The sequence below is a fragment of the Heterodontus francisci genome, chromosome 23, assembly GCF_036365525.1.
Source record: "Heterodontus francisci isolate sHetFra1 chromosome 23, sHetFra1.hap1, whole genome shotgun sequence".
Lineage (NCBI taxonomy): Eukaryota > Metazoa > Chordata > Chondrichthyes > Heterodontiformes > Heterodontidae > Heterodontus > Heterodontus francisci.
Window position 1 is genome coordinate 7,382,201 of NC_090393.1, and position 72,089 is coordinate 7,454,289.

Below are 72,089 nucleotides of genomic sequence, written 5' to 3' on the forward strand. Positions count from 1 at the left end.
TATTAGGACCATTAAGAGGTAGGTTTTCAGGAGCATCATAAAGGAGAAGAAAGGAAGAGGTTTAGGGAGGGCTTAGGGCCTAGGCGGCTGGAGGCACGGCCGCCAATGTTGGAGTGATTAAAATTGGAGAGGCGCAAAAGACCAGAATTGGAAGAGCGCAGATATCTCAGAGAATTGTAAAGCTGGAGGAGGTTACAGAGATAGGGAAGGATGAGGCCATGGAGGGATTTGAAAACAAAGATGAGAATTTTAAAATGGAGGTGTTACCAGACCAGGAGTCAATGTAGGTCAGTGAGCATAGGGGTTTGATAGGTTCAAATTAGGATACAGGCAGCAGAGTTTTGACTGAGCTCAAGTTTACAGAGGGTGCAAGGAGGGAGCCTGGCCTGGGTAGCATTAGAATCGTCAAGTCTAGAGATTTAATGTCATGGATGAGGGTTAGGGCCGCACGCTGGCCTGTTGACATAGTAACAGCTGCAATCGATGTCCCGAACAGTGAGGAGTTGATGCCCTTTTACTTGATGCTGAGAGCTCATTAAAGCAACTTCATTCACAGACGCACACTGTAAGTAAATTAATTTGCAGTGACCATTTCTGTGCTTAAACTACAGGCATTGATTGCCATTTTCTTTTTAAATAAAGAAAGAACTTGCATTATTATAGCACCTTCCATGTCCTGGGGATGTCTCAAAGTGCTTCACAGCCAATGAAATACTCTTGAAGTGTATTCACTGTTTCAATGCAGGAAAGGCAGAAGCCAAGTATCACAAGTTCCTGTAAAGGTGAAGGGTAGGACCAATAAGTCCAGGGAACCCTGGATGTCAAGAGATATAGAGTATTGGATAAGGAAAAAAAAGGAGGCTTATGGCAGATTCAGAGGGCTGAAAACAGCGGAGACCCTAGAGGAGTATGGAAAGTGTGGGAGGGTACTTAAAAAAGTAATTAGGAGAGCGAAGAGGGGACATGAAGAAAGACTGGCGGGCAAGATAAAGGAAAATCCCCAGGTGTATTATAAGTATATTAAGGGCAAGAGGATAATGAGGGAAAGAGTCGGGCCCATTAGGGACCAAAGTTGCAATCTGTGTGTGGAGCCGGTAAGGTTTTAAATGATTACTTTTCATCTGGGTTCATTATGGAGAAGGACGATGTAGGTGTAGAGATCAGGGAGGGGGATTGTGATATACTTGAATAAATTAGCATTGAAAGGGAGGAGGTATTAGCAGTTTTAGCGGGCTTTAAAGTGGATAAATCCCCAGGCCCACATGAGATGTATCCCAGGCTGTTATGTGAGGCAAGGGAGGAGATAGCAGGGGCTCTGACATAAATTTTCAAATCCTCTCTGGCCACAGGAGAGGTACCAGAGGACTGGAGAATGGTGAATGTGGTACCATTATTCAAGAAGGGTAGTAGGGATAAACCAGATAATTATGAGTCGAATGTCAGTGGTAGGGAAACTAGTGGAAAAAATTCTAAGGGGCAGGATTAATCTCCACTTGGAGAGACAGGGATTAATCGAGGATAGTCAGCATGGCTTTGTCAGGGGGCGATCGTGTATAACAAACTTGACTGAATTTTTCGAAGAGGTGACTAGGTGTGTAGATGAGGGTAAAGCAGTTGATGCAGTCTTTATGGACTTCAGTAAGGCTTTTGATAAGGTCCCGCACGGGAGATTGGTTAAGAAAGAGCCCATGGGATCCAAGGCAATTTGGCATATTGGATCCAAAATTGGCTTAATGGCAGGAGGCAAAGGGTAATGGTCGAGAGTTGTTTTTGCGAGTGGAAGCCTGTGACCAGTGGTGTACCACAGGGATCAGTGCTGGGACCCTTGCTGTTTGTTGTGTACATTAATGATTTAGATGTGAATATAGTAGGTAAGATCAGTAAGTTCACAGATGACACAAAGATTGGTGAGGAGGAAATAGTCAAGCGGAAAGCCTTAGATTACAGGACAAAATAGATGGGCTGGTCAGATGGGCAGAGCAGTGGCAAATGAAATTTAATCCTGAGAAGTGTGAGGACTAACAAGGCAAGGGAATATACAATGGATGGTAGGACCCTAGGAAGTACAGAGAGTCAGAGGGACCTTGGTGTACTTGTCCATAGATCACTGAAGGTAGATAAGGTGGTTAGGAAGGCATATGGGATACTTGCAGAGGCATAGAATATAAGAGCAGGGAGGTTATGATGGAGCTGTATAAAACACTAGTTAGGCCACAGCTGGAGTACTGTGTACAGTTCTGGTCACCACACTATAGGAAGGATGTGATTGCACTGGAGAGGGTGCGAGGAGATTCACCAGGATGTTGCATGGGCTGCAGCATTTCAGCTATGAAGAGAAACTGGATAGGCTAGGATTGTTTTCCTTAGAGCAGAGAAGGCTGAGGGGGGACCTGATTGAGGCATACAAAATTATGAGGGGCATAGATAGGTTAGATAGGAAGAAACATTTTCCCTTAGCAGAGGTGTCAATAACTAGGGGGGCATAGATTTAAGGTAAGGGGCAGGGGGTTTAGAGGGGATTTGAGGATAGACATTTCACTCAGAGGGTGGTTGGAATCTGGAATACACTGCCTGAGGGGGTAGTAGATGCAGGAACCCTCACAACATTTAAGAAGTATTTAGATGAGCACTTGAAACGCCACAGCATACAAGGCTACGGGCCAAGTGCTGGAAAATGGGATTAGAATAGCTAGGTGCTTGATGGCCAGCACAGACACGGTGGGCCGAAGGGCCTGTTCCTGTGCTGTATAACTCTGACTCTATGACCAAGGACAACTGCCCTGCTCTTCTATGAAATAGTGGCTGTGGAATTTTGACATCCACCTGGGAGGGCAGATGGGGCCTCAGTTTAATATTTCATTTGAAAGATGGCACCTCCGCCAGTGCAGCACTCCCTCAGTACGACATAACATTATGTGCTCAAGTTTCTGTAGTATGTGACAGAAACCACACATGCCAAATGGAAACATATGAATTTCACCATATGGAACACTATTTGAACGCTGACTGGACATTGAAAATAACTTGTTTAAAAAGACCACAGAGAGTGGCTGAAAACATGGCTGCACATTTGCATTCTGAGAGACAGTTGCACAGAGAGACAATGGAAATGCCCCCTGATCCGATTAGCCAGATGGGTTTTGTCAATAGTGATGATCAAAAGACGTTGAGAGTCATTGAATGTGTAAAAGCCAGCATTCCACTTCCACCCACACCCCCCACTGAGTGTGTCTGGTAAGCTTTGAAGATTCAACAAACCGTTTCAAACAAAGAGCTAGTCACATGACTCACCTGCTAGCCAACCTGACAATTGATTGAATTGTGCTCACAGTAAAGTTTTGAGACAGACTGCTACTGAAGATCAAAAGAGAAGCAAAGTCTCTCTCTCTCTGTCTCCCTCTCATGCAAAGTTCCAGGGACCCACGGAAGTAACTTAAGCCTCAAGACAGAAGACCTCTGCAGCCTTCTGGTATAGTGAAAAAAGTTTGAAAGTGTGCACTGGGCCCCAACGAGAACTGCAATATTTAACTTCAATCAAAGACTTTACATCCAACCCAAAACCAGTAACTGAATTCCATCTACTACTTTAAACTTTCCCCTTTCATTCTTCCTCCTTCTCTGTATCTATTTGTGTGTGTGCTTATTGCGTATGCATGCTAGCATAGTCGTGTCACCTATTCTTAGTAGTTTTAAATGAGTTAGAGTTTTAAGGTTAATAAACTTACACCTTTCTTGTTTAAATCTGAGAAAACCTGTCTGGTTGATTCCTTTACAATTACGATTAGAGAGCAGTGAGCAAGGACTCACTGAGGGGAAGCTACAAACATTGCATTTTAAAAGTTGAACCCTGTTACGGTCAAACCAGGAAAAGGCTGAGAGGGGAGCCCTAGACCCATTCCTCACCTGGTTATAACAAGTGGGACAACTAACATCAATACAAAAGGATTATCTGGTCATTATCACATTGATGTTTGTGGGAGCTTGCTGGGCACAAATTGGTTGTCCTGTTTCCTACATTACAACAGTGACTACACTTCAAAAGTACTTCATTGGCTGTAAACCGCTTTGGGACCTTCTGAGATCATGAAAAGTGTTACAGAAATGCAAGTATTTCTATCTATTATTGGAAATTATTTGACAATCTGTGTTGATTATATTCGGGTCTAAATATAAACAGGCTCATTCTTTGGTCAATAGAGAAGCTAACCCACTTAAATTAAACAGTTCCATTAAACCTTCATTAGAACAGTAAACAAAGGAATGTCAGACGATACATTAAGTGTTTGCTAATATAATCAACAGTGATTTTGAGTTTAATCTATATTAGAGGTAGCTTACCGACATTCTCATTTCATTAGAGATTTTTTATTAGACTTAGATTTACTGGACATGCCTTTTTCATAGGGTATTAAACCTTACTTAAACTTCAAAAACAATTATATTGAATTAATTTTCTGCAATGTAAAAACATGATGTGGTTTTAATTTGAATAAACCTAGTCAGTATATGGAGGGATGGTAAATATTCCATGTTTTGGGAAGAACCACAACATTCATTTCAACTGCAGCATTGTTACTATATCTAGAAATGAGAAATGTTAGTCTGACTCAGTAGGTCTCATGCTCAGCTCTGAGCTGGAAGGGTGTTGGATCAAGCCCCACATGCTTATGGTTGGCATGCCCAGTGCCAGTACTGAGGGAATGCTGCGTTGTCAGGGGTGCTGTCTTTCAAATGAGATGTTAAACCAGGCCCTGCCTGCTCTCTTGGGTGGATGTAAAAGCTCCTATGACACTATTTTGACGAAGAGCAGGGGAGTTGTCGCTGGTGTCCTGGGACCACTATTTATCCCTCAACCAACATCATTAAAATAGTTGATCTGGTCATTTATTACATCGCTGTTTGTGGGAGCTTGCTATGCACAAATTGGCTGCTGTTTTCCTTACATTACAACAGTGACAGGGCTAAAATGTGGCGAGTCGAAGAGACTTAGTAGTTGGCAGGAAAAAAGACAGAAGCACAAGGGGAGAGCCAACTGTGCAACAGCCCCGACAAACAAATTTCTCTGCAGCACCTGTGGAAGAGCCTGTCATTCTAGAATTGGCCTTTATAGCCACTCCAGGCGCTGCTTCACAAACCACTGACCACCTCCAGGCGCGTATCCATTGTCTCTCGAGATAAGGAGGCCCAAAAGAAAGAAAAGAAAGAAAGAAGACAACAGTGACCAATCTTCAAAAAGTACTTCAATGTCTGTAAAGCACTTTGAGACATCAAAGTGAGGTCGTGAAAAGCACTGTATAAAATGCAAGTCCATACCTTCTTTCTTTCTAGAACCACGAAGACACAATATGCATAAGCTTTCCATTTGAACTGCATTGTCAACCCTTAAAGTACCAGGTGTTTTACAGGGTCAGGTCAGATTGGAGTGTAGAATCATTGTTCTGTTTTGGGACAGTGACCTCATTGAAAAGTGAATGAATCCAACTGCTGCCTCATTGTCACCATTGGGATTTTGTTCACCTGCAGAAGCTCCTGTTATTCCTGAAGCAGTCACATTGCTTCCGGAGAAGAATTTGTTCCATCTGATGTTTTCTAATCACAGAGCCGACCTGCTCATCACTTGGTGCAAAGCAGTGAACTAAATCTAAAGAGACTGCAATTGCTATGGGATTCTGCAGGTATTTCTGGTAGAATCAGGGTCTTGAGGAAGCTAAAGATTGGTTCGAACATACATTTCTTCAATTCATTCTCGGGATGTGGGCATCGCTGGCAAGGTGAGCATTTAATTTTTTTTTTCCAAAATATACTTTATTCATAAAATTTTATGAAAATTACATTGCCAAACAGTTTCAAACAGCACCAAAAAATACAAACATTGCAAGGGATATCATTTTCCTTCAATACTGTCATGAGTTTCTTCACAACCCTTCCATTTCACAATTGTCATGCCAATTACAGTTTTACCTTTACAGCAAATGAAAATAATAACGATACAGTTCGAGGGGTTTTCCATGGATCCAGCCCCTCAGTTCAGCTTGGTGGGGGGACCTTACACTGTGGTCTTTCCCCATTGAGCGTTTGCTGCGGCTGCCCCAAGCTTTAGTGCGTCCCTCAGCACGTAGTCCTGGACCTTGGAATGTGCCAGTCTGCAACATTCGGTCGTGGACAACTCTTTGCGCTGGAAGACCAGCAAGTTTCGGGCAGCCAAAGGGCGTCTTTCACCGAATTGATAGTCCTCCAGCAGCAGTTGATGTTTGTCTCGGTGTGCGTCCCTGGGAACAGCCCGTAGAGCACAGACTCCTGTGTTACAGAGCTGCTTGGGATGAACCTCGACAAAAACCACTGCATCTCTTTCCACACCTGCTTTGCACATTCCAGGAGGAGGTGGGCAACCGTCTCTTCCCCACCAAAGCCAAATGCTCAAGGTGAGCATTTAATGCCCCTCCCAAGTTGCCCTGAGGAGTCAGTGATACAACTGAGGGCTTGCTGGGCCGCTTCAGGGGGCAGTTACGAGACAATCACGTTAGAGTCATAGAGTTATACAGCACAGAAAAAGGCCCTTCAGCCCATCGTGTCCATGCCGGCCATCAAGCACCTATCTATTCTAATCCCATTTTCCAGTACTTGGCCCATAGCCTTGTATGCTATGGAGTTTCCAGTGCTCATCTAAATACTTCTTAAATGTTGAGAGTACCTGCCTCTACCACCCCTTCAGGCAGTGTGTTCCAGATTCCAACCATGCTCTTGGTGAAATTTTTTTTCCTCAAATCCCCTCTAAACATCCTGCCCCTTACCTTAAATCTATGCCCCCCGTTATTGACACCTCTGCTAAGGGAAAAAGTTTCTTCCTACCTATGCCCCTCATAATTTTGTATACCTCAATCAGGTCCTCCCGCAGTCTTCTCTGCTCTAAGGAAAACAACCCTAGCCGATACAGTCTCTCGTCATAGCTGAAATGCTCCAGCCCAGGCAACATCCTGGTGAATCTCCTCTGCACCCTCTCCTGTGCAATCACATCCTTCCTATGGAAGGTTGTAGAAATTAGACTTGCTCTATTTTAGGTATGGACCTGAAGAGAGATTCAGAGACCAAAACCCAAAGAATCTGCTGCAGCTTTAAAGCCTTGATATGCTGGAGCCACAACAATCTTAATTTTCACACCAAGAGCTGTTTTTTCTGAAGGCAGTCGCATAGAATATGCGGGCTGCTGAACCCTGCCATCAGGCTAAACTGTGGGGTCAGATTTTATTCAAGTGACGGAGTTCTGGCAGAGGGCCGGAAGGTGGGAGAGAACTCGCCTCGGCCTTCTGTTGGACCCCCTTGCTATGTAATGGCGGGCAGCCAATTAACTGCCTGCCATCAGGGACACCATCCCTTTAAGGGACGAGCTCCTGCCCCCAGAGTTGCTGGCCAATTGGAGGGCGAAGCGGTAGCCACTGCCGAGACATTGGAGACCCCGGGACAGGTAAGTGAGGTTGGGGTCGCCAGGGCCGGTCAGGCAGGCCCCAGTGATGGGGTGGAATGGGAGGGGGTTAGTGAGGGTTGGAAGGTTCTTCTTGGCGGGGGGAACCCCACCCTGACCCTGCTAGAAGGCCGCCAGGCATTACCTGGTGGTGTCCCCCTGTGACAGCGGGTTCCCTCCACCCTCAAGTGGGGGCAGGAAGAGCCCCGTAAGTGGCCATTAGATGGTCTGGGGCGGGAAAGCCATCCTTAGCCTTCCCCGCCCCAGACAAAATGGCAGGGATCACGGGCAACATTGAGAACAACACCCCTTGCCATTTTGTTTGCTCCCCCAACTCCGTGCCCGTCTCCTGCCCATGGTCAGAAGCTCAGACTGTGTGAGAAACAGTCAGTCATTGTGATTTTCCCCCGGGTGGCCAATTAAACCCAGAGGGCAGGCTCGCCATCCAATTAAAAGCCATTCAGTTAGATCATGGCTTATCTGTATCTTAACTCCATCTACCCTCCTTAGTACCTTAACCCTCAATACCCTCGCCAAACAAAAGCATTTTCTGTAAGAAATTTATCAAGTTTGCATTTGAATAAATCAATTCTACCTGCTTCCACCATCTCCCTAGGGAGGCTGCTCAGTAGGTATATTTTTAAAGTTTGATAGTGAGTAGATATTCCCCACAAAACAGAGGAGAGTTGGTCTCCAGGAAATTTGTGCAGTACACTGAGGAATGACATCAGGTACATCAAAAATGAAAGCTGCCAGCAAAAGTGAGAAAAGATTTACAACGTGAAATACTTTGAGCGCAACAGAACCAGCAGTTGTGACAGAAAATTTCGACGATATTTCTTTGAAGGATTGTCATGATTCATTGCTGAATGGACTAAGGCAGCAGAACTGGAACTGATGTGTTAAATGGAGCTGTCAATGGTTTGTGGGTTGTGTTGTGGTGGGGGTGGTGAGGATGATGGGGTGGTGGGGTTGTGGGGGGGAGGCTTTTACACAATCTGAGGAGAAGGTGGTGTCATTCATTCAAGTGAGGTAAGGGGGTAAAATTCAATTTCTACAGCTGTGTGACACAGGCAGTGGTGGATTGGCAATCTGTTACATACTCCACCCAATTACATAGAATTACATCGAATTTACAGCACTAAATACAGGCCATTCAGCCCAACTGGTCTGTGTTAGTGTTTATGTTCCACAAGAGCTTCCTCCCGTCCCTCTCCATTCCATCAGCATCACCTTCTATTCCTTTCTCCCTCGTGTGTTTATCCAGCTTCCCCTTAAATGCGTCTCTGCAATTCACCTCAACCACTCCCTATGGTAGCAATGGAAAATGTCACACAGTGTTTTGCCCCTCTGCTCAAGTTGGATTTCAGGCCCAAAGAGTGTCTACTCAATCAGAAGGTGAGATCTTGCATTTATGTGGGAACTAGTTCTGCAGTGTAATTTTGCAGTCACAATTTGCACAAGTCAAGGACCCACAAACCACATGGTATTGACCAGATAATCTGCTGTTGGCTCTGGGCAGATGGTTTTTCCAGGACATTGAGTGAACTCTGTTGAGCTTCTTCATATAGTCGCTTCTTGGTAAAGTGGATGGGAGTCTGCGTTTAACATCTCTTCCGAAAGACGGCACCTCCAACAGCACAGCACTCCATCAATGCTGCACTGGAAGCATACTTTGATGGTGTGACGTCTCTGGCATGGGGCTTGTACCCACAACCCTCTGACTCAGAGTTTGAGAGTGCAAACCACTGAGCCACAGCTGACATTTGTGAGGAAAGGCTCAGGGGACCTGGATTGGAGAGTGAAGTCAAATAGACAGTGACTGTACTGAACACTCCAAACATTTACAGTGGCCCCATACTTTTTCTGGCCTCTTGCACATCCCCAATTTTAATTGCTTCACCATTGGCGGCCATGTTTTCAGCTGCCTGGGCCCTAAGCTCTGGAATTCCCTCTCTAAACCGGTCCACCTCTCTACCTCCCTCGCCTTCTTGAACGCTGTTTAAAACCTACCTCTTTAATCAAGCTCATGTCCTAATATCTCCTGATGTGGTGCAGTGTCAAATTTTGTCTGTTGGTTGCTCCTGTGAAGCACCTTGGGATATTTTACTGAGTTAAATGCAAGTTGTTGTTGCATCTGGCGATGAATTTCCTTGTGTTAAAGTGCTTATTGGTACATTGATAACCTGAAATCACAGCTATTTCATTCTAACCAGGAGGTTACAGTTAGCTGAAGATTGCAGTGATTAAAGGTTCATTGCCTGAAATGTCATTATGCTGAAGACAAGATCCATCGCATGTCCCAGAACCTCAATGATTTCATAACTTTCCTTCCTCTTTATCAATAAACCATTTTTAAGAACCAGATAATTATATAGAGTGTATAAAAATATCAAAAATAATTATATTAAATGAAAAGAATGAAAGCAATCCTTGTTCATTTAGTGTTGCCTGAGTGAGCCCCTCAGGAACAATTCATTTAGGACTTGTGATGACTGGTATATTATTAATGGCCTAATACTTAACACAGTCTTTCTGTCCACTATTTAATGGAGCTACTAAGCTCTTTATCTCAAATGAAAGAATATAAGAATATGTAATTTTTAAAGTCGACTTGTTGTCTTGTCTAACATACAGTCGTGGATGAACAGGATAAATAAAAGCAAAATACTGCAGATGCTGGAAATCTGAAATAAAAACAGAAAGTGCTGGAAATACTCAGCAGGTCAGACAGCATCTGTGGAGAGAGAAGCAGAGTTAACGTTTCAGGTCAGTGACCTTTCATCAGAACTGGATGAGCAGGAGTTGGCTCCACATAAATATTGGGAAGACTGAAGTCATTGTCTTCTATCCCCACAACAAACTCTGTCCCTTCATCACCAACTCCATCTGTCTCCCTGACAACTGTCTGAGGCTGACACCAGACTGTTTGCAACCTCACTGTCCTATGTGACCTTGAACTGAGTGTCCGATCACATATCTTGTCCATCATCAAAACCACCTACTTGCACCTCTGTAATATCACCCATCTCTGCCACTACTTCAGTAATCAGGGGCTGGGGTTATCCAGATCCCTGGGTCATCCACATTGCCACTACGAGGGATCCGCTATCATCCCTCCAACGATAGACTATTTGAAGGGTGTCAATGGATTTTATTTATCCCCCTGAAAAGGCAAGTTGCCCCTTGGTTTAGCATCTCATCCAAAAGATAGTACCTCCCAACAGTGCAGCACTGACGGAGTGCTGAAGTGCCAGCCTAGAGGATGGCCTCAAGTTTTTGGCGTGGAGCTCAAACTCGTGAGCTCAGAGGTGAGAGTGCAACCATTGAGCCAAGACTGACACTTAGCTCTTATTGGACAAAGCCTCAATAGAATGAAATATTAAGTTGGGGGAGGTTATTTTCTACATTGTCACGACATATTTAATACAAATTCTCATCACAACTGGCAACAAGTTACTATCTTATCACCGGACTTCCAACTATGTTCCATTTGGCCCTGAGAGATGTGATTTAATATTAACTTTGTTGCTTTCAGTTTCATACTATTCAGCTTCGATCAGTTTGAAAACAAACAGGAGAATGCAGGGAAGTACTGACATAGGTTCAGTCAATAAGGTGTAAAAAGTATATGGGATCTATGGTTTTATAAATGGAGGGACAAACATTCTCAAACCCAGCCCCAACTGATCCACTTCTGGGTTTAAGGGAGACAGTTGAGGGGCTGGCAGCCCCAATCCACTCCCAATAGGTGGAGCAGCCATGAAAATCTTTTAAGGCGGCTGTGTGCCTCATTTTAACACAATTTCTACTTTTAACTCAGCGAGTTTGGGTTTTCCAGGGCCTCAGGAATCCGGGAGGTAAAAAAGGCAAGGAGAATCAAATTAATGAGGTAAGTGCCTTTACAGCACTGCTTGTGGGCCAGGTGGAACAGGAGAGTTTTCCTTCCAGTCACCTCCCAAAGCTAAGCCCCATGCAGTCGGACTCCCACCCACAATGATGTCCACCCCCTCTCCACCCACTCCTCGCCATGCTGTCGACTTACCTGACCTCCACTCCCCGACTGCTTTCCATCTGGACAGACAGCCAAGTCCTCTCAATTTCACCAAGCAGAGAAGTTATGTTAAACTTCTACCGAACCTTGATTAGACCACACCTCGAGTACTGTGAACAGTTTTGGTCTCCATATTATAAAAAGGATATTGAAGCACTGGAGAAGGCAAAACAAATCGTTACTACGACAACACCAGAACTGAGAGATAATATCTGTCAGGAAAGATTAAACAGGCTGGGGCTCTTTTCTCTGGAAAAGGGTGACCTGATAGAGATCTTAAGATTATAGAATCAGGGGCCAGAATTTTGTGTTGGGCTGGAGGCCCTGCCCACGAGCTGAAAAGTCAGTGGCGAGCCCGCCATTGCCGGGCCTGGGGAGCCATGCTGGGAATTTTCGCTCCCCGGGCCCTTCATTGGTCTTGGGCGGGACTTCCACCTCCTTGAGGCAGGAAGTCCCACCTTATGGAGCTGTTGGCCAATCAGTGAGTCGGCAGCTGTTAGTCCCAGCAGCGCCAGCAGGAGCGGTGGCCATTGCTGGGACTACACCCAGCCATGGGAGGCAACCGGAAGGACGACCCCAGAACTCAGGTTGGCTTCTAGGGCCTTGCCGGGGACAATCAGCCAGGCCCGGCAAGGCAAGGGAGGGTCAGTTGGGGGGTGGGGAGTGTTGTGTGTTGGGGGTGTTTGTGGCTTTGGGGGCAGCCCTCCACAGGGTGCCCAATCAGGAGGGCTCCACACAGCCCGCAGGAAGGCCACCTGGTTTCAGCAGGCAGGGTTTTTGTGGCCTTTGCCATCCGACTACCGAGGGCAACATACCAGCGACGGCGTAGCAGTTTCTCGCCACCACCGTCCCATGTAAAATTGCAGGGGGGTGGCAGGAGGGGGTCGGGAATGGCCCCCGCCATCCACTCAATATTACGACCCCAACCCCCGCCACCAGCCCGCTCGTTGGGGGACTGTATAATTCCAGCCATAGAGTCATAACGGAACAGAAGGAGGCCATTCGGCCCATTGGGTCCATGCTGTCTCTCCATAGAGCAATCTAGTCAGTCCCGTTCCCCCGATCCATCTCCGAGCCCTGCTAGATTATTTTTCTCAAGTACCCATCCAATTTCCTTTTGAAATCATTCATCGTCTCCACTTCCATCATCCTCGTGGGCAGTGTTCCAGGTCATTATCACCCGCTGTGTAAAAAAGTTCTTCCTCACATTCCCCCCGCATCTTTTGCTCAAAACCTTAAATCTATATCCCTAGTCCTTGTACCATCAGCTAATGGGAACAGATTTTCTTTGTCTCCCTTATCTAAACCTGGCATAATCTTGTACATCTCTATCAAATCTCCCCTCAATCTCCTTTGCTCCAAGGAGAACAACCCCAGCTTCTCCAACCTAACCTTGTAGCTAAAATCCCTCATCCCTGGAACCATTCTGGTAAATCTCCTCTACACCCTCTCAAGGACACTTATGAAAGGGTGTGATGGTGTAGACATAGAGATGTTTCCACTTGCGGAGACACCACAACTTTTAGCCATAAACATATGAGAGTCACTAATGAATTCAATAGGGAATTCAGAAGAAACTTCTTTATCTAAAGAGTGCTGAGGATGTGGAACTCGCTACCTCAGGAAGTAGTTGCAGGAGTTTCTCAGGGCAGTGTCCTAGGCCCAATCATCTTTACCCAGTACCTTCCCTCCATCATAATGTCAGAAGTGCAGATGTTCACTGATGATTGCACAGTGTTCAGCTATATTGACAATTCCTCAGATACAGAAGCAGTCCATGCCCGCTTGCAGCAAGACCTGGGCAACATTCAGACTTGGGCAGATGAGTGGCAAGTAACATTCATGTCACACAAGTTCCAGCCACGATCTTCTCCAACGAAAGAGAGTCTAACCACCTCCGCTCAATATTCAATGGCATTACCAGCCTCCACCATCAAAATGCTAGGGGTCACCATTGACCAGAAACTGAACTGGAACTGCCATATAAATACTGTGGTTACAAGAGCAGGTCAGAGGCTGGGAATTCTGTGGTGATTAACCCACCTCCTGACTCCCCAAAACCTCACCACCATTTACAAGGCACAAGTCAGGAGTGTGATGGAATACTCTCCACTTGCCTGGATGGGTGCAGCTTCAGCAATACTGAGGAAGCTCGACACCATCCAGGACAAAGCAAACCGCTTGACTGGCACCCCATCTGCCACCTTAAACATTCACACCCTCCACCACTGGCACACCATGGCTGCAGTGTGTACCATCTACAAGATGCCCCACTGCAGCAACACGCCAGGTTTCCTCAACAGCACCTTCCAAACCCATGACCTCCACCACCTAGAAGAACAAGGGCAGCAGGGAACAACATCACTTGCAAGTTCTCCTACAAGTCACACACCATCCTGACTTAGAAATATATTGCCATTCCTTCACTGTCACTGGGTCAAAACCCTGGAACTCCCTCCCTGACAGCACTGTGTGCATGCTCTCACCACACGGACTGCAGCGGTTCAACAAGGCAGCTCACCACCACCCTCTCAAGGATAATTAGGGATGGGCAATAAATGCTGGCCTTGCCAGCGACACCCACAACCCATGAATGAATAAAAAAGTTGTGATGAATTGCATAGATGCATTAAGCTAGATTGAGAAGGGAATAGAGGGTTATGTTGATGGGGTGAGATGAAGTAGGGCAGGAGAATGCTCGTATGGAGCAGAAACACCGGCACCGATCATTCGTGTCAAATGGCTGTTTCCATGCTGTGAATTCAATGTAATTCAATGTAATCAGGCTGACTATTTAACAGGAAACATCTGCCATTAAAGTCGGCAGGACAGATGGAAAACCCTTGCTTTTGTCTGAAAATCCACCTCCCCACCACATTCTTCTCAGCTATAAGTCAATATGGGGACCATGGAATACAAAAGTAAGGAAGTTATGCTAAATCTTTATAGTCACTGGTTAGGCCCCAGCTGGAGTATTGAATCCAATTCTGGGCTCCACGCTTTAGGAAGGATGTCAAGGCCTTGGAGAGCATGCAGAGGAGATTTACTAGAATGATACCAGGGATCAGTTACAGGGAGAGAATGGAGAAGATGGGGTTGTTCTCCTTAAAATAGAAAGAAAGACTTGGATTTATTTAGCGCCTTTCACAGCCTCAAGACGTCCCCAACACTTTACAGCCAATGAAGTACTATTTTTTGAAGTGTAGTCACTGACATAATGTAGGAATGATAGTAATGTAACTTAAAGCAGATAAGATTAAGGGGAGGTTTAATAGAGGTGTTCAAAATGATAGATAACTAAGGATAAACTGTTTCCAGTGGCAGGAGGGTTGGTAACCAGAGGACACAGATTTAAGATGATTGGCGAAAGAGTTAGAGACAAGATATGGAGAATGTTTTATGCAGCGAGTTGTTGTGATCTGGAATGCGCTGCCTGAAAGGTGGTGGAAGCAGATTCAATAGTAACTTTCAAGAGGGAATTGGATAAATACTGGAACAGGAAGAAAATTGCAGAACAATGGGGAAAGAGCAAGGGAGTAGGTCTAATTGGATAGCTCTTTCAAAGAGCCAGCACAGGCACGATGGGCTGAATGGTCTCCTTGTGCACTGTGTGATTCTAAGTAAAAGATTACCAAAAGGTAACGTAGTTACCAGCAGCACATGGTGTATGTGGCAGCATTAATCTCAAACAGAACAATCTGTGTGAAGCAGACAAAACATTTAATGTTTTGCATATGTTATCAATGTGTCAATCAGCAGAGTGCGACACACAGAAAGCAGTAAAATAGACTGCATTAACAGTCTGACATTGCATTGTAATTGCTTGCTGTCAGACCAGGGACTCGATCAATGGCACTCCGTGGAGATTTAGAGCGTTCCAGCAAATATTACCCGTGACAGGCCCTTTATGTGAAAGACAAAGCTATATTCGTGCATCCTTCATGTGTCAACTTTAGTTGGGTCTATCAATGAGATTCATTTCACCACCTCATTCAACACTCCAGAAATACTTCTCTTTCTGTACCTCTATAAAATGACAGTGGAATTTTAATTTGCCACACTTACTACGTGAAAAGTCTATCTTAAAACATCTGTAATTTAGTGGTTCCAACAGACAAGAAGCCCTGTCTATCACCACACTGCCACTTACAAACATCCCCCCTCCCCCCCCCCCCCACCACCATCCCCCATGCCCTCCACTCCCCCATTACAGCCTCTCATTACTTATAAAAGGATGATGGGGTCAAATATTCAAGAGTTCTTCAACACAACTCAGTGCCAGAAATCTCCATGCAGTGATAATTACTTCATTATATACCCAAACATCATACAGATGTCACTGCATGTTGAAGAGGATTGAGGAAGTACAGTTATGATGAGAGACCTGAGATACTAGGACAGTTTTATTCATTATTTGTTCTTGGGATGTAAGCAATACTGGCACAACCACTTTTATTGTCCATCCATTGGTGGCTGCAGGGTATTTAGACTCACCCGCGGGACTGGAGTCATCTATAGGCCAGAACAGGTCAGGACAGCAGTTTCCCTCTGCTGACAGACATTGGATTTTCTTTTTAATCCAGCAGGTTTCATGGTCAATTTGTTAAAAGTATCTTATTTATTGAATTCAATTTCATAACTTGCCATGGTGAAATTTGAACTCATCATCTCTCAATTTCTAACCTAGTACCATAACTTGAGCACATAATCTAGGCTGACATTGTCCTCTGCCTTATTGGAGAGGCTGTTTCCCGGGTGGGATGTTACACCAAGGCCCGGGTCTGCCCTTTCTGGTGGATGTTGTTGTGTATTGTAGCGTAGATCAAGTGTTGTTTAAAGAAGTCTCAGGTTCTTTGTAGGGTTAAAGAATAACTCATTTATTTTTCTACTGATATAATTATTTACACTCTCCACAAGCCCATCTAGCCAGCAGACCTCATGCTACTTCTAGCTTCTTCCCAGCCTAGTACCCATTTGACTATTATATCATTATCACTGCAGTGGGTGAGGTTCACTCTCACTGTCTCAAATATTAACCCTTTCCCTTTCCCGGCCCTTATACTACAGATGTAAAAGATCCCATGACTCTATGTTGAAGAAGAGCAGGGCAGTTTTCCCTGGTGTCCTAGCCAATATCTACCCCTCAACCAACATCCCAAAAAAGCAGATTATCTGGTCATTATCCCATTGCTGTTTGTGGGAGCTTGCTGTCCGCGAATGGGCTGCCACGTTTCCTACATAGCAACTGTGACCACACTTCATAAAGTACGTCATTGGCTGAAAAGGGCTTTGCATCATCCTGAGGTCTTAAAAGGCACTATATAAATGAAAGTTGTTTTTCTCTATAACCACTAGGCTACAGCATTTCACTTAAGCTTGGGCAATCTAATAGAGGTTTCTAAAATTATGAAGACTTTTGATGGAATGAATGGGGAAAGATTGTTTCCCCTGGTCAGGAGGTCAGTGACAAGAGGGGTCAGCAGTTTCAAATTGTTACTATGAGAGTGAAAGGAGTGATTTCTTTTTTATACTTTCTTGGGATGTGGGTGTCGCTGGCCAGGCCAACATTTATTGCCCATCCCTAATTGCCCTTGAGAAGGTGGTGATGAGCTGCCTTCTTAAACTGCTGCAGTCTATGTGATGTAGGTACACCCACAGTGCTGTTAGGAAGGGAGTTCCAGGTTTTTGACCCAGTGACAGTGAAGGAACAACGATATATTTCCAAGTCAGGATGATGAGTGACCTAGAGGGAAACTTGCAGCTGGTGGTGTTCCCATGCATCTGCTGCCCTTGTCCTTCTCAGAGAAATTTCTTGACACAGAGACATCTTGGAGCAGGGACTGTTTGGCCCCAGGGAGTAGTTTGAGAGAGAGACAATTGCATCCTTCTGAGAGCAATATTTGAAACAGAGGATGACAAAGGGCAATAGGCAAGGGAAAGCAGGGCAGTGCAAGCCCTGCTGGCACACAGCAGGAGTGCCCATCTTGGACTTACTAAAATAATCTGGGCTGCTACCATGCTGAGACCCCCACCCACTCCACCCTCCATTCACTGCCAGCTGCTCCGGCCCAATCTGATTGGGTCCCCACAAATCACCTGCTAAAATTTAATTGAGGATAGGGCCTCAAAATGGCAGGGCCATGTCAAAGGCCAAATTCAAGCACCCTCCCCCCATCCCCAATCCCCACCCCCAGTTGATTTGCAGATGCTGCAGGCCATTACACTTGGGTTTTGAAGCGATGAGTCTCTGGATTTTGTCCAACAACAACTAAGCACTGAAATATGTAAACATGTCACTTTGGAAAGGCTCCATCTTCTATTAAAAGGAATCTGCAGATTGAAGCCTTAGAAGCTGCTTCATTCTGGCTGCTCACAGCATTGGGAAGTCATAACTTATCAAATAAATGCGTTAGGCTTAGAATCTGATGGAGTGTTAGCCTAGTTAAACATTTCCCATCACCCTTCAGCTCGAAGATTTTTTTGCGCTGTAACCTGCTGGAACTGTGAGCTGACAATGGTACGGTGAGGACAACTGGACCTCTGAGATCTCAGTGAATGAGGAGACCAACCAGTCTACCTCCTTAACCAATGAGATTTAAGGATTGAGAAAGAAACAGAGGAATGCCAGAAAAGGAAATCGGGTGAATTCGAGTTAAATCAAGTTTGGAAAGAGAAATAAAGAGAGGGAAAGATTGCATTAAAAGATAATGGGAAAAAATACAGAAAAGAAAAGTAAGAAAAAATGAAATATAGAATTTTAAGAATCTCTAACAATAATTTACTAACTGAAGGAATGAGACTCCACAATTTCAGTTGTTCCCTTTCTGGGCCAGAGAGGTTGAGTGGCATTACAGGAACATAAATCTTGTTTTTACAAGGGTCCTTACACTGCTAAGTACCAGTCTTAACTCTCAGCAGTGAGTTTAATGGATAATTAATGTGCAAAGGCAGCAATTTTTGACAATCACAGGGTGGTTGAGGGTGAGGTGGTTAGCACCGCAGCCTCACAGCTCCAGGGACCCAGGTTCGATTCTGGGTACTGCCTGTGCGGAGTTTGCAAGTTCTCCCTGTGTCTGCGTGGGTTTTCGACGGGTGCTCCGGTTTCCTCCCACATCCAAAAGACTTGCAGGTGATAGGTAAATTGGCCGTTGTAAATTGTCCCTAGTGTAGGGAGGTGATAGGGAATATGGGATTACTGTAGGGTTATATAAATGGGTGGCTGTTGGTCGGCACAGACTCGGTGGGCCGAAGGGCCTGTTTCAGTGCTGTATCTCTAAATAAATAAATAAAAAATAAATAAATTACAGTAGAATCGTTACCAACAGCTGTGTCCAAAAAATAGGGGCAGTGGTTACAACCTGAAATGATTGAACTCAATGTTGCATCTGGAGTGCCTCAGCTTCATTCCCTTACACCCCTACCAGAGGCGTTGAGGAAGGGAAGAGTCAGAGATGGACCTTGTGAAGTGAACCTTACATTTCTATAGCACCTTTCACAACTCAGGGTGTCCCAAAGCACTTTACAGCCAATAAACTACTTTTTGAAGTCTAGTCACTGTTGCAATGTAGGAAACATAGTAGCAAATTTGTACACAGCAAGCTCCCACAAACAGCAGTGAGATAATGACCAGATCATCTGTTCTGGAGATCAGGACAAACTTGATGGGCCAAATGCCCTCCTTCTCTGCTGTACTGTTCTATAATCCTATCTGAGGATAAATATTGGCCCAGGACATGGGGAAAATCCTCCTGCTCTTTTCCAATTGTACTGTGGGATCTTTTACATCCCCTGAGGGGGCAGGCGGGGCCTTGGTTTAACATCCCATCTGAAAGAAGGCACATCTGACAGTGCAGCACTCCCTCAGTGCCGCACTGGGAGTGTCAGGCTAGGATATAGGGCTAAAATCTCATGGAGTAGCATTTGAACTCACAAGCTATCTGAGCCACAGCTGATACATTTAGCCTCAGAACAGCCTGTTCCAAATAAGGGAGATTACCAGCCCAGTTTTCGGCTTTAGATTACACAAGTCTGAACACACCAATGTTATTTACCATTGGACAAGTGGTTTGGAAGTCTAACACAGTCCTGCCCATTCACACACAGGAACTGAATAGAGCAGAATCCTGATTTATTGATTTCAATCCCCAATATTTTAGGCAAGTGATGATTAATTATAAAATGAAAAAAGTCTATATTTTTTAATTCAATAGATTAATCACAATGCAAATCATGCACAATTTAAGATGATTTATAAGATGTTTATTCACTGAGCACATTGTCTTTCTCGTCTGTTTCTCGTTGCATTTGCTGCCACCTTGCTTTCTCAAAGTGCATTAATCAGCAAAGACAGTATTCATTTGAGTGGAACAATATGTGGCAATAACCAAATATTTCCCATTAGATACATTTTTTTCTCTCCCTGTATATTACAGAGGCCCATAAATCCCTTAACAGTAAAAGGTAATTGACAAGCATCTCACTGCCGCCTTCGGATGAAACATTTAACCAAGGCCCTGTCAACCCTCTCAGGTGGACGACAAAGATCCCAATATTTTGAAGAGGAGCAGGGCAGTTCTCCCTGGTGTCCTGGTCGATATCTACCCCTCAACCAACATCACTAAAAAACAGATTATCTGGTCATTATTGCATTGCTGTTTGTGAGAGCTTGCTGGCGCATTTCCTACGTGACAACAGTGACTACACTTCAAATGTTCTTCATTGGCCTTGAAGCACTTTGGGATGCCCTGAGGTCATGAAAGGTGCTATAGAAATGCAGGCTTTCTCTTCCTGACCAAGTTGGGTAACCCTCAGTGCCAGTTAAGATTGTTAATGTGGGATGAAGATTAAAATCTAAGCTGGCAATCTCTTCCTATCATTCCAGTTACCAATCATTCAACCCAAATTATCCTGTCATCTCAAGTGGCATTTATATTCAAACTTCAAAAACAGACAATATCAATTCCCCACCAGATACTCCTTAGTGTGTGATGTGAGGCCAGAGACAATGACTTCATATATGGAGTCAACAAGATACACGTTAAGGGCCACACACTTGTCAATAATTAATGATCTAAGTTAATTTTCAAATCTCATCCAAAAGTGGTACACTCCACAGTTCAGGTCATCAACATGAGCTGTGTATGAGGCAGAACATGTTCCCGTCCAATTAACACGACCAAAAGTCACTACCAACAACAATAACTTGCATTTATATAGCACCACTTCACAGGCGTGTTATCAGACAAACCTTGACACTGAGCCACTTAAGGAAATATTAGGACAGGTGAGCAAAAGCTTTTCTTTTGAATTATTCAGTTGTGGGATGTGGGCTTCGCTGGCACGGACAGAATCCATCCATAATTGCCCTTGAGAAGGTGGTAGTGAGCCGCCTTCTTGAATAGAACCAAGTGGCTTTCTAGGCCATTTTAGAGGGCGGTTAAGTGTCAACCACATTGCTCTGCCTCTAGAATCACCTGTAGGCCAGACCAGGTAAGGATGGCAGATTTCCTTCCATAAAGGTCATTAATGAACCAGATGGGGTTTTATGACAAATCAGTAGTTTCATGGTCACCATTACTGATATGAGCTTCTTATTCCGGATTTATTTAATTAACAATTTAACTTCCCCAGCTGCTGTGGTGAAATTTGAACTCATATCACCAGATCATTAATCGAGGGTCACTGACTTGAAATGTTAACTCTGCTTCTCTCTCCGCTGATGCTGCCAGACCTGCTGAGTGTTTCCAGCACTTTCTTGTTTTTGTTTCATTAATCCGGGCCTCTGTATTACTAGTCTAGTAACATAACATATGCTATCATATCCCAAATATTTAGCTAAAGAGATGAATTTTAAGGAGCCTCTCAAAGGAGCGGTGAGAAAGGCAGAGAGATTTAGGGAGGGAATTCCAGAACTTAGGGCCCAGGCAGCTGAAGGTACGGCCGCCAATGGTGGAGAACAAGAAATTGGGGATGTGCAAGAGGCCAGAATTGGAGGAGTTCCTTACTGGCGACACTGTCCCAATCTTCCTGCCATTGGATGCTTGTGTGTCAACAGTCTCTAGATGTTGATGCCAATATGAGTGTACCTGCTCTAGACTCCAATTCTTGGATTTGCAGAGTCTGCACTCAGTGCCCCATCAGATCACGTTGGGAGGAAGAGAGAGTTTTGATAGAGTAAATAAGGAGAAACTGTATCCAGTGACAGGAGGGTTGACAACCAGAGGACACCTATTTAAGGTAATTGGCTAAAGGATCAGAGGGGAGATGAGGAGAATCTGTCTTTAGCAATGAGATCTGGAATGCGCTACCTGAAAGGGCGGTGGAAGCAGCTTCAATAGGAACTTTCAAAAGGGAATTGGATACAAATTTGAAGGGGAGAAAATTGCAGGTCTATGGGGAAAGAGCAGGAGGAGTGGGATTAATTGGATAGCTCCTTCAAAGAGCCGCACAGGCACGATGGGCCAAACGGCCTCCTTCTGTGCTATAAGGTTCTAGGGAGAACATTTACCTTTGCACCATAACGGTACATTTTTTTTAACAGGAGTGGGACCCAGGCTCTAGGCTGGAGCAGTAGGTGACACAATCACTGCTGCGGCTGGGGGCTGTGGCCCCGGCACTGGTTCTCTATTCGTGGGAGATCCAGGAGCTCAGGACCTCAGTGCTCCTCACATACATACATCCATCAGAGTGAACCTGGCCCATACCCACCACCAATATCACACAGATGGATAAACATCTAGATTCAGCTGCATGGCCTGGACACATTGTGACGGGGTCAGGCAGGTTCAGAGGGGAAGGGGCAATGAATGAACCACAAGCCAAATGCAGCATAAAGAAAGAGCTCGCATTTATATAGTGCCTCAGGATGTCCCAAAGTGCTTTCCAGCCAGTGAAATACTTTTGAAATGTAGTCGCTGTTGCAATGTAGGGAATCACATCAGCCAATTTGAGCACAGCAAGCTCCCACAAACAGAAATGTGTTGATGACCAGACAATTTGTTTTAATGATGTTGGTTGAGGGATAAATGTGGGCCAGGACACCAGGGAGAACTCCTCTGTTCTTCTGGTTATCTGGTCAGTATCACATTGCTCCTTGTGGGATCTTGCTGTGCACAAGTTGGTTGCACATTCCCTACAACAGTTGCTACACTTCAAAAGTACTTATTTGGTCCTTTGGGTTATCCTAAGGTTGTGAAAGGTGCTATATTAATGCATATTCTTTTTCAGGTTTTCCAGTTCTTCAGGTGTGATGTCAGATGTCAGACTAATTTGTTACGGAAATATCTGTACTTCCTCTAACGTGCCAGAACATTCCAAGGCTGTTCAGGGAAACCAGGCTGAAATATAGTCCAATTCTGATCTTGAACTGCCATTTGGCATTTGATTAAATGTGCTAAAGCCTCCTCATCTTCCAACGCTGCGATCCATCACCTTAATAAACAGAGAACATTCCATCTTACTTCACACAAATAGTTTATTAAGGGCCACGTTATATCTTTATTGCTGTATGTGTGCAGAGAAAACTGTCCAAAGAGTTCATAAATCTCATAAATTTCTCAAGACTAGTGGGCAGAAATGTTTATGTTTGAGCTCTGAAATGTTTATGAAAATTAATCTTGTTGTAATGTCATTGCATGGCATTCTTTAAATACTAGCTACACATCAATTTACATAAACTCACTCAAAGTTAAAGGACAGTTATTTTAGTCTTGTAAGTAGAATTAATGGACAATGGAAAATTAATTGAAAGGTTCATATCATGTGTAATCGTCAACCTGATATCAAAGGCACCTTCACTTTCAAATACTAGAGACTAACTGATGTCATTAAGTGGAAAAATCCTTCTGTATTTAATATAGGCCTGTTCTTAGTGGTGAACTTTCAGTTACGTTACTGCAGTCTCATTTCATCGAGAGTAAAGTTGGCTTTGAATTGAGAATCAACAGAGAAAGCAGGTCCTGCTTGGGCTGGAAATTAAGAGAGAAATTTTAAACCAAGGCAGAACTGTGTGGAGGCTGGAAATCTGAAATAAAAAGCAGAAAATGCTGGGAATATTCAGCAAGTCAGGCAGGAGAAGCACAGGGTTAACGGGAGGAATTTGAACCCTCCCCCCCAAAACAGATGGGTTTGAGTCGGGTGGCAAGTAAAAATATTAGAAATGTAAAACACGAACCCAACCCACCTTGAACCCGGCCACTTCTGGTTTTAACAAGGCAGGAGGCAGGTCATTCATTGAATCGTTCTAAGGAGGCTGCATGCCTCTGTTTTAACTCCTGGAGGTTGGGGTTCCCAGGGCTCGGGAATCCTGCCAGGTAAAAGGACGCAAGATGAGCTGGATCCATCAGGAAAGCTCCTTTCCAGCACTGCTTGTGGGCCAGGAGAAGCAGAGTGTTTCCCTCAGGCCAACATGCTAACCCGTTAAAGCCCCCCACTCCAAGATCACGGACTCCCACCTCAGCAATCTCTTCCCCCAACCTTCCCCTCTCACCATCACTCTGACCCCTCTATCTCCCCAACCACCTCTGTGAAGACTGAACCCCAGATCTCCCACCAATTCCCCTGACCACTCCCTCCATATCTTCTCCGACCCCTTCAAGACTGGACCGGCGACCCCACTTCACCTACCTCTTCTCCAGGGTTCCAGCTTGGATCTGAGGCCTCTGCAGTACTGGCAGTAGCCACCACTCCCGGTGGTGCTGCCGATACTGCTGAGCTGCCAACCCTCTGATGGGAGGCAGGATCCCCATCCCTATAGAGTCTTTAAAGAGACGGGGATCCTGCCTCCTAAAACTTTGACCCCAAAAGACTAGAGGATTGCTCGCGGGGGCCGAAAAAAATGCAGGGGCAGTGTTCCCCCCGCCTTTTCAGCCTGGCGCCGGGAGTCCCACCTCCTGCACAAAATCCAGCCCTCTGTCTCTATTTTGCTTCCTTTTTTCTCTGTTTCTCTCTCTCAATCTCTGTCTCTCTCCCTCTTTCTCTCTCTCCTTTCTCTCTTTATTTGTCCCTCTTTATGTCTGTCTGCCTCTCTGTCTCCATCTCTCCCTCTTTCTCTCTGACTCTCTCTTTCTGTCTGTCTGTCTCTCCCTGTCTCTGACTCTCTCCATCTCTCTCTTTCTCTGTCAGTTTGTCTCCCTCTGTCTTTCTCTCCCTCCCTTTTTCCCTCTGTCTCTCTCCCGTTTCCCTCTTCCTCTCTTTGTCTCTGTATTTCGGTTTCCGTTTGAAAGTTATACAGATCTTTATTTCAATATTTACATCATAAATTTTTACATCCATGTTTATAATGGAATCTTAAATTGGAACTGCACTGCCTTCCCAGCAGTGGTACTGCAGCACCTCCACTGGGAGGAGGATATAATTACAGCATGACAAGTTTACATAGGAAGTTTCTATTGTAAATGCAACCATAGGAATTTATAATTGAAAGAGTCTTCTGTATTCTTGCATATGGCAAATCAGAAGATGTATTATTTTGTAAGGGGGGAACAATTACACACAATGTATTTTTTGACTGCTAGTTTTCAACTGTCTATAACCTGTGAAGGAGGCCCAAAAGAAAGAAAGAAAGAAGAATAACCTGGCCAGTCCCTTTATGGCTTACAAGGTCTAATTACTTGTCGTAATGTCAATTAGAGGTCATATGATCTTTGTGACATCCTTTAGAAGTGGACTTTTTTTCTCTCTTTTAATGCATTATTTGAAATGGAACACAAAATTTGCATGTGGGACAAAGTGTGATATCGGCATATCTTGAAGTTGTTGGAAATAATAGAATGTTGGCCTTTGTCTCAAAATGGCTGTAATATAAACGGGTGTAAGTTATGCTCCTATTGTATGAAGTTCTGGTCAGACTCCAACCGGAGTAACTGCGTTCAATTCCGGTCAGACTCCATCCGAAGTAACTGCGTTCAGTTCCGGTCAGACCCCATCCGGAGTAACTGTGTTCAGTTCCGGTCAGACCCCATCCGGAGTAACTGTGTTCAGTTCCGGTCAGACCCCATCCGGAGTAACTGTGTTCAGTTCCGGTCAGACCCCATCCGGAGTAACTGTGTTCAGTTCCGGTCAGACCCCATCCGGAGTAACTGTGTTCAGTTCCGGTCAGTCCCCATCCGGAGTTTCTGCGTTCAGTTCCAGTCAGACCCCATCCGGAGTAACTGTGTTCAGTTCCGGTCAGACCCCATCCGGAGTAACTGTGTTCAGTTCCGGTCAGACCCCATCCGGAGTTTCTGCGTTCAGTTCCAGTCAGACCCCATCCGGAGTAACTGTGTTCAGTTCCGGTCAGACTCCATCCGGAGTAACTGCGTTCAGTTCCGGTCAGACTCCATCCGGAGTAACTGCGTTCAGTTCCGGTCAGGCCCCATCCGGAGTAACTGCATTCAGTTCCGGTCAGACCCCATTCGGAGTAACTGTGTTCAGTTCTGGGCCCCGCACCTCAGGAAGGAGGTATTGGCCTAGGAGGGGGTGCAGTGCAGATTCACCAGAATGATCCCGGGGCTAAAAAGGCCAAAATTATAAGGGCAGGTTGCATAGACTAGGCTTGTATAGGCGAGTATAGAAGATTAAGGGGTGATCTAATGAAAATGTTTAAGATGATTAAAGAATTTGATAGGGTAGATAGAGGTATTGGAGTGGGGAGTTGTGGGAGTGACTTCTACTTGATGTTTCACTTTACATTGGCTGCCTAATCAATCTAATCTGTGATTGGTTGAAGAAACAGCCAATGCAGGGGTTTGATATTAAGGTTACGAGTGCCAGACATCAGTCAAGTGGCACTTCAGACTGTTACACCACTTCATCTCTGTGGTTACTCTTCCGTAAACTGGCCTGAGATTACCATCTCAGTAGTGATAGAAACAGGAGCTTTACATCCTGACAAAAGAAGCTCTCTTTAGAGAAATAGCTTTTGAGGTTGTTTGAACATAAAATATCAGATTTTTTTTTATTCTTTCCAGATTGTTCAGACACCTTTTCTGCTTTGCGAGCTAATTTCTATCTCTCCACCATTAGCGGCCGTGTCTGCAACTGTCTGGGTCCCAAACTCTGGAATTCCCTCCCTAACCCTCTCCGCCCCATTAGTTCTCACTGCTTCTCCAAGACGCCTCTTAAAACCTACCTCTGACCAAGCTTTGGGTCACCGGTCCGAAAATCTCCTGCTTTGGATCAGTGTCAAGGGTTGTTGAATTTACGCTCCTGTGAAGTGCCTTGGGATGTTTTACTAGATTCTTTTTTTCTTTCTTTTGGGCCTCCTTATCTCGAGAGACAATGGATACGCGCCTGGAGGTGGTCAGTGGTTTGTGAAGCAGCGCCTGGAGTGGCTATATAGGCCAATTCTGGAGTGACAGGCTCTTCCACAGGTGCTGCAGAGAAATTTGTTTGTTGGGGCTGTTGCACAGTTGGCTCTCCCCTTGCGCCTCTGTCTTTTTTCCTGCCAACTACTAAGTCTCTTCGACTCGCCACAATTTAGCCCTGTCTTTATGGCTGCCCGCCAGCTCTGGCGAATGCTGGCAACTGACTCCCACGACTTGTGATCAATGTCACACGATTTCATGTCGCGTTTTGCAGACGTCTTTATAACGGAGACATGGACGGCCGGTGGGTCTGATACCAGTGGCGAGCTTAAGGAGATATATAAATGCAAGTTGTTGTTGTTTGAGCTGGTAAGCAAAAGATGCGCTTCTGTACATGGGGTTATTGGAAGGTCACTCTGAGCAAAACAATTTCAAAAAGCACAGGATTTAATAGAATGAAAAGTGTAAATCCAAAGTGTGAGTTCCTTCAGCTGAACAACTCTGCCTTAGGAGTTTGGGACAAGTTAAAGGGTTTCCCTTTTTTAGTTCCCTGCACCCCCTCTCTCTCCATCCTGTCCTTCATGTGTTGACTTTACCAACATGCATTTCCAACAGGCCCCAGAGACCCTTCGCCATAGTGCCCACTCTTCATGTGTGAGCCTGATCAGTGCTATTGAACTAAAAAAGGCATCACTGTGCCATAACTCCACATCGACAAATGCACAACTTTCACAACGGTTGTGGGGGGAAGGGGAACCATCACCCCCTCCCTCCAACCAATTACTTTGAGCTAATTTTATATGTCAGGATTCAGTCAATACTGAACGGCTGCACAGGATTGGACATCATCAAGGTCATGCTGTGGCAAGTTAGCCAAATATGGACTTTGACCTCCCCACCACCTCTGCTGCCCCCACTCCCCTCTCCCCACTGTCCCCACTCCCCACTCTCCCCCACTTTCCCCCACTCCCCTCTCCCCACTCCCCCTCCCCACTCCCCCCTCTCCCCTCCTCCCCTCTCCCCCTCCCCTCTCCCCCACTCTCCCCCACTCCCCTCTCCCACCTCTCTCCCACTCTTCCCCACTCCCCTCTCCCCTCTCCCTCTCCCCCACTGTCCCCCACTCCCCTCTCCCCTCTCCCTCTCCCCCACTCTCCCCCACTCTCCCCCACTCCCCTCTCCCCCACTCTCCCCACTCCCACCTCTCTCCCACTCTTCCCCACTCCCCTCTCCCCTCTCCCTCTCCCCCACTCTCCCCCACTCCCCTCTCCCTCTCCCCCACTCTCCCCCACTCCCCTCCCCTCTCCCCACTCCCCCCTCTCCCCCACTCCCCTCTTCCCCCTCCCCCCTCTCCCCTCTCCCCCACTCCCCCACTCCCCCACTCCCCCACTCACCTCTCCCCAACTCCCCCCTCCCCTCTCCCCCCTCTCCCCCACTCCCCCTCTCCCCCTCCCCTCCCCTCTTCCCCCTCCCCCTCTCCCCTCTTACCCCTCCCCCTCCCCTCTCCCCCACTCTCCCCCACTCTCCCACTCTCCCCACTCCCACTCTCCCCACTCCCACCTCTCCCCCACTCTTCCCCACTCCCCTCTCCCCTCTCCCCCCCACTCTCCCCTCACCCCCACTCCCCTCTCCTCACTCTCCCCACTCCCCCATTCTCTGCACTCTCCTGCTCTTCATTAAGTAATAAATGCTGACCTTCACCAGCAATGCCCACATCCCGAGAATGAATAAAACAATCGTTTGGTTGACTGATTTGTACCCTCTTATCTTGCTGAGAGTGTTTTTTTTTCGCCCCAAATTAATCAAACGCTTGATTGCTGTTTAAATTAACCTTTCTTTCCTGCAGGCATTTATACAAAGGGAAATTGTTGAGTAAATGATGAATGTTTACTCGATCTTATGCAGATAGTTCACACTGCATAACATGTTCAAATATGCATGATTAGCCCACTAAATAATATTGTTTAGATGCATATTCAGTCAGCAGTTAATAAGTTCCATTGCCTTCTTGAACATAGTTTGCAGCACATTGTTTATTTAAGGGTTTTAGTTTCCTGGAAGAGAATTTCACCAAGTTCCTGCCTCCTTTCCAAGAATGAGCGATTACCCTGGGCTGAGTCCATTCACAGTGATGACTGCACACTTCTTCCAGGAAACGACTCCAATTTTAAAATAAACACGCTGATTAATGGTTCTGTGCAAAGACGCAGAGAAGCCCAATCAAGAATTTTTGATTTCTCAGAGCCTTCCACAGAATCTCAATTGCACAGTCCCTCCTTTAACAAAAGAAGCAGAAGAATTCATCGCGTCGGAGGGTAATGTTTAACCTCTCCCCACAAGCAGGGTGGGACAGGGTCAGGGGTTAAATCGGCAAATATCTGAAACCTTACCCCAACCCGTCATGAACACTCCCTGCTTCCTGATTAACTGGGAAGGTTTTGGGAGAGATTGAGTAACCTGCTCTGGAGAGGCAGCTCCTTCATTATAATATCTTAACGAGGCACCGCTCCTCAGATTTGGGCAGCAATAAATTTAACAGCTGTGTCCAGATTTTCCCAGGGCACGGCGAACCCCAAGCTAAAGAGAGGCAGGAGCAGTTCCCGGCCTTCGGCCTTCTGCCACTGCCTTTCCCGCCCAGAACTGGTCAACCTGGCCAACAAAAACAGAGTCAAAAGATTCCATGGAGGTCCTGCCGTTAATTTTCCCAACCCGCAAGCATACTGACCCATTCTCCGCCCCACCCTGCCACTCCCTCCCTCCTCACTCCCTCCCTAATCACTCCCTCCCCACTATCACCCCTCCCTCACCATTCCCTCCCTCCTTCTCCCTCCTCACTCCCTCCCCGCCACTCCCTTCCTCCTTGCTCTCTCCCTCTCCCTTCCAACCCCATCATCCCTCCCTCCCTGCCCCCTGTCCCCAGTCGCAGCCACCTTCAAATATTCTAGATTGATAGAATTAGCCACTGATAATTAAATCTAAATAGAGCTCGACTCTAAAATGTAAGTTTTGCAAGAAGGTTGTTTAGACAATGGCTGGAACTTACAGAGAACAGACATTCTCCCACTATTCGGACTGACAGTGAACAGGCCTGGAGTTCCTTTCACTCGAACGGAGACAGCTGAGGGGTGACCTCATTGAGGTCTTTAAAATTTTGAAGGGGGTCAATGTAAATGTTTCTGCTTGTGGGGGATACAAAACTAGGGGTCATGGTTATAAGTACTTTTGTCCAATCCCACAGCCCTCACTCCTGTACAAAGTTGCTCCAGATTTGATCGGGGTTAACACACCAGACTCAATTTTAATACAAGAAGCTTGTATTAGATTCTATTCGATGAAGCGTTACTGCTCCTGATTCATGACACATGGGCTTCATATAGATTGGTGTCTCCCTTTCTCCCTCCCTCTCACACCCTCCCCCTCCCACTGTCCCTCTCCCTCTCCCACCCTCCCCCTCCCACTGTCCCTCTCCCTCTCCCACCCTCCCCCTCCCACTGTCCCTCTCCCTCTCCCACCTTCCCCCTCCCACTGTCCCTCTCCCTCCCTCAAGCTCCCTCTCTCTCACTTACTCTGCCTCTCATTCCTCTCCCTCTCTCTCCCTACCTCCCTCTCGCCCCTTCTCTCTTCTTCTCCCCCCTCATTCTCACTCCTTCCCTCCTTCTCCCTCCCTCTCACCCTTCCCCTTCCCCTCTCCCTTCCTCTCATTCCTTCCCCTTTGTCCTCTCCTTCCCTCTCTCCGTCCGTCTTCCTGCTCACCCCCTCTCCCCCTCCCCTTACACACTCTCCCTGCCTCCCTCTCCTTCCCCTTCGCCCTCCCTCACTCTCCCCCTCTCCCTGCCCTTGCTTTCACCCTCTCCTTCCTCTTTCTCTCACTCCCCCTCCTTCTCTCTCCCATTCCCCCCACTCCCTTCCCATGTATCTTCCTCTGCTTTCAAATATTTATCCACTCCCGGCAATAAAACCTTCCATGGAGGATTCCAACACCCCTCTGGGTAAAGAAATGTTTCCTACTCTTTGTCCTCGCTCAGTGACAATTTTAAAGTGATGACCCTTCATCTCTGACACCCTAACCAGGGGAAATAGTCTTTCACTATTCCCTCCCCCAAAACCCTTCATTACTTGAAAAACTTCTGTTAAACCTCCCCTTTTCCGTTCTGCTGCAGTGGAAACTGTTCCAGTGGGTTGAATTTTACAGGCCCCTCGATGTCGTGGGGCGCAGGGCGGGGGCCAGTAAAATTCTGCAGGGAGAGGCCCGCCTCGACCCGTGACGCCGAGAAGGGCCCGCCACATATTACCGGCAGCGGGGGGGACCTCGGTGCAGCCCCCACCCGCCGCCTGCCGGAGGACCCTTCATCTCCATATGCAGATTGTCAATAAATGTATGCAAAATAACACCTGCCGTCCCATGCTGATTTTACGGCCTCCATTCGGCCTTCGCGCGCCTTCGGAACTCCACGAGAACCTGGTGGGGTGGGGGGAGGAATAAAATTTTCAGGGCGAGAGGGGTGGAGGAGTGGGGAAATCAATTTTTATTGGATGTGGGGATGGTGGGAAGGGGTTGAAGGGCAAAAGATTGAAGGTTGGGAAGTTCAGGTATTTGAAAAATCAATTGATGGTCATTTCAGGCATCTTGTACAAATCTGAGCATCTTGTTCATTGACAGACAGATGGAAGCTTTAGGAAGAGAACCTTTACAACCTTCTGGACTCAACATGGGGTTCAACAGATCATAACCTCTGCCTCCATTTTTTTCAGACAGCAGCTTTTGGTAATGATTCTGCTTATTCCCATTTACATTTCCTCTAGACCCAGCTTTGTTTCCATACTTTTCCTATCACCATCCCCCTTTTGCCTTGGACAACCATCCCTTTCTCATTTAATCTCTCCTGTCCTCCATCCTATCACAGACCTTCCCATTTGTTCTTTCCTCCCCTTCCCCCTTTCCCTGCTCTGTACTTCCTAAAACCTGTTAAATCTCTCACTTTTTTCCAGTTCCGATGAAAGGTGACCTGTAATCCGCTCCCCGCCTTCCATCGTTAACTTATGGGCGGCCCCCCCACCCACCAGCCTCCCAACCTCTCCCTTAGAGGGCTGATAAAATTCAACCCACTGTATGGAAAACAGTCACTCGCTGTAATTTTCCCCAGGAAGGCCAATTAATGGCCAGAGGGCGGGCTTTATGTCCAACTAAGGACGACGGGTGGGTTCCCAAAGCTGGAGGGCCAATCAGAGGCTTCCAGCTTGAAAGCAGCAGCAGGATGCAATGGAAGGTAAGTAAGAGAGAGGGTGCTTCAAAATGGAGGCGCCCTCTCTCCAACGTTTTAAATTTGAAATTAAAAATGGCCTTTGCAGCTGGTCCAGCACTGTGGGGGGATCTCCTCTACAGAGCAGTCTGTGGCTGCTGCTGTGCCCAGGCTGGCAGGGAGGGCCTCTAAGCCTGCCTGGAGCCCCCAGATCGGCCACTAGGAGGCCGCCTCCAGGCAGTGAAACTGTTCCCTGCCTCCTGCGGGAACCCAGAGACCGACAGGAAAATCCCAGTCAGCCTCCTTCATTTGGCCGTAAGTGGCCCTTAATTAGTTCAGTCGGCTACCCACTGCCTGCAGGCAGGTAGTCCTGCCGCCGCCCCACGTTCCACCTCTGGGAAGATGGCCCAGGGGTGGGACTGAGCCAGGGACCCGGCAGGCAGGCCGACAGTGCTGTTTATAACACCCGCCCACCTCCAATCCCCTCCCCAGTGGGGTGGGGGGTAAAAATCCATCCCATTAACTCTGCTTCGTTAACTCTGTCTCTCTCTCCACAGACACTGCCTGACCTGCTGAGTATTTCCAGCACTTGCTGTTTTTGTTTCAGGTTTTCAGTGTTTACAGTATTTAGCTTTTGATTGAAATTGATGATCTCTCATCTCTGATTTATCACATCCATGAAGGCAAACTGCACACTCTCTTCGTGACAATTTGAAATTGATGACCCTCTCGTGACAGCTGGTTACAAGACAGAACAGGACTTCCAGATCAAGGGACAGGGACCATGTTAGAGGGAGCCCAACAAAATGTCCTCTCAGGCCTGAAATTTCATTTTTCTTTTGGGCCTCCTTATCTCGAGAGACAATGGGTAAGCGCCTGGAGGTGGTCAATGGTTTGTGAAGCAGCGCCTGGAGTGGCTATAAAGGCCAATTCTAGAGTGACAGGCCCTTCCCACAGGTGCTGCAGAGAAATTTGTTTGTCGGGGCTGTTGCACAGTTGGCTCTTCCCTTGCGCCTCTGTCTTTTTTCCTACCAACTACTAAGTCTCTCCGACTCGCCACATTTTAGCCCCGTCTTTATGGCTGCCCGCCAGCTCTAGAATGAGAGTGGAATGGCTGAAGCTCCCTTTTCCCTAATCCTCACTTGGTACAGGCCATTGAGACATCCTGTAGTTAATAAGAACATAAGAAATAGGAGCTGGAGCAGGCCCCACAGCCTCTCGAACCTGTTCCTCCATTCAACAAGATCATGGCTGATCTTCCACCGCAACCCCAATTCCCCCACCCTACCCCCTTATCCCCATACCTCTAGATTCCCATAGTGCCCAAAGATCATGGATCTTTATTGTGAATATACTCAATGACTGAGCATCCACAGCTGTCTGGAGTAGAGAATTCCAAAGATTCACCAGCCTTTGAGTGAAGGAATTTCTCCTTATCTCAGCACTAAATGGCTGACACCTTATCCTGATCCAGTGAGCCCGTGTCTAGATTCCCCAGCCAGGGAGAAACAGCCTCTCAGCATCTAATAATCTATATTCTCTGGAGTTCAGGAGAGTGAGAGGGGATCTCATAGAAACCTATAAAATTCTAACAGGACTTGACAGGGTAGATGCAGGGAGGATGTTCCCGATGGTGGGGGAGTCCAGAACCAGGGGTCATAGTCTAAGGATACGGGGTAAACCTTTCAGGACTGAGATGAGGAGAAATTTCTTCACCCAGAGAGTGGTGAGCCTGTGGAATTCGCTACCACAGAAAGCAGTTGAGACAAAAACATTGTATGTTTTCAAGAAGGAGTTAGATATAGCTCTTGGGTCTAAAGGGATCAAAGGGTATGGGGGAAAGCGGGAACAGGCCACTGAGTTGGATGATCAGCCATGATCATAATGAATGGCGGAGCAGGCTCGAAGGGCCGAATGGCCTACTCCTGCTCCTATTTGCTATGTTTCTATGTAATCCATCAGGTGGTTCCAGATAATTGATTGCTCACTTAGTACATGACTTATTTTACTTCATTACTCTTCAAAGGTTAATGTGGCAAAGATTTTTTTGTATTAAAATAAGTGACGTTATTTCAGTGGCAGACAGGAAAGGTTGGCATTGTGTTATTATTCCATCAATACTGGGAGAGCTTTCATCCATTGTCAGATCAGGCTAATTCTCTGTGTTATCTTTTCAAAGCAGTCTGCATGTATTAGCATTCACAGGTTTGTGATAACTGGGATTGCACAATTAATATGCATCTCTGATTTGAATACTTGTTCACGGATGTTCAAACAGATTTCTGCTATTCACAAAACACTCGGTGCTCCCTGTATCTGTGTTTCATGATGCAAAGCCCCTGACATTTTGCCTCCCCATTTAGTGATGCTGGATGGGCTCTTTCTTGATCTCTTTGTCTATGCTTTTGTGGGAGGTCCTCCCACCTGCTCCAATAACTGGTTAACTCCTGGGCCGGAGTGGCGACGCCTTTTAATCAGAGGACATCAGACTAAGATGTATCAAGAGCTGGAAAGAAAATACAACCCTGGAAAATGGCAGGTGGAGGGGAGGTGGGCACATGTGAGGACATCCTCCTGGGTGTGGATCCCCTCCTGGGTCTTGCCATGGTGACCATCCACAGGTCCAGGGAGGACACGACCCATGGAAGGGAGTGGCCTGTCTTCTGCGGCTCTTGTCCATGCCTGGATGGCCCTGGTGTAGGAGCAGATGGTGTCTGTCAGTACACATTAGGTCTTCCGCGAAGGAGGATAGGCTGGATAGTTCAAATAATATTATTAGTTAAATTTCCATTGTTTTCTATTAGTTGTGTCCCTTCTCTCCTTTTAATAAAACAAGGTTTTCCTCGTGTCACCTCAGACTGGCGATAGAACCAGAGACGACATGAGGAAACAACAAATGATTAGGGTCTGGAATGAGCTGCCTGATAGGGTGTTGGATACAGATTCAATTGTAACCTTCAAAAGGGAATTGGATAAATAATAGCAGGAGAAAGATTTTTCAAGGATATAGGAAAGAGTGGGGGAGTGGGAGTGACTGGATTGCTCTTTGAAGGAGCCAGCACAGACTCAGTGGGCTGAATGGCCTCTTTCCGTTATGCACAGATTCTATTATTCTAAATTTCCTTTGTTTTCTATTGGTTATACTCTCTAAGAAGGCAGCATTTTTAGTTTTTATTCATTTGATGACGCTCAGGTCTCCTTATAATACGAATTTTTAAAAAGTTTTCTGAGATTGGTTAATATTTATAGAACAGGCAGTTTGCACCCTCTAAAATAACTTCCATACAGGAAGATTTGCCTTTGTATCACATCTTTCACAACCTCAGGACATCCTAAAGCACTTAACAACCAATCAAGTGCTTTTAAAGTGTAGTCACTGGTGGAATGTAGGAAACGAGGCAGCCAATTTGTGCACAGCAAGATCCCACAAAGAGCAATGTGCTAATGGCCAGATAATCTGTTTTCATGATGCTAGTTGAGGGATAAATTTTGGCCCAGGACACTTGGTAGTGTTGGAGCTGCTGTATTTCAGATGGGACGTTAAACTACTCTCGCAGGTGGATGTAAGAGATCCTGTGGCGCTATTTTGAAGAAGCGCAGGGGAGTTCTTCCTCCTGTCCTGTCCTCTACCAATGAGCCAAGGCTGATACTTAGCCTGGCCACAAACTCGCAGGCCCAGTTTGTCAGACCTCCGCTATTTCTGCCACCAACTCAGAGAGCTAAAGTTAAGAGTGTGGACACCAGGAGCTGGCTCACGGAATCCAAGTTGAAAAAGGTGCAAGCTCCATTGCCCTGACTCATTTTAATTCGTCCCTTCACAGGCAGCAGAGACAGACGGAAAGCTTTGCCTCCTGTCACTATCCAAACTGAGAGCCCAAAAGTGAAAGGGTTATGCACTAACCCACTCCAACCCTCCCACTCAATATTCAAACAGCCTTTAAAAACAAAGCAATCGGAGCTAGATAATTACAGGAATTTAAATGAGGGCAATGAGGAACAGTGTTGCTGATTTCAGCCCTCTGAGAAGTGAATAGGAAATTGTGATGTTAATCTGCTCGAGTTTAGTGTACCAATTCACGTAGCTGAGTCTTACATGGAAATGTTGACACTTTAAATCCCTTGCATTGCTGATACACAGCAAGGGTTCCTGCAGTGATCAGAGTACACAATGTCTAACTAATCCCTTTACTCACACTGAGCTGCTCCTTTCACTAAACAGGCAGCTTTAGAACTGATGCCCTTTCTCTTTGATGAAAGTGAAGAAGTAAAATTGTCAGTTAAAAAGGAAAGCGACTGCACTTGTACATCACAGGAATTATACACTGGAGGCACTTCCAACAGCAGACAGTTGGTTTAAAGCATTCAGATTCCTGTCACAAGAGCATAAAAAACAGGAGCAGGAGTAGGCTATTCGGCCCATTGAGCCTGTTCTACCATTCAATAAGATCATGGCTGATCTTCTACCTCAGCTACACATTCCCGCACAATCCCCATATCCCCCTTGTATCCAAAAATCAATCTCGGACTTGAATGTTCTCAATGACTGAGCAGCACTGCTTGCTGTGGTAGAAAATTCCAAAAGTTCACAAAGAGCCCTCTGAATGAAGACATTTCTCCTTGTCTCAGTCCTGAATCGCCAACCCCTTATCCTGAGGCTGTGACTACTAGTTCTAAACTCTCCAGCCAGGGGAAAGATCCTCCTCGTTTTAATAATGTCAAGGCCCTTAAGAATTTTATATGTTTCAATGAGATCACCTCTTCTGAATTCTAGGAAATATAGGCCGAGTCTACTTAACCTCCCCTCATAGGACACACCCCTCCTGCCAGAATCTAGTGAACGTATGACCTTCCATAGCGAAGAAGACACCTAGAATATCAGCTCATTATTTTTGCAATGAGTTCTTTAGTGATTGTTGGGATATATTTTTGCTGAGAGTGAGTGGCTGCAGATTGAACAGTGAATCTCAGATACACCAGCTTGGGGATCTTGATTCTTCAGGTGCGACTTCCTCAGCTGCCATTTACATTCAGTGTCAGGGGTGTGATGGGTCAGACAGTACGAGGTGTCTTCATGAATGTTTTCTCTCCATGAATCATGGACATATTGGCCTTGGGGAGTGTGCAGTGCAGATTCACCAGAATAATACTGGGGCTAAGATGTTTACATTAAGAGGACAGGATGCACAAACTAGACTTGTATTCCCCTGAGTAAAGAAGATTAAGTGGTTATCTGATTTAAGATGATTTAAGAATTTGATAGGGATAGATAGGGAGAAATTCTTTCCTCTGTGGGAGAATCCAAAGGGGCAGAACCTTAAAATTAGAGATAGGCCCATCAGGCATGATGTCAGGAAGCACTTTTTCACACAAAGGGGAGTGGAAATCTGGAACTCTCTTCCCTGAAAAGCTTTTGAGGCTGGGGGTCAATTGGAAATTTCAAAACTAAGTCGAATTTTTGTTAGGTATTAAGAGTTAGGGATTCCAGGTAAATGGAATTAAGGTACAGACCAGCTGTGAACAAATTGAATGTCAGAACAGGCTGGAGAGGGGCTGCATGGCCTCCTGCTGTTTCTATGTGACCATCCATGCCCAGTAACTTTCACTCTGTCTACAGCCCTGGCATTTCAAAGCCCTGATGTATTATATTTGATCACAGTGCAGTAGCAGAGTTGGAGGTTCTTATGAAGTTACTGACATTCTTTCACAAGGCAAAGAGTACCATGTAAAATAAATCAAAATGGCAGGGATCAAATGTCCCATTGATCTCAGCTCTGTCAGTACCTCACAGGATGATTGCACAGTTGGAGTGATATCGTCTGTCAGTGAAACTCACGATCGGGTTTTCCAGGATAGTCAAATATTCCTACAGGAGTTTCAGCAAAAGGGACATCAAGAGTACTTATGGGCGGCACAGTGGCGCAGTGGTTAGCACCGCAGCCTCACAGCTCCAGGGACCCGGGTTCGATTCTGGGTACTGCCTGTGCGGAGTTTGCAAGTTCTCCCTGTATCTGCGTGGGTCTTTGCCGGGTGCTCCTGTTTCCTCCCACGTCCAAAAGACTTGCAGATGATAGGTAAATTGGCGGTTGTAAATTGCCCCTAGGTGATAGGGAATATGGGATTACTATTAGTATAAATGGGTGGTTGTTGGTCGGCACAGCCTTGGTGGGCCGAAGGGCCTGTTTCAGTGCTGTATCTCTAAATAAATAAAAAATAAATAAAAAATAAATAAAAAAGTACTGTGGAACTCAACTACCTTCTTTGGCCTCCTTGTCTCGAGAGACAATGGGTAAGGGCCTAGAGGTGGTCAGTGGTTTGTGGAGCAGCGCCTGGAGTGGCTATAAAGGCCAATACTAGAGTGACAGACTCTTCCACAGGCGCTGCAGATAAAATTGGTTGTCGGGGCGGTTACACAGTTGGCTCTCTCCTTGCGCTTCTGTCTTTTTTCCTGCCAGCTGCTAAGTCTCTTCGACTCGCCACTCTTTAGCCCCGCCTTTATGGCTGTCCACCAGCTCTGGCGATCACTGGCAACTGACTCCCACGACTTGTGGTCAATATCATAGGACTTCATGTCGCGTCAAAAAGAAAAAGGAAGCATTCGTAAGGACTGGAAGGCTAGGAACAGACGAATCCCTTGAGGAATATAAAGACAGTAGGAAGGAACTTAAGCAAGGAGTCAGGAGGGCTAAAAGGGGTCATGAAAAGTCATTGGCAAACAGGATTAAGGAAAATCCCAAGGCTTTTTATACATATATAAAGAGCAAGAGGGTAACCAGGGAAAGGGTTGGCCCACTCAAGGACAGAGATGGGAATCTATGTGTGGAGCTAGAGGAAATGGGCGAGGTACTAAATGAGTACTTTAAATCAGTATTCACCAAAGAGAAGGATTTGGTGGATGATGAGTCTAGGGAAGGGAGTGTAGATAGTCTGGGTCATGTCGATATCAAAAAGGAGGAGGTGTTGGGTGTCTTGCAAAGCATGAAGGTAGATAAGTCCCCAGGGCCTGATGGGATCTACCCCAGAATATTGAGGGAGACAAGGGAAGACATTGCTGGGGCCTTGACAGAAATCTTTGCATCCTCATTGGCTACAGGTGAGGTCCCAGAGGACTGGAGAATAGCCAATGTTGTTCCTTTGTTTAAGAAGGGTAGCAAGGATAATCCAGGAAATTATAGGCGGTGAGCCTTACGTCAGTGGTAGGGAAACTATTAAAGACGATTATTCGGGACAGGATTTACTCCCATTTGGAAACAAATTAACTTATGAGTGAGAGGCAGCATGGTTTTGTGAAGGGGAGGTCGTGTCTCACTAACTTGATTGAGTTTTTAGAGGAAGTGACGAAGATGATTGATGAAGGAAGGGCAGTGGATGTTATCTATATGGACTTCAGTAAAGCCTTTGACAAGGTCCCTCATGGCAGACTGGTACAAAAGATGAAGTCACACGGGATCAGAGGTGAGCTGGCAAGATGGATACAGAACTGGCTCAGTCATAGAAGACAGAGGGTAGCAGTGGAAGGGTGCTTTTCTGAATGGAGGGCTGTGACTAGTGGTGTTCCACAGGGATCAGTGCTGGGACCTTTGCTGTTTGTAGTATATATAAATGATTTGGAGGAAAATGTATCTGGTCTGATTAGTAAGTTTGCGGACGACACAATGGTTGGAGGAGTTCCGGATAGTCATGAGGATTGTCAGAGGATACAGCAGGATATAGATCGGTTGGAGACTTGTGCAGAGAAATGGCAGATGGAGTTTAATCCGGACAAATGTGAGGTAATGCATTTTGGAAGGTCTAATGCAGGTGGGAAGTATACAGTAAATGGCAGAACCCTTAGGAGTATTGACAGGCAGAGAGATCTGGCGTACAGGTCCACAGGTCACTGAAAGTGGCAACACAGGTGGATAAGGTAGTCAAGAAGGCATACGGCATGCTTGCCTTCATCGGTCGGGGCATAGAGTATAAAAATTGGCAAGTCATGTTGCAGCTGTACAGAACCTTAGTTAAGCCACACTTAGAATATTGTGTGCAATTCTGGTCGCCACACTACCAGAAGGATGAGGAGGCTTTGGAGAGGGTACAGAGGAGGTTTACCAGGATGTTGCCTGGTCTGGAGGGCATTAGCTATGAGGAGAGTTTGGATAAACTCGGATTGTTTTCACTGGAACGACGGAGGTAGAGGGTTTACAAAGTTATGAGTGGCATGGACAGAGTGGATAGCACAAAGCTTTTTCCCAGGGTGGAAGAGTCAGTTACTAAGGGACATAGGTTTAAGGTGAGAGGGGCAAAGTTTAGAGGGGATGTGCAAGGCAAGTTCTTTACACAGAGGGTGGTGAGTGCCTGGAACTTGCTGCCGGGGGAGGTGGTGGAAGCAGGTACGATAGCGACGTTTAAGAGGCATCTTGACAAATACATGAATAGGATGGGAATAGAGAGATACAGTCCCCGGAAGTGCAGAAGATTTTAGTTTCGGCAGGCATCAAGATCGGCGCAGGCTTGGAGGGCCGAATGGCCTGTTCCTGTGCTGTACTGTTCTTTGTTCTTTGTTCTTTGTTTGCAGACGTCTTAAAAGCGGAGACATGAACAGCCGGTGGTTCTGATACCAGTGAGGAGTTCGCTGTACAATGCGTCCTTGGGGATCCTGCCATCTTCCATGCGGCTCACATGGCCAAGCCATCTCAATGGCCGCTGGCTCAGTAGGGTGTATAAGCTGGGGCTGTTGGCCGCCTCGAGGACTTCTGTGTTGGAGATACGGTCCTGCCACCTGATGCCAAGGATTCTCCGGAGGCAGCGAAGATGGAATGAGTTGAGACGTCGCTCTTGGCTGACGTACGTAACTCAACTAAGACCATACAAATTCAGGTCTGCAAAGGGCCATTGTAAAAATTAAACCATCGTCCGCACAGTTTACAAGCTGTCCAGGCAGCTCTTGCAGAATGAGATCATTGTGTGGGCCGGATTTACAGAGCAGCTTTCATCTGGTCAAGTCCCTTTGTAACAAGATTATAACAAAACCATAATGTTTATCAGAAACCTTTCTCTCTGCTTTGGATGTAAAAGATTTCACAATTTCGAAGAGCAGGGGAATTCTCCTCGGTGTCCTGGGGCCAGTCCTAACCTCTCATCCAACATCACTAAAAATACATTATCTGGTCATTATCACATTGTTGTGTGTGGGAGCTTGTTGTGTGTAAATTGGCAGCTGTGACTACAGTGACTACACTTCAAAAGTGATTCATTCGGTGTGAAGCGCTTTTGGGCGATAGAAATGCAAGTTTTTTTCAGTTGACTTTCTTTGCTTGGTTTTATCTTTGATCAGTGGATTTCTGCTTATTGCACATTTTAATTTTTCATAAGAACATAAGAACTTGCAGGACCACAGAGATTGAGAGCGGGAGTGGGACTGACTGGATAGCTCCGTGGAGAGCCGGCATGGACTCGATGGGCAGAATGACCTCCTTCTGTGCCATAAATGTCTCTATGATTCCAGCATAATAAATAGGAGCAGGAGTAGGCCATACAGCCCCTCGAGTCTGCTCCACCATTCAATAAGATCATGGCTGATCTGATCTTGGAATCAACTCCACTTTCCTGCCTCTTCCCCTTAACCCTTGATTCCCTTATAATTCAAACATCTGTCTAACTCAGCCTCCACTGCTGGCTGGGATAGAGATTAGCAACCCTCTGAGAGAAGAAATCCTACCTCATCTCCATCTTAAACAGGCGATCCCTTATTCTGAAATTATGCCCCCAGATCTAGATTCCCCATGAGGGGAAACATCCTTTCAGCATCTATCCTCTCAAGCGCCCTCAGATTCTTAAATGTTTGAATAAGATCATTCTTCTAAACTCCCATGGACACAGGCCCAACCTGCTCAACCATTCCTCATAAAACAACCCATTCATCCCAGGACTCCACCTAGTGAACCTTCTCTGAACTGTCTCCAATGCAAGTGTATCCCTCCTTAAATAAGGTGACCAAAACTGTACGCAGTATTCTGGGTGCGGTCTCACCATCTCCCTGTGCAGTTGTAGCAAGATGTTTAGGCTCCATCCCTCTTTCAATAAAGGCCAACATTCCATTTGCCTTCCTAATTCCTTGCTGTACCTGCATGCTAACTTTTTGTGTTTCATGTACGAGGACACCCATATCCCTTCCTGCCAAAGTGGACAACCTCACATTTTCCCACATTCTACACCTGCCAAATATTTGCCCACTCACTTAACCGATCTATATCCCTTTGCAGCCTCTTCAGACAGGAATTTCCCCTGGCCTTTGGGACCCCAATGTCTGAATCAAATGGGGGTCCCAAGCCTGCACTTCCCAGGAACCAGACTAGAAAAGCTAATTTCTCAGACGTCACTTCCTAATTGGCCACCTCCGAGCTTGTCATCCAATTGAGGAGGGAGGGGTAGCGGAGGATTCCCGATGCTGTCAGCCCAATCAAAGAGCCAGCACCTCTGAAGCCTCGGCAGCCTCACTGGGAGAATTGGGCACTGCTGAAGCAGGTTGGGGATCAAGAGGGTGCCTTCACATAGAGGCGCCCACAGAGGGGTAAGTTTGAAATAAAATTTCAGAGGGGCCAAGCGGGCAGACCCCTAGCATTGGAGGGGAACCCCTCCAGATGGCTCATTGGGTGCCCTGGGGGCTGCCGTTTCTTCCCTTGGCCCCCTCAGAGAGGCCATTTCCATTAAGCTGGCGGCCTCTGCACCCAGCTGCACTGTGGCTGGCAAAATGCAGACAAGCTGGTAATATTACCCCTTATTGGGGCCTTAACTATGTAAATTGACTGCCCGCCTTCATTCAGCAAGAAACGGATCCATTTCCCTACCCGCTGCTGGGAATGATCCCGGGCAGCGAGAATGCATCAGGGAGCCGTCCTGACACAGCACCCCGTTATTTTCCGGGCACCCTCACCTCCAAGCCCACCAGCCTGGGACCAGGAAAATTCTTCTTTTGTTTCCTCCTCACAACTTGCTTTCCTTTGTATCATCAGCAAATTTGGCTACAATACATTCAGTCCCTTCATCTAAATCATTAATATAGATTGTAAATAGTTGAGGCCCCAACACTGATCCCTTTGACACCTAACTAGCTACAGTTTGCTAATCTGAAAATAACCCATTTATACTGACTCTCTGTTTCATGTTAGTTAGCCAATCCTCTGTCCATGCTAATATATCACCCCAACACCATGAGCTCTTAACTTGTGTCGTAACCTTTTATGTGGCACTTTATCACATGTCTTTTGGAAATCCAAATACATCTACTGGTTCCTCTTTATCCACACTGCTAGTTACATCCTCAAAGAACTCTAATAAATTTGTCAAAGACGATTTCCCTTTCACAAAACCATGTTAACTCTACTTGATCCTGTAACAATTTTCTAAATGTCCTGCCACTACTTCCCTAATAATGGATTCCAGCATTTTCCCAATGACAGATGTTAGGCTAACTGGCCTTTAGTTTCCTGCTTTCTGTTTCCCTCCTTTCTTGAATTAGGGGGGTTACATTTGCAGTTTTCTAATCTGCTGGGGCCTTTTCAGAATCTAGGGAATTTTGGAAGATTACATCCAATGCACCCAGTATCGCTGCAGCCACTTCCTTGAAGACCCGAGGATGCAGGCCTTCAGGGCCAGGGGACTTGTCAGCCACTAGTCCCATTAGTTTGCCTCGTACTTTTTCTCTAGTGATTGTGATTGTTTTAACTTTCACCATCCCTTTTGTCCCTTGATTTTCCACTACTATTGGGATGCTTTAAATGACTTCCACAAATACAAGATACTTGTTCAAAGTCTCGGCCATTTCCTCGTTTCCCAATATTGATTCCCCAGTCTCATGATCTGAGGGACCAACATTTACTTTAGTTACTCTTTTCCTTTTCATATACTTTTAGAAGCTCCTACTGTTTTGACATTTCTTGAGAGTTTACTCTCATAATTTATTTTCTCCCTTTTTTTAAGTCATCCTTTGCTGGTTTCTAAGTTTTTCTAATCTTCTGGCCTACCGCTAATCTTCACAGCATTGTATGCCTTTTCTTTCAATTTGATACCATACTTAAATTCCTTCGTTAGCCACGGATGGTTCATCCTTCTCATAGTCTTTCTTTCTCAATGGATTATATCTTTGTTGAGAGTTATGAAATATCTCCTTAAATGTCTGCCACTCTTATCTACCGTCTTACTTTTTAACCTATTTTCCCAGTCCACTTTAGCCAATTCTGTCTTCATACCTTTGCAATTGCCTTTATTTAAGTTTAAGACACTTGTTATGGATCCACATTTCTCACCCACAAACTGAATGTGAAATTTTATCATGTTATGATCATTCTTACCTAAAGGATCCTTTACTATGAGATCATTAATTAATTCCATCTCATTACAAATTACCAGATCTAAAATAACCTGTTTCCTGGTTGATTCCACAACATATTGTTCTAAGGAACTGTCCTGAATACATTCTATAAAGTCGTCCTCAATGCTACCTCTGTCAATTTGATTTGTCCAATCTACATTAAGATTAAAGTTGCCCACAATTATTGCAGTACTTTCTTCCAAGCCCCCATTATTTCTTGACGTATACTCTGTCCGACAGTGTAGGTATTGTTAGAGGGCCTATAGACTACTCCCACCAGTGACTTCTTTCCTTTGCTATTTCTTATCTCCACCCAACTGATTCTACATCTTGATCTTCCAAGCCAAGATCATTTCTCACGACTGTACTGATCGCATCCTTTATTAACTGAGCTACCCCACCTCCTTTTCATTTCTGCCTATCCTTCTGAAAGGTTCAATATCCCTGAATATTCAGATCCCAGTCTTGGTCACCTTGCAACCACATCTCTGTAATGGCTATCATATTGTACCCATTTATTTCTATTTGTGCTATCAATTCATCTATCTTGTTATGAACACTGCAAGCATTCAGATAAAGAGCCTTTAATTCTGCCTTTTAACCATTTTTCCCTACTCTGACCCTTTCTGCTGGGTATGCTCTTATCTTTGTATGCTCTGTCTCTTCCTGTCACACTCTGGTTATCATTACCTCTATTGCTACCCTGCACTATTGCTTTCCCTTTCTCTTTAAGTTTCTAAATTTCCCCCCACCCACCCCCATACTATTTAGTCTAAATCTCTCTCTACAGCCCTAGTTATTTGATTCGCCAGCACACTGGTCAATTGAAGCCTGTCCCAATGGAACAGCTCCCTCTTTCCCCGGTATTGGTGCCAGTGCCCCATGAATTGAAACCCACTTCTCCCACACCAATCTTTGAGCCCCTTATTCAACTCTCTGATCTTATTTACTCTATGCCAATTTGCTCATGGCTCAGGTAGTAATCCAGAGATTATTGCCCATGTGGTTATGCTTTTTAATTTAGTCCCTAGCTGTTCATACTTCCTCAGCAGAACTCTTTCTTAGTCCTATCTACGGTGTTGGTGCCTATGTGGACCATGACAACTGGATCCTTCCCCTCCCATTCCAAGCTCCTCTCCAGTCCCTGACTGGAAACACACAAACGTCTGGATTTTATGGGCCCCCTGAAATGGGGTTGGAGCACCTTTGTGTGTAGACGTGTTTCCTAATTTCACTCCTGTAAGATCTGGCTCTAATTTATAGACTATATCTCCTAGTGCTGGACTCCCCAACCAGCAGAAATAGTTTATTTCCCCTCAGTTCCCCCTAATCTTGAAAACTTGGATCAAATCACTCCGTACCCTACTAAATTCCAGGGAATACATACCTAGTTTGTGTAATCTCTCTTTGTAATTTAGAAATAGAATCGCGACAGAGAGTGTGAGGTTGCCTCCCTGTCTCCATGCAACTTTGCCACGGGCAGGATAGGCCGATGTCAGCCTTCCTGCCCAGAGGTCAATTGAAGCCCTTAAGTGGCCTATTACGATCACTTAAGGGCCTCTTCCCCCAGCTGCTGGGATTTAACCAGCGGTACAGGTATGTCCGCCACGCAGGGCGGGCTTTGGGGGGGGGGGTTCCTCCTCCATGGGCAATTTGTGGCCCACGGAACATGCCCACCTCCAAAAACTGCACCTCCCTGGAACCCCCTCCCCCTGCACCTCACGACCGTCCTCCCACCCCCCACTCTCTGGGGCCATCCGGACTGGCCACATCAACGCCACCTCACTTACCTGACGTCCGGAGTTCTACCGCTGGGCCTGGGTCCAAAGCCTCTGAGGTACCGGTATTATCCACCACTCCCAGAAAGGGACGGGGATCCTGGCGCCAGGCACTTAGGTTTCAGAACAACGAATGATCGTGCCGGGGTGGAGGGGCGGGGGCTCGACAAGGCCTGGACAGAGGTCCCCCCAGCCTTTACGGCCCAGCACCAGGAGCCCCGCCAGCATCACAACATCCAGCCCAGAGGAACTCTCTCCACAAATGACAGTTGATGCTAGATCAATTGTTAATATTAAATCTGAGATTGATAGAATTTTGTTAACCAAAGGTATTAAGGCATATAGAGCAAATTTATTCATGGGATGTGGATGTCACTGACAAGGCCAGCATTTATTGCCCATCCCTAATTTCCTTTGAGGAGGTGGTGGTGAGCTGCCTTCTTGAACCGCTGCAGTCCATGTGGGGTAGGTACACCCACAGTGCTGATCGGAAGGGAGTTCCAGGATTTTCACCCGGTGACAGTGAAGGAACGGCGATATAGTTCCAAGTCAGTGTGGCGTGGAGGGGAACTTGCAGGTGGTGATGTTCCCATGCAACTGCTGCCTTTGTCCTTCTAGGTGGTAGAAGTCACGGTTTGGAAGGTGCTGTCTAAGGAGCCTTGGCGAGTTGCTGCAGTGCATCTTGTAGATGGTACACACAGCTACCACTGTGCTCCAGTAGTGGAGGGAGTGAATGTTTAAGGAGGTGGCGGGGGTGCCAGTCAGGCGGGCTGCTTTGTATTGAATGGTGTTGAGATTCTTGAGTGTTGTTGGAGCTGCACCCATCCAGGTAAGTGGAGAGTATTCAATCACACTCCTGACTTGTGCCTGGTGGACAGGCTTTGCGGAGTCAGGAGGTGAGTTACTCACCTCAGAATTCCCTGCTCTTGTAGCCAAGGTATTTATATGGCCACTCCATTCAGTTTCTGGTCAAGAGTAACCCCCAGGATGTTGATAGTGGGGGAATTCCGGGATGGTAATGCCATTGAATGTCAAGGGGTGATGGTTAGATTCTCTCTTGTTGAAGATGGTCATTGCATGGCACTTGTGTGTCACAGAGGCAGGTATATGGATCAACCATGATCTCATTGAATGGCAGAACAGAGTCAAGGGGCTAAATAGCCTCCTCAAGTTCATATGTCCCTAAATGAGACATATGATTCGACGATGAAATGTTAACTGAGTACTGCAGAGAGCAGAATTATCATAAGTCAACCTGTCTATACACAGCCGTAAATATACAGGGCCCAATAAAACAGCCTCTAATATCTGTCCATATCAGTCATTCTATTTGTGAAGAACATCTCATTTAGTGACTTGAAACTAGATTTTATTGTTGATAAAGTTAGGTGCTCACTTTTCCTCCCTGGATCTTTTCATTTTGTTCTGCTCCAGATGTTTGAATTTTTTTTTTATTTGGTAGAGGTGTTCAGAATGGTTTTGATCGAGTAAATGTGGACAAACTGTGGCAGGGGGTCAGTAACCAGAGGACACAGATTGGTGATTGGCAAAAGAACCAGAGGGGGAGATGGGGAGAATTTTTTTTTAAACAGTGAGTTGTTGTGATCTGGAATGCGCTGCCTGAAAGGGCGGTGGAAGCAGATTCAATAATAGCTTTTAGAAGGGAAATGGATAAATATTTGGAGAGAAATAAATTACAGGGCTATGGGGAAAGAGCAGGGGAGAGGATTAATTGGATATTTCAACCAAACTCAACAGCCCTTCTTCAAAATAGTGTCTGTGGAATCTTTTACATTCACCTGACAGGGCTGATGTGCCTTGGTTTAACATCTCTGGAAGACAGCTCCTCTGACTGTATAGTACTGCACTGGGAGTGTCAGAGCCTGGATTATGAGATCAAATGTGATGGGTTTCAATAATGATGAACACTGAGGGACTTTTCAAACATCTAACATTGAGGCTGGAATATAAAACACATTTTACAATTGGCTTTAATAATGTAAATCGCAAAAGAACCAGAGGGGGAGGAGTGAGTTGTTGTGATCTGGAACGCGCTGCCTGAAAGGGCGGTGGAAACAGATTCAATAGTAACTTTCAAAAGGGAATTGGATAAATACTTGAAGGGGAGAAAACTTTCAGGGCTATGGGGAAAGAACAGGGGAGTGGAATTAATTGGATAGCACTTTCGAAGAGCCAGTACAGGCATGATGGGTGGAATAGCCTCCTTTTTTGCTGTATCATTAGCTAATGGGGCTGTTTTTTTGAGAGTGCCAATGGGAAAAGACTCCTCCCCCCCACCCTCAGCAGCACATATCAGATTGCAGTTTCCAGGTGTGCGCCAAGCACAACCGAAATTTCCTCATGTCACTGTGCACTTGCAAAATCCCACATCGTACGTTAATTTAAGTCAGCTGTTGTAGAAATGCAGCACTGCTGGAACAGGAGCCAGGCCTGAAATCTGGCAGGGCAGGGAGGTAGGAGGTTAATGGGGAATGTAAGTGGTACTAGCAGAGTATTTAGGGATCTAGTGGGGTATTTGGGGAAATTAGCAGGATATTTAGGATGATTAGGAGAGTATTTAGGGATCTAGTGGGGTTTTTGGGGAATTAGCAAGGTATTTGAGCAGATTAGCAGGCTATTTAGGGGGTGGGATATTTGAGTGAATTAGCTGGGCATTTGAGGGGTTTAGCAGGATATTGTGGGATTAACAGGCATTGGAGGATTAGTAGAGTATTTGGAGTGATTAGCAGGTATTAGGGTATTAGCAGGGTACTTTGGGGGATTAGTAGGGTATTTTGCAGGATTAGCAGGGTATTTAGGGGGTTTAGTAGGGTATTTTGCGGGATTAGCAGGGTATTTTGGGGGATGAGTAGGGTATTTTGTGGGATTAGCAGGGCATTTTGGGGGATGAGTAGGGTATTTTGTGGGATTAGCAGGGTATTTTGGGGGATTAGTAGGGTATTTTGCAGGATTAGCAGGGTATTTAGGGGGATTAGTAGGGTATTTTGCGGGATTAGCAGGGTATTTTGGGGGATTAGTAGGGTATTTTGCAGGATTAGCAGGGTATTTAGGGGGTTTAGTAGGGTATTTTGCGGGATTAGTAGAGTATTTTACGGGATTAGCAGGGTATTTTGGGGGATTAGTATGGTATTTTGAGGGATTAGTAGGGTATTTTGGGGGATTAGTAGGGTATTTTGCAGGATTAGCAGGGTATTTAGGGGGATTAGTAGGGTATTTTGCGGGATTAGTAGGGTATTTTACGAGATTAGCAGGGTATTTTGGGGGATTAGTAGGGTATTTTGCGGGATTAGTAGGGTATTTTACGGGATTAGCAGGGTATTTTGGGGGATTAGTAGGGTATTTTACGGGATTAGTAGGGTATTTTGGGGGATTAGTATGGTATTTTGGGGGATTGGTAGGTGTTGGGGGTTAGTAAGCATTTGGAGGGGGGAACAGCACAGAAGCAGGCCATTCGGCCTAACTGGCCTATCGTGCCATTGATGCTCCACATGAGCTTCATTTTATCTCTTCCCTTAGTTATCAAATATTCTTGAACAATGTCTCCCCAAACCTTCTCCTCCAGAGCGAAGAGTCTCAGCGTCAGCAGTCACTCCTGCAATTAGATATTTAACAACAGGGGCCAATCTTCCCTGCCCCTCACCTATCATTAACAGGATGGTAATGGGCTTTCCCCATCGTCCCAGTAGCAGGTACCTGGTACTATGGATGCCGCCATTTTAAAAGAGGCCTACTGTCAGGTGTCCAAAGAGCCTGCCTGTTTCAGGCGATTGGCCCCTTTTAATATGGGAATCTGGGATCCAGTGATGTTAGTTGGACCACCCCGGTCACCATTTTAAGTCAAAATTAGTCAGAGCCTGACTGTGTTCACTCTCCGACCAGATCCACAGGTAGTGGGAGAGAGGAGGCCCCAGCCACAGGTAAGCATCCAGTTATTGTCATGGGCCCCAGAGGAGCAGGAGTGAAATCCACAAAAATAACCCAGATCGCTCTCCCTTTGCAATCACAAACCAATCACCCCACCCAACAAGCTCCGCAATCCTCATCTGCCCCCCCCCACAATCTGCACCCCACAAAGAGCCCCCACCCCCTGCGATCTCCATCTGCCCCTTCCCCCACCCTCTGCCCTGGGACCTCCCCCTCCACCATCCTTAATTGCGACCCCAGCTCCCCACTCTCTGCCTCTGAGACCGCCCCCTCTTCCCATTACTGCACCTTCGCTTCCTGCGGCTCTTCTATCGTTTGTAAAAGAGAGAAGAGCCACAACATTGGTGTGCGAGGGGAGGGCTCTTCACCACTGGAATGGGTATCCAACCAAAGTCAAAATCTACCAAAGAACCTGCATTTACATAGCACCTTCACTCCTCCAGACATCTCAAAGCACCTCACATCCAAATTAATCACTTTTTTGAAGTGGTCATTTTCAATTTGTAGGAAAATGCAGCAGCCAATTTGTGCATAGCAAGATCCCACCAACAGCAGTGGGATAAATGACCTTTTAATCTGTTTTAATGATGTTAGTTGAGGGATAAATGTTGGCCAGGACACCAGAAAGAACTCCTGCTCTTCTTTGAAATGCTGCCGTGGGATCTTTTATGTTCACCTGAAAGGAAGCCTCGGTTTAAAGTCTCATCCCAAAGATGACACCTCCAACAGTGCAGCATTCCCTCAATACGGCACTGGAAGTGTCGGATCAGATATTGTGCTCAAGTCTCTGGATGAGAGTGCTACCAACTGAGCCAAGCTGGCACTTAATCTAGACATGAGTTTGGTTGCCCCTTTGCCATGCTGCCTCCACCAGTTGAATATTCTTGCCATTGTACAATGAGCAGAACTGTACAGGTGAGATTGTGTCAATGGCTTCTACTGACCCATCACTTCTGGCAATTTGTGCTCTATCTTTCTCGACCTCCCATGGTCTGGTTAGCTTCCCTCACTGCTCTCATTCACCCCAGGATACTTGAGATTAATGATAGATTTTGCATAGAATTAGATAGAATACAGAACAGGCCTTTAGGCTGCACAAGAACATGTTATACCTAACTCAGTCCTCCTCCCATTCTTCTCATGGATGTTCAGTCATTGAGTATATTCAAGACAGAGAGGTCGATAGGATTTTGGGCACTAAGGATATTATGGGATGTTGGGATAGTGCAGGAAGGTGGGGTTGAGGTAGAAGATCAGCCATGAACATGTTGAATGGTGGAGCAGACTCGAAGGGCTGAATGGTCTACTCCAGCTCCTATTTCTTATGTTCTTATGTTCCTTAACTAACTTTATCAGAATAACCCTCGATTCCCTTCTCCCACATGTGCTTATCTAGCTTCACCTTAAATGTATCTATAGTATTCACCTCAGCTACTCGTTGTGGTAGGGAGTTCCACATTCTCACTAGTCTCTGGGGAAAGGTGTTTCTCCTGAATTCCCCACTGGATTTATTAGTGACTATCTTATATTGATGGCCCCTAGTAATTTTCTTCCCCACAAGTGGGGAGACTCTCCTGGGCCTGATTTTAATTCTGTAAATTGGTGGGCTTTGAATGAGTTAAAATCTCGCCCTCTGTCTCTACTCTATCAAGACTTTTCATTATTTTAAAGATCTCTATTCAGTCACCCCTCAGCCTTTTCTTTTCAAGAGGTTTGGTGTTAGCAGGGTACTTTTGTTAAGTCAGTAGGGTTGTTTTGCACGATTAGTGGGCATCAGAATGGCAGCCCTTTGACAAGATTCATGGGCACTCTGTTGGTACCTGGAAGGGATTAAAACAATAACAAACCTTGCATTTATATAGTGCCTTTAACATTGTAAATTGTCCCAAGACGCTTCACAAGAGCATAAATCTGACCACAAATTGACACCAAGCCTAAGGATGGAGATATTAGGACAGGTGACCAAAAGCAAAGTCAAAGAGGTGGGTTTTAAGGAGTGTCTTAATGGAGGAGAGAGAGAGGTAGAGAGACAGAGAGGTTTAGGGAGGCAATTCCAGAGCATAGGGCCCAGGCAGTTGACGGCACGGCCGCCAATGGTGGAGCGATGGAAATCGGGGATGCTCAAGAGGCCAGAATTGGAGGAGCGCAGAGATCCCGGGGAGATGTAGGGTTGGAGGTGATTATGGAGATAGGGAGGCAGTGAAGCCATGGAAGGATTTGAAAACAAGGATGTGAATTTTAAAATTGAGGTGTGAGTGGAACGGGAGCCAATGTAGATCGGTGAGCATTGTGGCAATGGGATGGGTTTCCAGAGCTTAGGGGATCTGTGGTCTGTGAGGAGAGGTCGAGATCTGTTAACAAGAATGTAACAGAACCAGGGCCCAGAGAGACCACTTCAGTCAAAGGTTAACAGGTCTGCCATTCCTTAATCCCTGCTTTTCATCATCATTGCTTCAAATCACAAGGGTCCACCTCATCCCAGTGAATCTATTTTTAATCTGTTTTCCTTTCGACAACGCTAACATTTAGATTAAAACGTGTGGCGTCTGCACACCTCCTGCCGCTCAACTTCATTACAATGCACTTGCTGCACGTCTCCCAATAGACATTAATTATGCATGCGCTCATGTGACAAGTCTGGCTGCGCACTCCATCAAACTGTCATTCAAAGCACCATGGGCTCATTATGCAGCTTTGGGCAAACCCAAGTGCTCTGAATTATTTAAATCTCTGTTAAGCTTTCTGTACATCTATCTGAGTGATAAACGGATGAGGAACGATCTCAGCTTTGTCCCTGTGGGAAAAGAGTTAATTGCGAGGACTCTTAGCGCCACTAGGAGAGTTTTACCTTTCTGTCAAGTGTTTCATGTAATTTAAAAAACCCCTGCTGAACCATTCAACAACAGCACTTAATCAGACCCGAAGAATACTGGGAGACGTAAAGAGGCACTGCGTGCACTAAACTCTTTCTGTCAGCGTCGTTTGTTTAAGTTAAATGAAATTCCCAATTATTAGATGGACTTCAGCCCCGTTCCAGTGGGTATTCGCTCTTGCCTCTGAATCTGAAGGTTGTGGCTTCAATCGCAGCCAACACTCCCATTGCAATACTGAGGGAGTGCTGCACTGCCAGAGATGTCGTCTTTCGATTGAGATGTTAAACTGAGGCCTCGTCTGCCCTCTCAGTTGGACATAAAAGATCCCATGGCACCTATGCAATATAAGATGTGGCTTATTGAACAAATTAATCTGTGTGGACTGATTTGGTTCTCTGTACTAAGGACTATGCTGTTTTACTATCTTTCTATGTCTATATAAATGAATAGGATAAAAAAAATCTATTGTTACAGTGCCTTAGTGAATTTCTGAAGCATCCCATAGTGTTTTGCCTACAATGAATTGCTTTGTAATGGATAGGCTTGGGTTGTTTTCTTTGAAACAGAGGAGGATGAGGGGAGACCTAACTGGAGTGTATGAACTTAGACAGAGTGGATAGAAAGGACCTATTCCCCTGGATTGAGGGGTCCTTACCGAGGCAGCATAGATTTAGGGTAAGAGGTAGGAGGTTTAGAGGGGATTTGAGGGGAAATGTTTTCACCCAGAGGGTGATGGGGATCTGGAACACACTGTCTGAATGGCTGGTAGAGGCTGAAACCCTCATAACATTTAAAAAGTGCTTGGATATACACTTGAAGTCCCGTAAACTACAAGACTACAAACCAACAGCTGGATAGTGGAAGTTGGCTGGATGGCTTCTTGTCGGCCAGCATGGACACAATGGGCCAAATGGCCTCTTTCTATGCCATAAATTTCTATGATGCTATGAACACAACAACTACACGATCCTACATGACTACATGATCCTAAACACAACAACCTGTTTTCAAATTCCTCCCTGGTCTCCCCCTCTCTATCTCTGTAACCTCCTCCAGCCCCACAACCCTCCAAGATCCCTGCGCTCCTCAAATTCTGGACTCTTGAGTATTCCCGATTTTCATCCCTCCACCATTCGCAGCCATGCCTTCTACTGCCTGGTCCCTAAGCTCTGAAACTGATTCATCCACAAAATTATCAACAGGAAGACTTTCACTCCCAAAGAAGGATAGATACTGAACTAATTGGGGGGAAGTGCTCTTCTCCGAAAGGCTGTGGATGCTGGGGGACAATTAGAGTTGTTGGGTAAGGGTATTGAGGGATATGGAGCAAAGGTGGGTAAATGGAGTTGAGTTGCAAATCAGCTGTGATCTAACTGAATGGTGGAATAGGCCCAAAGGGCTGAATGCTATGGTAGCGTAGTAGTTAAGTCCCTCAACTAATAATCCAGTCGTCCAGATGAACAATCGGGAGCTATATGTTCAAATCCCACAATGGCAGCTGAGGCATTTATATTCAGTTGAGTAAATAACTTTGGAATTAAAAAGCTTGTCTCAATAATAGTGACCATTACAATACTGGCTTATCACAAAAACCCATCTAGTTCATCAATGCCCTTTAGGGAGGGGAAATCTGCAGTCCAACCTGGTCTGGCCGACATGTGACTCCAGGCCCACAGCAATGTGGTTGACTCTTCACTGCGCTTTGAAGTGACCTTACAAGCCATTCAGTTGTTGCAAGGGCATTTATAAGGGCAATTAAATGCTGGCCTTGGTCTTCTCCTCTCTATAGTAATCTCTGACCAGTTAGTGGAGGGGAATAAATAGTTAAACCCACCCATACCAGTTAACTTTCCCACAGATTTCTACAGCAAAATATGGGCTAGATGTTGTGAAAACACAAGTCCTGGAAAGAATGATGATGATTGGGTAATACCCCCTGTCAATTACACCTGGCGACCACACTGTAAGTGACTGGGATTTAATTTATATAAAAGCAAAATACTGCAAATGCTGGAAATCTGCACTAAAAGCAAGAAATGCTGGAAATACTCAGCAGGTCTGGCAGCATCTGCGGAGAGAGAAGCAGAGTTACCGTTTCAGGCCAAGATTAGAAATGTAATTGGCTTGAGCAAGGTAAAAGAGTCAAATGGAAATCCCGTCGGATAGAAGAGCAGAACTTCTTCAAGGTGGGCAATATATGTTCGGCCAGTTCTGTTGAAAGATTCGCAGACCTGAAACGTTAACTCTGTTTCTCTCTCCACAGATGCTGCCAGACCTGCTGAGTATTTCCAGCATTTTCTGACTCCAACTTATTGGCTGACACAGTGACATCAATACTCACTTTGAAAATAAAGGACAGAACTCTGGCATGTAGCACAGTGAGTTTCTTTATGAACAGCACTGCCAGGTTCTTCCTCAGCACACTCAAATTATTGAATGTTCCCAGCTGCTTCAATATGAAGAACAGCAAATCCAATCCTGTCAAACACAAAAGCCAATTTGGTTACTGGACTGAGAGAATGTAAAAGTAACAAATGAGGCAAAAATTAAATAATATAAAGTGTTGAGAGCTCAAACTCTTGTCGACAGACAATTGCGAGTCATTAATCTTTCTGTTTCTCATAGCCTTTCACTGCACTTTCTGGTGTGTTTTTTTCAGCAGCTTATTTAAACCCATCTTACAAATGTTGAAAGAGCCACGTTTTCAAAACTGATGAAACTGTCTCCACCATTTGCAACAGGTGTTTTGGCCAATATTTATCTCTCAATCAACATCAATAAAAACAAATTATCATTGTCACATTATTGTTTGTGGGAGCTTGCTGTGCATAAATTGGCTGCCACGTTTTCCCACAACAGTGACTACATTTCAAAAAGTAATTCACTGTCTGTAAAGCATTTGAAACATCCTGAGGCCATGAAAGGTGCTATAGAAATACAAGTTCATTCTTTATCTCTTTTTACATCTGAATGAAAGGTGGTCCAAATTCAAACGCAAAGACCCAGGTCACATTTGGTTTAAAGTTTGATTTGATGCCCATCTGTACCATTGGAGTTTAGTGGCAGCATTATAGTCCCATTGTGCTTTAGAGCCAAGTCAGTCACCAGTAATTAGTGCCTGTGGTTGAAAGCATTATTATAACTTGCCTTTCATTCCCATGGAAACCCGGCCTCCCAACTGCAATTTACCCAGAAGCACTCCCTAAAGCAACAGTGTTTAGCCAAAAACAATAAATACTGACCATGATTAATCAGCAAGGTTCAAATCAGGTGACATATCGAAAGCTACGACTGTATTTGGAAACAAAGTAATGCCCTATTTAATATAGTGGTTTGGCAGGTTGGGTTTGAGATTATGATTAATAAAAAGAGTGTCTTGTCATCAATTTTATTTGGACCCAGTTTCAAACACACATCATATAACACAACACAGAGAAGGTAGAGGATGAAAAGGTCCGTCAGAGAATGTCTAATCCCTTCCCACCATTCAAATCCGTCTGAGATGGCATCTATGCCAAGTTAACAAGAGAGGTCACGGTTGGCTGATTCAAGGTTCGAACCCTGAGATGGTTCAATGGGTAAAGGAAACATGTGATGTGGTCAAGAAAGATTTCTATCCAATCCTGATCAGTGGTCAGCAGGTAACGTGAAAGGCCTCAGTTTAACTTGGCCTACAGAAAGGAAATCTTGTCCAATGTTCCTGGTCCAATGACCCATGCTGGAAATTGTGTGTGTAGACTTTTGACCTGGCTTCCCCCCCCACCCCTTCCCCTGTGTTTGACTAGCAAGTCAGTACTCAAAAACAACAATAACAACAACTTGCATACCTTTTGCTCGATCGGGAACCAATTGTGGTCAGTGAGCACAGGGGTCAGGAGACTAAACGGCAGAGTTTTGGATGAGCTGAAGATTACAGAGTGTGGAAGGTGCGAAACCAGCCAGGAAAGCGTTGGAATCGTCCAAACGCTGAAAGTTAAAATGGCCCCCTTTGTATTTGTGAACTACTAGTGCAAGGCATTTGCACGTTTTCACTGCCATTGTGTAAAGGTGATTTGACTGGATTTGATTTTTACCAGTTTAGCTCAAATTCTAAGGTCAAAAGGTAGAAATGGGCGATATAATGTCACCTCACCCCCCCACCCCCCCGACCCCAGCCAACGAGCCACATGGAAGGGTGTGTAGTTGGTGAACAATCAATTAATGGGATTAGTTGCTTGGATTTTGTCTGTACAAACAGAGCGTTTAAAATAGAACTTAATCTCACAGCTGTTATCAATTTATATGGATTTAGCTAGTGAGACACTTGGCTGCACACAGCTGACAGTGCACAACAGAGAGAAGGGAGCCAACAAATGATGGAAGAAAGAACTTGCATTTATATAGCACCTTTCACATGACCTCAGGACGTCTCAAAGAGCTTGACAGCAAATGAAGTACTTTTTAGAAATTCAGTCATTGTTGTCGGAAATGTGGCAGCTTGAATTGTGCACAGCAAGGTCCCACAAACAGCAATGACATCGTGATTAGATCCCCTGTTTTGTTGATGTTAGTTGAGGGATAAATGTTGGCCAAAATTTTGTCGTTATTCCCCAACCTAAAAGTCTATTCCACTTGATCATTCCTTGTGTAAAGAAGTGTTCCCACATGCCAGTCCTGAACATGACTTTTGCAGTTTGTAATTATGTCCACTTTACCCTGCAATCGTGCTTTAATTTAGTTAAGGAGGGACAGTAAACAGAATGGATGGGAGCAGGAAGTTGCAAAGTATCAGAGACAGATGAAGTGAGCTGGATTTTGTTCTTCTCCCAGGCCTCGGGTTCTGAGGCGGGGGGGCCTGAAGATGGCTCCGGAGAAGGCCCACCATGGACCTCAATGCCGGGAAGGCCCAGCCCAATCCTCCTGGCGGCAGCGAGGCTCTGTGGCGGCCCCCCCCCAACCCACCCCCGCTGCTGGGTGACAGGCCCACTCTTTAAATATGCAAATGAATAAAATTAATCTATTAACTTAGACTTACCAGCTATCTTGAGGACCCGCCGCGATCTTCGGCACAGCAGCCTTCAGATCCCATTCTGGGGAAATGCAGCACCACCCTGGTGGGGAGGGGTAGGAGGTATGTTTATCAGTGAGGGGGTGGGGGTGAACGGGATCAAATAAACGTAATGGATGGAGGGGATGATGGGAAGGGTTGAGCAGTAAAGTTTGTGCAGTTTGAGGGGGGGAAGGTCAGATGTGAAAAGTAAGTGTTTTGGGGAGGAAGGGCAAATACATAATGTACTTGTTATGGGGGGGAGAGGAAGGAGCATTGTGAATTTATTTATTTAATTTTGGATGGTTTCCTCTTTAAGAATTTAAATGTTTTTTTTTATTCATTCATGGGATGTGGGCATCGCTGGCTAGGCCAGCATTTATTGCCCATCCCTAATTGCCTTTGAGAAGGTGGTGATGAGCTGTCTTCTTGAACCGATGCAGTCTATGTGGGGTAGGTACACCCACAGTGCTGTTAGGAAGGGAGTTCCAGGATTTTGACCCAGTGATAATGAAGGAACGGCGATATAGTTCCAAGTCAGGATGGTGTGTGACATGGAGGGGAACTTGCAGGTGGTGGTGTTTCCATGCATCTGCTGCTCTTGTCCTTCGAGGTGGTAGAGGTCGCAGGGTTGGAAGGTGCTGTCGAAGGAGCCTTGGTGCATTGCTGCAGTGCATCTTGTAGATGGTACACACTGCTGCCACTGTGCGTCGGTGGTGGAGGGAGTGTTTGTAGATGGGGTGCCAATCAAGTGGGCTGCTTTGTTCTCGATGGTGTTGAGCTTCTTGAGTGTTGTTGGAGCTGCACCCATCCAGGCAAGTGGAGAGTATTCCATCACACTCCTGACTTGTGCCTTGTAGATGGTGGACAGGCTTTGGGGAGTCAGGAGGTGAGTTACTTGCCGCAGGATTCCTGGCCTCTGACCTGCTCTTGCAGCCACGGTATTTATATGGCTACTCCAGTTCAGTTTCTGGTCAATGGTAACCCCCCAGGATGTTGATAGTGGGGGATTCAGCGAGGGTAATGCCATTGAATGTCAAGGGGAGATGGTCAGATTCTCTCTTATTGGAGATGGTCATTGCCTGGCACTTGTGCGGCGTAAATGTTACTTGCCACTTATCAGCCCAAGCCTGGATATTTCTACACGGACTGCTTCAGTATTTGTGGAGTCGCGAATGGTGCTGAACATTGTGCAATCATCAGCGAACATCCCACTTCTGACCTTATGATAGAAGGAAGGTCGCTGATGAAGCAGCTGATGAAGATGGTTGGGCCTAGGACACTACCCTGAGGAACTCCTGCAGTGATGTCCTGGAGCTCAGATGTTTGACCTCCAACAACCACAACCATCTTCCTTTGCGCTAGGTATGACTCCAACCAGCAGAGAGTTTTCCCCCTGATTCCCATTGACTCCAGTTTTGCTAGGGCTCCTTGATACCATACTCGGTCAAATGCTGCCTTGATGTCAAGGGCAGTCACTCTCACCTCACCTCTTGAGTTCAGCTCTTTTATCCATGTTTGAAACAAGGCTGTAATGAGGTCAGGAGCTGAGTGGCCCTGGCGGAACCCAAACTAAGCATCACTGAGCAGGTTATTGCTAAGCAAGTGCTGCTTGATGGAACTGTTGATGACACCTTCCATCACTTTACTGATGATTGAGAGTAGACTGAGGTGGCGGTAAATGGCCGGGTTGGACTTGTCCTGCTTTTTGTGTACAGGACATACCTGGGCAATTTTCCACATTTCAGGGTAGATGCCAGTGTTGTAGCTGTACTGGAACAGCTTGGCTCGGGGTGCAGCAAGTTCTGGAGCGCAGGTCTTCAGTACTATTGTTAGTTGTTTAATTGTCCACCACCATTCACGACTGGATGTGGCAGGACTGCAGAGCTTAGATCTGATCCGTTGGTTATGGGATCGCTTAGTTCTGTCTATTGCACGCTGCTTATGCAGTTTGGCATGCAAGTAGTCCTGGGTAGTAGCTTCACCAGGTTGCCACCTCATTTTGAGGTATGCCTGGTGCTGCTCCTGGCATGCCCTCCTGCACTCTTCATTGAACCAGGGTTGGTCTCCTGGCTTGATGGTAATGGTAGAGTGGGGGATATGCCGGGCCATGAGGTTACAGATTGTGGTTGAGTACAATTCTGCTGCTGCTGATGGCCCACAGCGCCTCGTGGATGCCCAGTTTTGTATTGCTAGATCTGTTTGAAATCTATCCCATTTAGCACGGTGATAGTGCCACACAACACAATGGAGGGTATCCCCAATGTGAAGGGGGGACCTCGTCTCCACAAGGACTGTGCGGTGGTCACTCCTACCAATACTGTCATGGACAGAAGCATCTGCAGCAGGCAGATTGGTGAGGATGAGGTCAAGTATGTTTTTCCCTCGTGTTGGTTCCCCCACCACCTGCTGCAGACCCAGTCTAGCAGCTATGCCCTTTAGTTCTCAGCCAGCTCGGTCAGTAGTGGTGCTACTGAGCCACTCTTGGTGAAGGACATTGAAGTCCCCCACCCAGAGTACATTGTGCCGGCAGGACATGGCTGCCCTTTAAGAATGATGCCAGCACCTGCACACAGGCAGCTGATGCCATTGCTGGGGACGGACTGCCTGCCCCCTCCCCATGATTGGGGGGAGGGAGGGGGGGCGCCCAAGCTATTTAAATGAGCCTCTGCGTAGGAGATTGACAGTGGGCTCTTAAAATCCTGTCCAGTGAGTGGGCAAAACTACAGCAGATTGAGTTCAATGTGGCAAGTGTCAGATCATCCATTTTGGACCGAAGAACAATAGATTTACATATTTACGAAATGGTGAGGAACAAAGAACTATGGAAGAGCGGAGAGATTTAGGAGTCCAAGTGCACAAATCACTAAAAATTAGGAGACAGGTACAAAAGCAATGCAATGGAATGCAGTTCTGAGGAAACTATGCTTCAATTGATCTACAAGGGAGTCAAGGGCTGGGGGGGCGCCGGAAGGAAAGTGGAGTTAAGGTCACAATCAGATCAGCCGTGATCTTACTGAATGGCAGAGCAGGCTCAAAGGGCCGAATGGCCTACTCCCGCTCCTATTTCCTTTGATCTTATGAACTTTGATCAGACTCCATCATTCAATTTCAGGCACCGTACCACACAAAGGATATATTGGCTTTAGAGCGGGGCAGCGCAGAATCTTTTAACATTTTAAACATCTCAATCAGTTCACCCCCTCAGTCTTATATATTTAAAGGAATATACGGCAAATTTAAATAACTTGCTACAATAATCTAACCCTCTAAATGCCGTTATATTGATATAGCACCTTATCAAACAAAATTTGACATCGAACTACATCAAGAGATATTACAACGGGTAATCAAAAGTTTGGTTAAAGAGGTAGGTTTTAAGAAGCATCTTCAAAGGGAAAAGGGAGAGGTAGAGAGGGAATTCCACAGCTTATGGCCTCGGCAACTGAAAGCACAGGTGTCAATGTTGGAGGGATGAAAATCGGGGAATGTGCACGGGGCCAGAATTTGAGGAGCACAGAGATCTCAGAGAGTTGTAGGACTGGGATATACCCATGCAGCTGTTAGTTTGTTTTGTTTCTTAATACATGGCATCACATGAGGCTTGTGTGGGGACCAAGCTTGTTGGCACATTGAGCAAGGTTGGTGCAATGTAAGACCCAACAGCAAACAGTTCATGAGATTACCAGCTGGCTAAGCCCATCAAGAGCCCATTAGTTCCATCGTGAAATAATGATCGACTTGTAAGACTGATTCTTAGGAATCGGGCTTTGTTTGATGCTGAGCTAATCTCAAATGACTGGCTTGAGGATATGATGCTGTTTCTGAATATGGCTTAAGATCAGACTGCTTGCTGAGTACTTAATATCATAGAGCATTTACAGCAGAGAAACAGCCTACTCAGTCCAATTGGCTCTACCTATTTCCTATTGAAATGACAATAATTGTGGCAAAATTTTATAGGTGTCAGGAAAAGCTCAATGATTTTTGGAACATCAAAGCACCATCATTTAGAGTTCAAGTAACAAGTAATAACTGGGATTCAGATTGGCATCCATTTTTCTCAACTCGTTACTGGGGGAAAATTATTATGTGATAGAAACTATTGCTATTCCACAGTCATTTATCATCTCTGTCTCAGTATCTCTGGGCTGAAGAATCCAAAAGAAATGCAGGATCTTGGAATAAAACCCCTTATATTAAAACTATCATCATGGGTTGATTTTTACAACAACAATCAAGTCCCACCACTGGTGCCGAAAGCAGGAGCCGACCCCATTCCATTTGGCGGCGGGACCCTGGGGCGGCATTTCACTGGCTGCCACCGAGGCCACCGTCCAATTGAGGATGGAGGCCCAACCCCCCGCAAAGCTGCCAGCCCAATTAGAGGCAGCGCCACCACTAGCGGTGGCTGCTGCTGAGGACGCAGGACAATGAAGAGGGAGCCTCCTTGACTAGGTGTCCTTGAAGACCAAGTAAGTTTCTTTGCAGCAATCTGGGGCCAAGCAGGCAGGCAAAGGCGATTGGGGGGGTGGGGGTGGATGCATATTCCAGCGGCGCTGCCTTAGCCAAGGGGGCAGTCATTGCTGATGGAGGGCCCCTCTGTGAGCCATAGAGTGGCCATTAAGGACCCCCCCCCTTTCCAGTGGGAGGCCGCTAGGGTTTACTTGGTGGTCTCCCAACGCAGCGGTGGGCCCTCCTGATGCAGACATAATGCCAGCGGGGGCAGGAACTGGCCTTTAATTGTGCACGTAAGTGGCTGAATTGGCCACACCACTGAGGTTCCTGCCATTGGTAATATGCCATGGCTGCAGGACAACTTCGGGCTCCCCTCCCAACCCCTTCTCACATCATATTACCAGCCCTCCCACCTCCTAGCCCATTGATTGGATATGAGATTACACGTGCCATATTCTGACAGTGATCATTACCTTTAAGGTAAGTTATCTTTTGGGAGTCCTTATCTAATTACAAAGTACTTACAGCACAGAAACAGGCCATTCAGCCCAACACGTCCAAACCAGCATTTATGTTCCACATGAACCTCCTCCCATCCTACTTCATCTCACCCCATCACTATATCCTTCAAATCCTTTCTCCCTCATGTGTTTATCCAGCTTCCCTTTAAATGTATCGATACTATTCACCTCAACCACTCCCTGTGGAAGCGAGTTCCACATTCTCACCACTCTCTAGTAAGGAAGTTTCTCCCTCTTGAAATTATTAGTGACTATCTTATATTTATGGCCCCTCGTTCAGCTTTCGCCTGCAAGTGGAAACATCTTCTCTGTGTCTATTCTATCAAACCATTTCATAATTTTGAAGACCTCTATCAGGTCTTCTAGAGAAAAGAGCCCCTTGCCTGTTCAGTCTTTCCTGATAGTTATAGTTATAACCTTTCAGTTCTGGTATCATCCTTGTAAATCTTGTTTGAACTTTCTCCAGTGTCTCTATATCCTTTTTATAATTTGGAGAGCTGAACTGTTCACAGTACTCCAAGTGTGGTCTAACCAGGTTCCTATACAAGTTTAGCATAACTTGTCTGCTTTTCAATTCTATCTGTATGGAAATATATTGCACTACATCTTGACTGAGTTGATGAAGTACCATCATTTCCCTGTCAGCCAAGCCAAGCTCCGTGAAAATAAAAGAGGATATTGCCTAATCAATCTGCAGATAGCAGATGAAATTAACTTGAATCATCCTTCATCTTGATGACCGGTATCTGGTGGCTGCCATGACTCTTAAGGGTGAATTCACTAATCCCACTCTCCTAGCAGGGAACATTGCTGAAAGGGAGCATCATTAACCAGCCTACAACACTACAATGCTGGACTATTGTAGTCACCCTGTACAGTCCAACATTGATGAACAGTTCCATAGAGATGGAAACTTGAAAAGAAGATTCTTCAGAGATTCCTGGGGTCTGCTGAGATTTTGCTTGATGGCACCAGTCACCATGACAACCAGGACATCAAGGCCCATGGCAAAACCATATTGCTCATAGAGTGGTGTTAGCAGACTTCTCCCCATGGTCACTGTTGAAATGTAGGGTTCTTAATCTTTCGACAATAACTTCCACATGATTCAGGCCTGAGTGGTTTTAAAGCAACAGGCTGAAACTCAAGGAACAGCACCTTATCTTTCAATCAGGCACTTTACAGCCTTCCAACTCAACACTGAGTTCAACAATTACAGATCAGAAATCACTGCTCCCATTTTTTTCAGACAGAAGCAATGATTCTGTTTTTTTTCCCATTTACACTTTCTTTAAACCTATCTTTTGTTTCTTTACTCATTCTATTACCATCACCTTTTGTCTTGCACCATCATCATTTAATCACTCCTGCCTCTCACCCTATCACAGACAAAAGCAAAATACCGCGGATGCTGGAAATCTGAAATAAAACAGAAAATGCTGGAAATACTCAACAGGTCAGGCAGCATCTGCGGTGAGAGAAACAGAGTTAACGTTTCATGTCAGTCACCTAAACTGCCAGTTCTGAGGAAAAGTCATTGACCTGAAACATTAACTCTGTCTCTCCCCATAGATGCTGCCTGGCCTGCTGAGTATTTCCAGCATCTTCCGTCAAGCTTTAATATATATTAATACCAGTATTGCTCTTACACAACTGTTGTACAGTATTACATTAAATGGCAAGCAATTAATAGAATCTGGTTTCCTACACAGACGTCAGGATGATTTAAGTTCAACCTCCGTCATCAGTTTACACATTTCCTGACAGTGCCTCAAGCTCCCACAATCATTGACCCTACAATTATACCTGATAAGCCGGGGTCCAATTGTGTACATGCAGGCCTTGCCCCTGAATGTAACTTATTGTTAACTATTTGTCATCTAAAAGTATCTGCTTCTTTGCAGCTTGTTCCCAAACAGAACCTGTTCTCTGTCTGGTCAGCTAGCACGTCGCAAGGATGTCTTAAGTTGCTGTACCCTGGCAGGGGCTGATGGGAAGATGGTCAACCAGTAATGATCAATATTGTAACAAGTGGTGTTTTGAAGCAACAATTCTGTTCCCTCGTCCCCGTCCCACGGCACCTTCCCCTGCAATCGCAGGAGGTGTAATACCTGCCCATTTACCTCCTCTCTCCTCACTATCCCAGACCCCAAACACCCCTTTCAGGTGAAGCAGCGATTTACTTGTACTTCTTTCAATGTAGTATACTGTATTTGCTGCTCACAATGTGGTCTCCTCTACACTAGGGAGACCAAGCGCAGACTGGGTGACTGCTTTGCGGAACACCTCCACTCAGTCCGCAAGCAGGACCCTGAGCTTCCGGTTGCTTGCCATTTCAACACTCCCCCCTGCTCTCATGCTCACATCTCTGTCCTGGGATTGCTGCAGTGTTCCAGTGAACATCAACGCAAGCTCGAGGAACAGCATCTCATCTACCGATTAGGCACACTACAGCCTGCCGGACTGATCATTGAGTTCAATAATTTCAGAGCATGACAGCCCCCCATTTTACTTTCATTTTTAGTTATTTTTTTCTTTTTTACATTTTTTACAATCTTTCTTTTTTTTTTGCATTTATTTCATTTCATCTTAGTTTGTTCAGTTTGCTTACCCTGTTTTTTTTTTATGTTTGCACTTGCTGCTGTTCAATCTTCAGTCTGTTAACACCCTATCTGTACTAATGCTTTGTCTTTCAACACACCATTAATATATCGTTTGCCTTTGCTCCATGACCTTTTGGTCAGCTATGTGGCCTTGTCCAATCTGCACCTTCTCCTTTGTTATCTCTTGCCCCACCCCCACCTCACTTGCTTATGACCTGTGACATTTCTAATATTTATCAGTTCCAAAGAAGGGTCACTGACCCGAAACGTTAACTCTGCTGCTCTTTCCACAGATGCTGCCAGACCTGCTGAGCGGTTCCAACATTTCTTGTTTTTAATTCTGTTCCCTGGATTGCTCGGGGCTGCCTTACAGTATATAGCAGGGAAGTTGTCTAAGACAATAATAGTGTCTTGCATGTCCATGATGCCTCAACCTTGGGGAGGTTAAACGTGTCACACAGCAGGAGTAGCAGATAATTGTCACTTATTTGAGCTAAACTCCAAGGTTGTCACTGTTGGAAGGTTCCTATGAGAAAGAAAGAAAGAACAAAATGAAGTAAGGAAGGAATATCTGTTGAGGTCAGGACACCATGCAGAATTCACCTGCTCTTCTTCCAATAGCGGCCATGCAGACTGGGTTCTGATGTTGCCACTGAGGCCAAAAGCGATATTAGCCTGAAGCCTCAGCGGGGCAGGTGGCAATGGTCTCTCTGCCAGGCCAAAGCTTTCGGAATTCGTACCAGGGCCAAAAGAGCCTTGGATCAGCATGAATTCCCCTCCCTGAGTCCTCCGAACTCTGGGGAACCATGATTGTAGCAACCAAGCAGCTCCATCCCACTGTTACACCCCAATCTCTCTATTTCATCTGCTCTGCTCAACTGACAGCAGAGCGGAGAAGTTATAACAATCAGGAATGTCTGACCAGCCTGTGGCTGCTTTCTCGAGAAAAGAGAAGGCTGAGGGATGACCTAACAGAAGTCTTTAAAATTATGAAGGGGTTTGATGGGGTAGACATCGAGAAGATAGTCATAGAGTCATAGAGTTATACAGCACAGAAACAGGCCCTTCGGCCCATCGTGTCTGTGCCGGCCATACAGCACCCAAGATGTTTCCACTTGTTGGGAGACCAGAGCTAGGGGCCATAAATATAAGATAGTCACTAATAAATCCAATAGCTAATTCAGGAGAAACTTCTTTAATCAGAATATGCAACTCACGAGCACATCAGTGATTGAGGCAACTAGATACACAAATCTTTGAAAATGGAAGGATAAGTTGATATTATTTATTTAGAGATACAGCACTGAAACAGGCCCTTCGGCCCACCAAGTCTGTGCCGACCATCAACCACCTATTTATACTAATCCTACATTAATGCCATATTCCTACCACATCCCCACCTTACCCTACCACCTACCTATACTAGCAGCAATTTATAATGGCCAATTTACCTATCAACCTGCAAGTCTTTGGCTGTGGGAGGAAACCAGAGCACCCGGTGGAAACCCACGCAGTCCCAGGGAGAACTTGCAAACTCCGCACAGGCAGTACCCAGAATTGAACCCGGGTCACTGGAGCTGTGAGACTGCAGTGCTAACCACTGCGCCACTGTGATATGGTTGTTAAAAAATTATATGGGCTCCTTGGCTTTATAAATAGGGGCATTGAATACAAAAGCAAGGAAGTTATGGTAAATCTTTATAAAACACTGGATTATGCCTCAGCTGGAGTATTGAGTCCAATTCTTGCACCACACTTTAGGAAGGATGTCAGGGCCTTGGAGAGGGTGCAGAGGAGATTTACTAGAATGATGCCAGGGATGAGGGACTTCAGTTACATGGAGAATTTAATCGAGATGTTCAAAATTTTGAAGGGTTTTGATAGAGCACATAGGGAGAAACTGTTTCCAGTGGCAGGAAGATCAGGACATATATTTAAGGTAATTGGCAAAAGAACCAGAGTAAAGATGAAGAGAATTCTTTTTACGCAGCGAGTTGTGATGATCTGGAATGCGCTGCCTGAAAGGTCAGTGGAAGCAGATTCAATAGTAACTTCAGATAAATACTTGTGAAGAAAAACTTTGCTGTGCTCTGGGGAAAGAGGGGACTGGGACGAATTGGATAGTCTACCAAAGGCACAGGCACGATGGACCAAATATGCTGTATCATTCTATGATTCTATGATGAATAGCACAAATGCATTGAAGGGACGGCTAGATAAGTATCTGAGAGAGAAAGGAATAGAAGGATATACTGATAGAGTAAGATGAAGTAAGGTGAAAGGATGCTCTTGTGGAAGGTAAACACTGGCATAGATCTATTGGGCCGAATGGCCTGTTTTCTTGTCCTGTAAAATTCAATGTAGTAGCTGACAGCTTAACACAGTTCTTTACAACAGCATTCGGAAACTCAAAGGTTCAAACCTTCAAAAGTAAATGAATTTTGAGTCATTTTACATGTGACATTAATAATGATGCACATTACGAGTGCTGTGTTGATGGAGAGGTGACACCATTATGTGATACGTTATGTCTGATTTATATCAAGTCCAGATTGCATGCTAAGCATGTGTGCGAGCTCATCATTTCAGGCACCTTGGCAGAAGATCCCTGCTTGGCAACCAGAATGTTGCTATACGTTTGCCAGGCTAATTGCATCGCTTGCTTGTTTAGCCAGTAATTGTGTGTCTGCGTCTGTCATCAATCCTGATCAAATCTTCAGTCGGACTGTCACCAACGCTTGAAGCAAATTCCTGAGTGGCCTGAATCTAAAACATGGTTTAACAAGGGCAATCATCCTGCTTTTAATGATCATAAAAGCATAAGCACCTCACAAACCCACAACTTCCTCCAACACCTAGAAGAACAAGGGCAGCAGGCAGGTAGGAAGACCATTACCTCCAAGTCACACGCCATTCCTGACTTGAACATATATTGGCCATTCCTTTGCTGTTGCTCAGTCAAAATCATGGAGCTCTCCACCCTACAGCATTGTGATTGTACTCTCACCACACAGACTGCAGCGGTTCAAGGGGAAGGCCCATCACCACCTTCTCAAGCGGCAACTCATCGACGAACCATAAATGTCAGCCCTGCCATCGATGCCCACATCACCAGAATGAATTTTTGAAAAGGTACAGCAGCCAGGGATGTTTCACCACTTGTTAGAGAAACTTCCAAGCCTGTTTGTGAAGAAGACACTGAGACTAGGATGCTTTGGTGGAGACTGTTTATTGCTTGACATGGAGCTTACTTCTCCACTCCTAACAACACCCAGCCAGTGCTGGCTGGCTCTTCTTTAGTTAATTGTACTCAGATGTGCATATAATCAACACCCAATACCTGTTCACCCTATTACCTTCAACTACTAGGTATTTAACATCCAGCAACAGAATGTAGACACTAACACCCCTATTTACCCCACACAAATAAAGCCATTCCCCCTTCATTTTATCCCTCTCCTGTCCTTTCAGCTCATTATCGACCCCCTGTTGTGGTGCAGTTCCACTGACATCGGTGCCCCCTCCACCACCTGCCCCAACGACCTTAATTTACACGTGAGTCTTAAGCGTGAGGGTTGGCTGGTAATTTGTCCATGGCTGGGGGGTAGGTGTGGGGGCAATGTCACCAAGCCTAATCCTGTCCTCACCCCGTGACCAGGATACACCTGGGTCTGTATTTTGTTCTCAGCCCAACGTCGAGTTTCATGGAGGCGGGGGTGGGGGGAGGGGCGGAGAATCAGAGTAGCAGTGACCGCCACGGAGCCCAGCACCAGGATTGCCATGCCCGATCTTCCCGGCAGCGGTGAAGCTCCGAGGCGACACCTCCACGGCTCTGTGACAGGGACCCGACTTTACACATTTAAAATAGCTCTCTGCATAAATTTAAATTTAATTCCCCGCGATCTTACCTTCAGTTCCCAACCTTGAGCTCGTCGTCCGGCACTCACGCGCCTTCCCTTTCCCGTCTGGGAGAAGCTGGCGGCACCAAGCTGGGGAAGGGGGCAACTCTGCGTGATTTCGAACTGTTTGCAGCCTTTTAAAGGTGGCGCCAGCACCTGCTCCTGCATCAGGTGACGCTGTGAACGGTGTCGCTAATGCCAGCCCCGTCATGTGATTGGAGGTGCCGCTGCCGTCAACATGTTAAGTAACCGTGTGGTGGCGCAGCTACCGTGCGGGCGGCCACCATTTTCTGCACTCACCGCCACTCCCGGCAGTGAGACAATAAAATCCAGACCCTGCTGCTCTCAGTCTTTCCCCATGGAGCCTGCTTGGGGATGGAGTTTCCTTCCACCAATGATAATTGCCCTGTCCTCACTCGCCCGACTCCTGCCTGCAGGCCTGACATTATTGATACTGGGTTAAGGTAGGAGTCGGGCCTGGTATATTCCAAATGGACCAAGCCTCTCATTGGCACAGCAGAGCATGCCTGATGCTTACCCTTCTATCCCCCAGTTAAAATTAGGGTTAGTATCCATTACCAACAACAACAACAAACAATTTCTATTTATATAACACCTTTAATGTAATAAAACATCCCAAGGCACTTAACAAGAGCATTATAAAACAAAAAATGACACTGAAACACGAAAGGAGATAGTATGTCAGAGCAACTGCTTGGTCAAAGAGGTAGGTTTTAAGGAGTGAGGACAGTGAGGTGGAGAGGCGGAGAGGTTTAGTGAGGGTATTCCTGAGCTTAGGGTCTAGGCAACTGAAGGCGCGGTCACCTATGGTGGAGCAACTAAAATCAGGGAGGCTCAAGAGGCCAGAATTAGAGGAGTACAAAGCAGTTTGGGGCTGGGGGAGATTACAGAGATAGGGAGGGGCGAGGTCGTGGAGGGGATTTGAAAACAACGATGAGAATTTTAAAATCAAGATGTTGCTTTGACCGGGAGCCAATGTAGGTCAGCGTGCACAGGGTGACAGCGGAATGGGACTTGGTGCAACTTTATTACCATTACAATTCAAATTCTTAGAAAGTTCTTGATTCAAGCCAAAAGACATAGAATATTGAATTACTTGCAAGGAATCTGCCACAGAGGAAACAACAAAGAAACTTGGGAATGAAACAGAAAGTGGTGGAAATACTCAGCAGGTCTGGCAGCATCTGTGGAGAGAGAAGCAGAGTTAACGTTTCGAGTCGGATATGATTCTTCTTCAGAATATTCAGAAATATCATATCCAACTCGAAACATGAACTCTGTTTCTCTCTCCACAGATGCTGCCAGACTTGCTGAGTATTTCCACCACTTTCTGTTTTTATTTCAAATTTCCAGCATCTGCAGTATTTCATTTTTAAAGAAACTCAGGACTCTATTATATCTGGGTGGCTCATTAGGTGCCCTCAAAACAGGAACATAGGAAGAGGAGGAGGCCATTCAGCCCCTTGAGCCTGTACAACCATTCGATTAGATCATGGTTGATCTGTATCTTAACCTCATCTCTCCACCTTACTCAACAAAAATTTATAAATTGAAATTTTCAATTGTTCCCAGCCTCAGCACCATTTTGGGGGCGAGAGTTCCAGGTTTCCACTCCACTTTGTGTGAAGAAGTGCTTCCTGACATCACCCCTAATTTTAAGGTTCTGCCCCCACTAGAGGAAATATTTTCTCTCCATCTACCCTATCAATTCATTAATCATCTTAAACACTTCAATTAGATCACACCTTACTCTTCTATACTTGAATTGTGCCTGTATCAGCTCTGTATCACTCCCCCCCCCCCCCCCTACTCTTTCCCCACATCCCTGCAATTTCACCCCTTTTAATATTTATTCAATTCCCATTTTGAAAGTTACTATTGAATCTGCTTCCACCGCCCTTTCGGGCAGCGCGTTCCAGATCACAACAACTCACTGGGTTATAAAAATTTCTCCTCATCTTCCCTCTGGCTCTTTTGCCAATCACTTTGAACTTTCTCACTTTTACAGAGAAAGTGACATATAACATGCAGGAGGCAGTTCTCAGGCCTGAAGAAGACTTTGACATGTCAGCCTTGTGAGTGAGCTGGCTGGAGATTTTTTCATTCTATTAGCGATGCATTATACCGTAAATGTTAAAAAGGGAGCTTGTGTCCTCGCAACATGGAGAATCCATAATACAGCTTTGTGTCATTAAATAGAAGCCAAATTGTGCGGCTCATGTCAAGTTACACTACTTGCAAAAAGCTGCCATATAATGATCTCATTGTGTTAGTTATAATGTTGCATTTGTAATTCAAAGTAAAACATGTCGCACTCAGCATCATATCACAGAGTTCTGTCATTAAACAATCATTGTTTGCCATGCCAACTGTAACTGTCCCAGGCCCCATGTTCATCTTATTGGAACAATGCCAATCCTGCTGGAGAATTATATCAAAAGAATATTCATTCTAAGCCACATGGAGTCTCTTTGTCTCGTGATTCTCCAGTGGCTCCAAGGATTGAGACAATGCTTTGTGTATTGATTAAACTTGATTAAACCCTGATCAAATCTCATTGCTGGCAAGAGGGTGGAATTATG